Source organism: Sus scrofa, chromosome 14, assembly GCF_000003025.6.
Source record: "Sus scrofa isolate TJ Tabasco breed Duroc chromosome 14, Sscrofa11.1, whole genome shotgun sequence".
NCBI classification, from domain to species: domain Eukaryota; kingdom Metazoa; phylum Chordata; class Mammalia; order Artiodactyla; family Suidae; genus Sus; species Sus scrofa.
Genome location: NC_010456.5, coordinates 325,382 through 397,470, shown reverse-complemented (window position 1 = coordinate 397,470; position 72,089 = coordinate 325,382). Strand labels below are relative to the sequence as shown.

The following is a 72,089-nucleotide window of genomic DNA, read 5'->3' as shown; positions in this document are numbered from 1 at the left end:
ATGGGAGTTTCCCTTGTGGCTCAGCAGTAATAAACCTGACTAATATCCATGAGGATACAGGTTCCATCCCTGGCCCCATTCAGTAGATTAAAGATGGGCATTGCCATGAGCTGCAGTGTAGGTCGCAGGTGTGGCTTGGATCTTGCTGTGGCTGTGGTGAAGGCCGGCAGCTGCAGCTCCGATTCAACACTTGGCCTGGGAACTTCCATCTGCTGTGGGTGTGGTGCTAAAAGAAAAGAAAGACTAAATAAATAAAAACTAGAATGGTTGCTGATCTCTGGCTCTCACCTCCCAAAGGGACGTACAAGCCTTTGAAAGATGGTTTGCCTGCTCCACCCAGGGCTGCCCCCAGACCTGGATTCCAGGCTTAGAGTGCTACTTATCGAAGAAGCTGTACCCACTGACAGCCCCAACTAGTGATCCCTTCTCTGAGAAGACAGGCTGGGGCAGGAACTGAAGCAGTAATCCACCCTTCCTAATCCTTTCCAGAGCCCTCTGATGTTCCCTTGCATTAGGACAGAGACCCAACTGTAGGCTCCACTCTTGGCAAAATCCCCCAGGGCCTTAGTGGTGGCTGCATTAAACACACAGTAGAAGGCAGGTGGCCCTAGCTGCTAGGAGTTGGATCAGCCCGTGTGGTAGGCTGCCCCCTGGTGGTTAGTCTAACTAGTCCTCAGCAATCTTGCTTCTTGGCAAAGGGAGAACAGTAATGACGTAATGATGTGACTTTGCATTTACCATTACTGTCTGTGTCCTTGCAAGAAAACAGGTATTTTTATTTGCTTATTCACTGAGATGTCCCAAACACCTAGACACTTCCAGCTCATACTGGGTGCTCAGTAAATGTTTGCTGGTTGAGTGGCCCATTAGGTCACACAATTGAGTTACGGCCAGAGGTGACAAACCAAGTTTCTCTGACTGGCCCGTGATGGCCATGGATATTCAGGATGCCCCATAACCACTTTGCAGTACCATGGGTGGGTGTTCTGCTGCCCTGTGCTTCTAGAAAAATGCTGCGTCAGGCCTCTCCCAAAGTCAAGTCTGTCTGTCTAACAGCGGCCATGACCTCCATTTATCTGTGCACTCAAGACACACGGCACATTCATTTCCTGTGATGGGGGATCACCCACGGTGGCTGATTAAAAGGAGATGAATAAACAATAACGTGAGTTCCCAAGGGCTTCTCTTCCAGGCTTTAGATGAACGATTGTTAAATGGGCATCATCCAAAATGTTAAATAATAGGTTGGATACTCTCAAATCATTGCTTTGACTCAATCCATTGGATACTTTGATTATACTTTGACCACAACAGGAAAACACAGGGTTTTTTTTGTTTTTGTTTTGTTTTGTTTTGTTTTGGTCTGTTTGTCTTTTAGGTCCACACCTACTGTATATGGAGGTTCCCAGGCTAAGGGTCCAATAGGAGTTATAGCCACCAGTCTACACCAGAGCCACAGCAATGCGGGATTCAAGCCACGTCTGCAACTACACTACAGCTGGGAACACTGGATCCTTAACTCATTGAATGAGGCCAGGGATCGAACTTGCATTCTCACGGATGCTAGCTAGTTGGGTTCGCTAACCACTGAGAACTGTTCATGACGGGAACTCCAGAAAACACAGTTTTTATTAAATTATAGCTGATTTATAATGTTGTGCCAATTTCTTCTGTACAGCAAAGTGACTCAGTTATATATATATATATATATATATATATATATATATATATATATATATATATATACACATATACATTCTTTTGTATATCCTTTTCCATCCTGGTCTATCCCAGGAAATTGGATATGGTTCCCTGTGCTCTACAGTAGGACTTTGTTGTTTATCCTTTCCAAATGTGATAGTTCGCATCTACTAACCTCAAACTCCCAATCCATTCCTCCTCCTCCGCAATCCCCCTTTGCAACAAGTCTATTCTCCACGTTTGTGGGTTTGTTTATGTTCTGAGAATAAGTTCATTTGTGCCATATTTTAGATTCCACATATAAGTGATATCTGTCTTTCTCTTCATGACTTACTTCACTTAGTATGAAACTCTCTAGTTGCATCCATATTGCTGTGAATGGCATTATTTAATTCTTTTTTCTGGCTGAGTAATATTCCATTGTGTATATGTACCCCATGTTCTTAATCCATTCATCTGTTGATGGACATTTAGGAAAATACCACTTTTTTTTTTGCTGACCATTCAGATAACTGTCATCTCCCCAAATTTATCTTTTGTTAGCCTGGGCCACACCAGCATGAAGGTAAAACAAGATCACGTAGAGCAAAGTGCAGAATCTCTCTGGCTTAAGTTCAGCTCTCCAGACCCTGATGTTTGCCTCCAGGGAAAACAGAGGATCAAGGACTCCATGACTCAGAATTCAGTGTTCTCACATTCCCATGCACAAAATCCACATCTCCTCCAGGTCAGAGTCAGGTCAAACTTTTTGTTTTTGTTTTTTGGTTTTGGGTTTGTTTGTTTTTTGTTTTTTGTTTTTTTGTTTTTTGGTTTTTTTTGCCTCTTAGAGCCACACCCACAGCTTATGGAAGTTCCCAGGCTAGGGGTCGAATAGGAGCTGCAGCTGCTGGCCTACACCACAGCCACAGCAACACAGGATCCAAGTTATGTCTGCAATCTACACCATAGCTTATGGCAATGCTGGATCTCCGACCCACTGAATGAGGCCAGGGATCGAACCCACTTCCTCATGGATACTAGTCAGATTTGTTTCTGCTGCACCACAACGGGAACTTCCATGCCAAACTTTAGAGATATTCCCCTTATGGGAACTCAGTAAAAGTTGAACATTAACCGCTTGGTGAAAGGTCACTTCAAAGAGGATTCATGATGTTTGGACAGCACCTAAAATGTGCACAGTGCATTAAAGCCCAAGTAAAGATATGCATTTGTGCTACCCCAGGTTTAACTCTAGGGTTGGAAAGATCTATTTATTGAACACAAATTTCTCTCCCGAAGTTGAGTTTGGATTTCACACACTCTTCCAAAGCTCAAAATGAGCCTGCACTGACTCGGCCTTGCTGCCCCCAGCTTCATGCTACACCTCCAGGCTGAGTGAAGGGTGGTTTCAACAGAAGTTAATTTGTCTGCTGGTTCTATTTACATTCCATCCCTATCCCCTGGGTTACTCTGAAAAACTACTAGATCCCCATGTGTAAGCACCACATAAAGAACATTCCAACCTTTATCCATGGAAATTTTAGAGATGGAATGTGTAGGTAAGCCATTTTTGCTTATTTCTAACGGATCTGGGGAACCTAACATTCAGATGACGGGGTCTCCCATGCGCTGTCACCTCTCCACATCTCCTCTTGACACACCATATTCACCTCCATGAGGTCAGGCAATAGCCATCAGTTACTGTCTTTCCTTCTATTTCAGAAACTCATGCTTTGTGCAAGCTGGGAAAACTGCTGCCTTCTAAGAGCATGGGTGAGTCAGCTCTCTGCCTCCCTCATCAACTGCCTGTTCCCAGATGAGACACCCTGTTTTGGCTCAGGGCCGAGGTCATGGGTATCAGAAGGAGGGGAGAGGCAGGCAAACATCAAACATACAACCCTGCTAGGGAATTACCAAAACTGAGGACATGGAGATAAAGCAGGGATGGTTTTGTCTTTAAAACTATTGACTAAAGATTTCCACTATGTTATTACCTTGAACTTTGATGAGCATTTTCCAAAAATGAGCTTAAAGAGTTATCTTTCAGAGTTCCTGTCGTGGCACAGTGGTTAACGAATCCGACTAGGAACCATGAGGTTGCGGGTTCGGTCCCTGGCCTTGCTCAGTGTGTTAAGGATCTGGCGTTGCCGTGAGCTGTGGTGTAGGTTGCAGACGCGGCTCGGATCCCGTGTTGCTGTGGCTCTGGCGTAGGCCGGTGACTACAGCTCCGATTTGACCCCTAGCCTTGGAACCTCCATATGCTGTGGGAGCGGCCCAAAGAAATAGCAAAAAAAAAAAAAAAAAAAAAAAAAAGAGTTATCTTTCTATTTTACAGTGAGAATTGTAGCATATTTTAGGCACTAAAATCATTTTCTTCTTCATAGAAATGTGTCTACATTCATCGTGTGCCTGTCCTAACTTTATAAACATCCCTCATGCTAATCCTCACCAAGTCTCAGATGAGGAGACAAAGGCACACATAGGTGAGGGGTTTGCCCAAGTCCCATCACTAGGGATTGGTGTCTAAGCCCAGAATTTCATCTCTTGGCTACCCTGCCTCTAAATAACTAGTGGTTTTCATACTGGCCCCCAGGCCAGCAACATCAGCATTGCCTCGGAACTTGATATAGAGGAAAAATCTCAGGTCCCAACCCATCTTACTGAATCAGAAATGCTGGAGGTTGGGCCCAGAATCTGTGTTTGAAAAGCTCATCAATTGATTCCGCTGCAACTAACCTTTGAGAGTTATTGAACTACGACTTTGGAATGAAATTTTTCTATTACTGTGCGTTTCAGGGGAATTCTTGAACAAATATCAGAAGAGAGTTACTAGAGTCCTTTCCAGGAACAAGTTAATAAACAGCTTCCCTTTCTAAGGTAGTATGTGCAATGTTCAGAACTCTAAAAAAAGATACATATTTATAAGCATTGTAATGAGAAATGTACTCACTCTGTGTAAACAATATTTCCCCGAAGTATAAAAAAAATCTGTTGTGGTTCAGCAGTAAAAAATTTGACTCGTATCCATGAGGAAGCGGGTTCAATCCCTGGCCCCACTCACTGGGTTAAAGATCTGGCATTGCCAGGAGCTGTGGTATAGGTCGCAGACATGGCTCAGATCCTGAGTTGCTGTGGCTGAAGCATAGACTGGCAGCTGCAGCTCCACTTCAACCCCTAGCCTGGGAACTTCCATATACTGCAGGTGCAGTCCTAAAAATAAATTAATTAATTAATTAAATTAAATATTTCCCCTAGAAAGAGGTTGACATGAACTTGGTGACTGACTGATGGAATGCACATAAGAAGCGTTCAAGAATCATTCTACATTTGTTATCTCAGGTTAGCCCAACTCCTTCTATCTCACTCACACCCTGATACACACTAAGCTTGTCTCTCACTCAGAATGTACTCTAGCTTTGAAACTCATCCAATCCCTTCCACCCTGAAATGCCATTCAAAATGTTCTCCATGTTGAAGCCAGAGTGATTTTTTTCTGAAAAATAAAAAAATCTGAATTTGTTTAAAACCATTAAAAGATTACAGTCCCTCATAGGATAAGGACCACAGTGCCTAACAATTCTGAGGAACCACAAGACTCTAAATAATCAAAACAATATTGAGAAAGAAGAACAAATCTGGAGACATCACACTTCCTGTTTTCAAACTACACTACAAAGCTATAGTAATCAAAACAGTATGGTATTGGCATTAAAACAGGAGTTCCCATTATGGCGCAGCAGAAATGAATCCAACTAGGAACCATGAGGTTGTGGGTTTGATCCCTGGCCTTGCTCAGTGAGTTAAGGATCCGGCGTTGCCATGAGCTGTGGTGTAGGTCACAAATGTGCCTCAGGTCTGGCATTGCTGTGGCTGTGATGTAGGTCACAGATGTGCCCTGGATCTGGTGTTGCTGTGGCTGTGGTGTAGGCTGGCAACTTCAGCTCCGATTAGACCTCTGACCTGCAAACCTCCATATGCCATGGGTGCAGCCCTAAAAAGACAAAAAAAAAAAAAAAAAAAAAAAAAAGTATGGTATTGGCATAAAAAGAGGCATATAGAAAGTGAAACAGATTAGAAACCTCAGAAATAAAGCTATGCATACATGGTCAATTAATTTCTGACAAGAAGCCAAGAATGTACAATAAAGACAGGGAAAAGACAGCCTCTCCAATAAATGGTGTTGGGAAAACTTGACAGTCACATGCAAAAGAATGAAACTAGATCCTTATCTTAAGCCCTACACAAAAACTAACTTAAAATGGATTAAAGACTGGAAATAAAGGCTGAAAATATAAAATTTCTAGAAGAAAACATAGGAGGTAACTTCCTTAACATTGGTTTGGAAATAGTTTTTTGGGTTTGACACCAAAAATAAAGGCAATAAAAGCAAAAATAAACAAGTGGGGCTCCATCAAACTAACAAGGCTCCACATGGCAAATGAAACCATTATCAAATTATAAGGCAACATAAGAACAGGAGAAGAAATTTGCAAAATCATATAGAGGATAAGGGGTTAATAACCAAAATATATAAAACACTCACAACTCAATAGCTTAAAAAAAAATCTGATTGAAGAATGAGTCAAGGAGCTAAACAGATATTTTTTCAAAGACATATAAACTGTCAACAGGTACATGAAAAAGTACCAACTTCATCAGGGAAGTGCAAATCAAAATCACAACAATATATTACCACACACCTTTTAGAATGGCTGTCATTGAAAAGACAAGAGACAGGAGTTCCCTGGTGGGCTAGCCATGAGAAAAAAGATTGAAAACGAATGAAGAGAGTCTCAGAGAACTCTGGGACAACATTAAACGCACCAACATCCATATTATAGGGGTGCCAGAAGGAGAAGAGAGAGAGAAGAGGACAGAAAAAATATTCCAAGAGATAATAGCTGAAAACTTCCCTAACATAGGAAAGGAACCACTCACTCAAATCCAGAAAGCACAATGAGTACCATATAAAATAAACCCAAGGAGGAATACACCAAGACACATATTAATCAAACTGACCAAAATTAAAGACAAAGAGAAAATCTTGAAAGCAGCTAGGGAAAAGAAACAAGTAACACATAAGGGAACCCCGATAAGGTTATCGGCAGATTTTTCAGCTGACACTCTGCAGGCCAGAAGGGAGTGGCATGATATACTTAACGTGATGAAAGGAAAAAACCTCCAACCAAAATGACTTTACCCAGCAAGGCTCTCATTCAGATTTGAAGGAGAAATCAAAACCTTCACAGATAAGCAAAAGTTGAGAGAATTCAGCAACACTTAACCAACCTTACGACAAGCACTAAAGGAACTTCTCTGGGCAGAAAAGAAAAGACATCAATAGGAAACAAAAATTCCACAAATGACAAGACTCACCAGTAAAGGTATATATACAGTAAAGATACAAAATCATCCATGCATGATTATACCACCAAAATCAGAAATCATGAGAAGAGGTGGGCACAAATGCAGGACACTGGAGATGAACTTGCAATTAAGAGAACAACTTAAAACAATCTCATATACATATAGACTCTTACATCAAAACTTCAGAATAACTGCAAACCAAAAATCTACAATTGATACACAAACAAGGAATCTCTGGAGAAGAAATATATCTCATAGTAAATAAGTGCATAATCCACCATGAAGGGGGTCATTTGACATTCTTGGAATGCTGAAGTCTTCTTACATCTGATTTCTGATTTCCTCTCCATCAAAGAATTTATGATAATTATAATTAAATAATGCAACTGTACAATTAAATAATACAGTTCTACAACTGTATTATTAATAACTATTTCTCTCCATGGCACAATGTAAGGTCTATAATGTCTTGTTTATCACATCACCTAGAACGGTGTAATGCCTATATTGAAGAATCAATAAGATGTAACAAATTGTGAGGACATATTTATATAGTTACACTGTTTTTTAACCAATTTATGCATTTTATATTTTACTTATTTTCAGAGGGTACATTATTTTTGTTATTCTTATCAGTTAAGGTATTCTTTTTATTACGCTGTATAAAATATTTAATGGTATATAAGGCTTTCTTCTCTATAAATTTTAGTTGTATAATATACACAATTTTAATATAATGCTAATTTTTAAAGAAAAATTGAAATGTAATAGATCATACTAAATAGTAAAGATGAAAGCCATACAAAATGGGATAAAGTATAGAATAAAGTTCCTATTTGTCTCAGCATATTCTCCATTCCACCTCTCCAGAGGGAGTCACTTAATCTGTTTCTTAAGATCCATGATATAATAATCTGTGTGAATGTAATTGTGTTTAAATATATGTATTTTTCTTTTAAAAAAAGAAAAATAAATAAAATTTTTTTAAAAAAGACAAGAGACAGGAGTTCCCTGGTGGCCTAGCAGTGAAGGACTCAGCATCATCACTGCAGCGGCTTGAGTTACAGCTCAGAAACTTCCGCATACTGTGGGTGTGGCCAAATAAAAACAGACAAGAGATAACATGTATTAGCAAAGATAAGGAGAAAGGAAACACTTATAGACTATTGGTAGGAAAGTACATTGGTGCAGCCACTATGGAAAACATTACGAAAGTCCCTCAAAAAATTAAAAGGACTACCACATGATCTAAGCAACCCAACATAAATGAGGGTATGTATCCAACATAAATGAAGTCAATATCTCAAAGATATCCATATGCCCATGTTCATAGCAGCATTATTCACAGCAGCCAAGACACAGAAACAATCTAAATATCCATCAACAGATGAATGGATAAAAGATGTGAGGAGGAGTGTAAGTGTGTATGTGTGCATGTATAAGTGAAGTGATGGATGCGTTAAGTAGATGGAGGAAATTCCTTCACAAAGTATATGTACCTCAAATCACCACAATGTATACTTTAAATATCTTACAATTTTACATGACCATCATACCTCATTAAAGCTGAAAAAATTTAAATGCCTAATAAGACCCCTGAAGGAAACAGGGCATGATCTGCCCATGCCTTCATCCCCAAAGACACTAAATGTAATTCTTTTTACTTATTTGTTCCAATCATCATAGCATTCTTTCACTTTCTCAAAAATGCAAAGGCTTATACACTCAGGTCCTTTGCACATGCTAATCCCTCCTCTTTAAATGCTTTCTCTCTCATTTAACTCTTGAATCCATTCAGAATCCTTCAGAAGTCAGCTCAAATATCACTTTAAGAAACCTTCCCAGATTCACCGGGAAATGTACAATGTGTGACATCCAATCAAATATACTAGGTATGCATGGAAGCAAGAAAATATGTCCCGCGAACAAGAACATTAAACAATCGTTGTAACTGTATTCCAGATGTTCAAAAACTTAGCTAGAGATGTGGAAGCTATTTTTTGAAAGATTAAAATTGAACTTCTAAATATGAAAGCTGGGAGTCTGTGATGAAAAAGACACTGTATTAGATTAACTACAAGTAGTTACTGAAAAGTGATACAATAGCAGAAATCTCTGGAGCCTGATGCCCCTGGCCTAGTGTGCTCAAGTAATGGAAGTTTCTGGAGCACTGATTTTTTTTTTCTAAGTAGCTTGTTAATCTCCACCACATGTACCTCTGAGAATGAAAACAGATGAGCAATTTGGCAACCAAGATTGATGACATATTTTCCCAGCTTCTGATTGTCCACAGTCTTGTTGGATCAATCAGAAGAGTTTCTGCTTATGTGACCAGGACCAGGACCATCCAGAAACCAAATTCCCTTCTTTGGGTAAAGAGCTGGAAAGTGTGCAAGAGAGAATTTGAAGGTCACCTTCATCCCCCTCTTTCTGTGTGCTGCTTAGATGAGTAGAAGTTACAAGCTGGTCATATAATTAATAAAAGGATTTGGAGAATCACAGAGTTCTCAGACAAGACACTCTCATCTTATACAAGCCAACTCTCTCATTTTCCAAATAAAGAAACCAGAAGCCCATTGGAGCAAATGTCTTACCCAAAGTCATATAACTGGCTGGAGTGGGACTGAGCTAGGAGACTTTGTCAGGATGCCATCAAGCACACTGTAGGGACACCTGCCCCAGACTTGGAGCTTTTAGAGAAAATTTCCTGGAAAAAAGAGCACCATGAAGCAGACTCCTGGGGGAAGAGTGGGGGTTAGCTGATGAGAAGGGAACAAAATCGGGTTCCAAGGACACAGAGTCATGGCAGCCCAGAGCTGAAAGACAGCACGGTGGCCAGCTGCCCAGACCCTCTGCATGTGGCCAGCAGGCAGATGGGCTTGCTCAGGAGCTGCAGAGCATGGTGAGTCCGGGAAAGGAGCCTGGCTTTGATCCTGAGGACCTTTGAGGACATTTCAGCCAGGAATCTCCTACTCACCACTCTCCACTTCAGGTTATATTTCATGTGGTGTTTCCTCCCTCCTGCCACCTGCACCTCAGCCTCCTGTGACACCAGTTCTATACCAGGACAGAAACAACAGACTGGGACAAGCTCTGGACCTGGACCCTGGGGGGGGTGAGTCTGTCTCACTGCTGGGGTGTGATGGCTCATCTGTGTGTCAGTTGACTGGACCATAAATACCCAGGTATTTGGCTAAATATCATTTCTGGAAGTGTCTATAAGGGTGTTTCCAGATGAGATTAGCATTCAAATCTGTAGCCTAGTAAAGCAGATTGCCCTCCTCAGCGTGGGTGGGCATCTTCTAATCCACCAAGGACCTGAGAAGAGCAAAAAGGAGGAGGAAGGGAGAATTCTCCTTCTCTATTTCTCCCTGACCACTTGAGTCCATCGGCTCTCCCAGTTCTCAGGCTTTTGGACTTGGACTAGAATTTACATCCCTGGCTCTTTGGTCTCCAGCTTGGATACAGGAGACCATGGAATTTAGCCTCCATAACCACATGAGCCAGTTCCTTGTGATGCACACACACATACACACACCCTAGTGATTCTGTTTCATTAGACAACCCAGACTAATACATAGGCTTCTGCCTCCCATCAGGGTGTACCCCACCAAAGACTGGTACTTGAGTGGCCCATCCCATAGGGCCAAAGTTTTTTGTTTTTTTGTTTTTTTCTTATTAGGGCTGCACCTGCAGCATATTGAAGTTCCCAGAGTAGGGGTCAAATCAGAGCTGTAGCCATAACATCTGTGGCCTACACCACAGCTCACAGCAACACAAGATCCTTAACCCACTGAGTGAGACCAGGGATCAAACCCATATCCTCATGGATGCTAGTTGGGTTCATTATGGCTGAGCCACATCAGGAACTCCACATGGTGCCAACTCTTAAATCTTGTAATTTTACCCCCCCTCTTCTCTCTCAGTTTACTCACTCTTGCATTTCCCCTCTCCCTACTATGTTTCTTCTACTTTCATAGAGTCTCTTCAGCCTTTAAAAGTATTTACAGAGGGCTGTGCCAGGGTGTTCCACCTCTGTCTGCCTCCTTCCTTGTTTTTCATCTCTCTGAGCTGCACTACCTTTCTGAGGCTGAGTGCTCAGCCCTGGCATGTCACCAGTGAACAACTGAGGTGGGTCTGGGTCTCCCCTCCTGGCTGAGAGTCGCCATTGCCTAATGTCCCAAACCCTACTTCACCCTTGTGCCCTTCATTGACTCACTGGGACTCAAAGCTATTTTGTCCTCAGAGACCATATTCCCCCCTATAGGGAAACATCGTAGCAAGAGATTCTCATGGGTCTGTGCTTAAGGAGCAATACTAGAGTCACTCCTCAAACCACTTGTCACACCGGGACTCCAACCAGCTCCTCCTTTCAAGGAAGGAAAATCCTAGACCATGGAGATGCTCAGAATAGACACTGGAAGCTTTTCAAGACTTTAAGTTAATGCCAAATTTTGTTTAAAAGTAATACGTATTTAGGAGTTCCTGCTATGGCGCAGATGGTTTAAGAATTTGACTGCAGCGGTTTGGATTGCTGTGGATGCACAGGTACCATCCCCAGCCCAGAGGAGTGGGTTAAAAAATCCAGAATTGCCGTAGCTGCAGTATAGGTCACAGCCGCCGTTTGGATTCAATCTCTGGCAATGAATAAATAAATAAACAAACAAACATGTAAATGCACAAAGCATGTTCCATCACTCCTGAGTCCATTGATGGCAGTGCTCTTGTTAGGAATGACTGTGGCACTAGCCCAAGCACACATCACTTATGTCAAACTCCACAGGCAATTCCCCCACCAGAGCCCCTATTCAATGGCTGGGCCAGCTCCTGTAGTTCTTGTTATAATTGCAGGATGCATTTCAGAAAGAAATGTTGAGGAATATTTATTATTCACAAGTCTTGGAGGATCAGGGCATGCCCAAGGGCCATACAATGAAATCATGGGGAGAAGAGAGAGGGAGAAGGCATTGACCGGGGTTCTGTCTTTATTAGGATCTGAGGGTGGGATGACGGGTTTTGCAGGCTCACTCTCTATTGGTGAATTTAAAACATAGGAGAAGATGGAGTTCCCATTGTGACTCAGCAGTAACAAACACAACTAGTATCCATGAGGACTCGGGTTCAATCCCTGGCCTTGCTCAATGAGTTAAGGATCTGGTGTTGCTGTGAGCTGTGGAGTAGGTTGCAGATGCGGCTCAGACCTGGCATTGCTGTGGCTGTAGAATAGGCCAACAGCTGCAGCTGCGATTCCACCCCTAGCCTGGGAACTTCCATATGCTGCAGATGCAACCCTAAAAAGATGACCAAAAAATAAAGCTAAATAAACAAATAAAACATAAGAGGAGAGATCAGGGGTTGAGAAGGGAGAAGCAGCGTCAGTTAACTAGGTTACCTGTGGGTGGGGAGCGGAAAGGGGAGCTCCATGAATGGGAAAGACTTGGTTCCTCATCTGGCTGTTTTGCTAGTAGCTGTGTCACACAGCAAGCAATATGTTTATTTCAGAGGGCATCTTTGAAGCAGACGGCCCTACAATCAAAAACTTAATGTCAGAGTTCCCATCATGGCTCAGCAGAGATGAATCTGACTAGCATCCATGAAGATGCAGGTTCAATCCATGTCCTCGCTCAGTGGGTTAAGGATCCGGCATTGTTGTGAGCTGTGGTATGGGTCGCAGATACAGCTTGGATCCTGTGTTGCTGTGGCTGTGGTGTGGGCCAGTGGCTACAGCTCCGATTTGACCCCTAGCCTGGGAACCGCCATATGCCATGGGAGAGGCCATAAAAAGACCAAAAAAAAAAAATGCTTAATGTCAGGCAGTTACACTTCAGTGTACATACTATACACATAAGCCAATATGTACACTTAGAGAGCCAATTGGGAAGACATCTACTAACATGCTATGTTTGGGTGGTCGTAGGTTTACAGGTGACTTTTAAATATCCTCTCTTATTAAATTTTGATAAATCTGCAACACTTTTAGAATCAGAAAAGACTTGAGGGGAGTTCCCGTCGTGGGGAGTTCCCATTGTGGCGCAGTAGTTAATGAATCCGACTAGGAACCATAGGGTTGCGGGTTCGCTCCCTGGCCTTGCTCAGTGGGTTAAGGATCCGGTGTTGCCATGAGCTGTGGTGTAGGTCGCAGATGTGGCTCGGATCCTGCGTTGCTGTGGCTCTGGCGTAGGCTGGCAGCTATAGCTCCAATTAGACTCCTAGCCTGGGAACCTCCCATATGCCACGGGAGCACCCCAAGAAATGGCAAAAAGACAAAAAAACAAACAAAACAAAACAAAACAAAACAAACGAACAAAAAAAAAACAAGAAAAAAAAGAAAAGACTTGATGGAAGAAGTGTTTAGAACTTGAAAAGAAAATCATGTTGCAATTACAAAGTTAATTTTAAGGAAAGTGTTAACCATGACATTATCTTCGTTCCTTAAATGTTCACTGAGAGGGTAACGACCATAAAAATGTGGCCATGTCTAAATAATGTCTGACGGTTGGTATCACAAGCTGGTCCTTTTCCAAAATATTTCCGAAAACTGGGCTGGGGACCAGCGCCTGGTGAAAAGGGAATGTTGATCTTTTAGAGGATTCTTATTCCAAATAAAGGTTTTGATTTATAAAATGGGTATTACAAAAATTTACATTTTCATTTTAAGCAGTACTTAGCTTCTTAAATATGTTCGTATTTTCTGGGAGAAGAGTTTTGTTTTATAATCAACTTTTTAAAATAGTGCTCAAAAGAGATTGGGAAACTATTTCAAGGCGCATGAAAACCTCCATGATAAACAGACAAATAGTGCAATAATTTGGCTTTACAGTCTTCTAGGCAGGGGTGGGCCAAAAATGGGTAAATATCCACATTAAAATAGGTAAATATCCACAATAAGGTCACTTATTCCACTTGGGACTTCTTTGACCACTGCGTGCAGCTTCAGGGAATGGGTTGAAACTGGTCCCAGAACCCAGGGAGACTGCCCGGAAGGCTGGCCTCTGCTGAGGATGTGCAAGTAACCCCAGAACCCACTTCTATCTCAGCAAACTGATAGTGAAAATGTGGAGGTCAAACCCTCGGAGTGCCTTCCTACCTCCTCTTTCTCTTGTCCCTGTTCTTGCCCCAGCTCTCTCTCATTCCAATTCTACTACCTCTTATAGTTTGTATCTGCAGAGACAAAATGAAGTAGAATACGGTCACAAGTTTTTGGACTTGTAGGGAGAAATACCTGAGTTACCCAAATAATTGCACCATCCCAAGATCCTTTCAAGAAGTTCACGAAGTTGGAGTTCCCGTAGTGGCTCAGCAGAAATGAATCCAACCAGTATCCATGAGGGTGCAGGTTCAATCCCTGGTCTTGCTCAGTGGGTTAAAGATCCAGCGTTGCTGTGAGCTGTGGTGTAGGTTGCAGATGCGGCTCGGATCTGGTGTTGCTATTGCTGTGGAGTTAAGCTGGAGGCTGTAGCTCCAATTCCACCACTAGCCTGGGAAACTCTATATACCAAGGGTGTGGCCTTAAAAAGCAAAAAAAAAAGAAGTTCATGAATTCAAAGCTGTTTTCATGATAACACTAGGATGCTATTTGCCTTTTTCACTCTCATTCTCTTATGAGTCTATGGTGGCATTTTCCAGGGATTATATGAGGATTGATGTCTCAACAGATTGAATGCAGGAGGATATGAGTATCCAACTGTTTTCTATTAAAGGAGGCATTAAAGATATTTGAAAAATATAAAGCAATGTCTCCCCCTCACTCATTTTTTTATTTTAGAAAATATTTTATGAAAAGATGTTATTTATATTACATGTAATGTTTACTATCTTCTAAATAAATTGATATTTTTCCATTTCTTTTTCTTAATTTCTTTTTTTTTTTTCTTTTTAGGGCTGCACCCGCAGCATATGGAAGTTCCCAGGGTAGGGGATGGAATTGGAGCTACAGCTGCTGGCCTACACCACAGCCACAGCAACTCAGGATCTGAGCTGCAGCTGCAACCTATACTACAGCTCACAGCAACGCCAGATCCTTAACCCACTGATTGAAGGCCAGGGACTGAACCCACAACTTCATGTATCCTAGTCGGGTCCATTAACCACTGAGCCATGAAGGGAACTCCCAATTTCTAAAATGATATCAATAGCTATAATCCATATAAACAAAAGATCTGTGGGATCCTCAATAACTTTTAAGAAGTTCAAAGAAGGCTGAGATCAAAAACTCAAGTCCTGCTATGCTGTTACAATTAACAACAAACATATGTCTTTGGGTGGGCTTATTTTATTTGCTCTGTGATATAACCTGATCAGGGGTGCGGATGCTAGATGTGGTGGCTTTGTAAGGTGTCAGTGTCTAGGCCGGACTCCATTTCCCCAAACTCCCTTTCCTGAGTGTTTTTGGTCAGGGCAGGCCACAGGGGAGGTTCTCCTCCAGTGTCTGGGGACTGCAGTGGGACGACTGCCATTTGCAGCTCATTCATGTCCCTCACCTGTTTTTTGGTTTTGTTTTTTTTTGTTTTTGTTTTTGTTTTTTTTGTTTTTTTTTTTTTTTTTGTCTTTTCTAGGGCCACACACGCAGCATATGGAAGTCCCCAGGCTAGGGGTCTAATGAGAACTGTAGCTGCCTGCCTCCACCACAGCCACAGCAACACAGAATCCCAGCTGTGTCTGCAACCTACATCACAGGTCATGGCAACACTGGATGCTTAACCCACTGAGCAAGGCCAGGGATCGAACCTGCAACCTCATGGTTCCTAGTCAGATTCCTTAACCACTATGCCATGACGAGAAATCCGAGTGTCCCTCACCTGTTGACTCACCTCATTGATTGAGTGAGGCTAAGCCATGCCGGCTGTTACTCTGAATCTCTTCCAGTTTCTCTGCCTTCTGAGCCAGGAGTGTATGTTTTGCCCATCGATGAAAGGACCTGGTTTCTACACAAAGGTGTGGAAACTCAGAGACAGCAAGAACGGACTCGTTGTTTAGTCAGTTCTCACGGGCTCCAGCTTCTGCCTGTTGCCCTCTTCTTTCCATCTGCATTCTCTGTGAACTTCAGGCTCTGACACCAGACCAGACATAAAGACAAGGATCTTAGCCGCCTCCTACAACTGCATAAGTTCAGTTCAAATACACAAGGCAGTAACTAGGATCTGATGAAAGGTGGGGAACAAAAAGCATGTACAGAGACAGGAAGTCACTGACAGTGTTACAGTGAAAAACACAATGACCATCTCCTCCTCACTTTCCCATTTGGGCTTCTGAAGTCATCTGTCACTCAGAAGGGATGCAATAAGCAAAAGGTGTTGAGTAGGACTGCATCCACAAAGAAAGGTGAAGCCATTGGTTGGGGAGAGGGGGTTGGGTTTTTTTTACAACTGCAGGTGCAGCTCATGGAAGTTTCAGGCCAGGGAGAAATCCAAGCCACAGCTGCAGCAACATCAGAGCCCTCGACCGTCAGAGGGGAACCTGCACCCTCCACAGGGACTCGAGATCCTGCAGTCAGATTCTTAACCCACTTCGCCATGACAGGAACTCCACGAAGGCGTTGTTCATTTGAAACAAGGGCTTAGGAGTTCCTGTTGAGGCTCAGTGGTAAAGAACCTGACTAGCATCCATGAGGATGCGGGTTCAATCGCTGGCCCCACTCAGTGGGTTAAGGATCCAGCGTTGCAGTGAACTGTGGTATAGGTCACAGACACTGCTCAGATCTGAAGTTGCTGTGGCTGTGATGTAGGCTGGCAGCTGCAGCTCCGAGTCACCCCTAGCCTGGGAACTTCCATATGCCGTGTGTGGCCTTAAAAAAATAAATTTAAAAAACAGGAGTTCCCGTCGTGGCGCAGTGGTTAACGAATCTGACTAGGAACCATGAGGTTGCGGGTTCGATCCCTGCCCTTGCTCAGTGGGTTAAGGATCCGGCGTTGCCGTGAGCTGTGGTGTAGGTTGCAGACGTGGCTCGGATCCTGCATTGCTATGGCTCTGGCGTAGGCCGGGGGCTACAGCTCCGATTCGACCCCTAGCCTGGGAACCTCCATATGCCGCGGGAGCGGCCCAAAGAAATAGCAAAAAGACAAAAACAAAACAAAACAAAACAAAAAACAGAATAAATAAATACAAATATCAAATCATTACATTGTACATCTGAGATAATGCTATGTCAATTATACAGTTTAAAAAAAACAGAATTAAAAACTACGTATATATCAGTACAAGAGGCTCTGTTATATGCAAGAAAGCATTCCTCCAGGAGTTTCCACCATGGCTCAGCATCCATGAGGACTAGAATCCATGAGGATGCGGGTTTGATCCCTGACCTCACTCAATCGGTTAAGGATCCAGTGTTGCCATGAGCTGTGGTATAGGTTGCAGACACGGTTCAGATCTGACATTGCTGTGGCTTTGGCATAGGCGGGCGGCTATAGCTCCAATTAGTTCCCCTAGCCTGGGAACATCCATATGCCGTGGATGCATCCCTAAAAAGACAAAAGACAGAAGAAAAAAAAAAAAAAAAAAAGCCCAGGTGGCAGCTAGTGGCTCTATGGATGTTCTGCCATGAGTCCTCTCGGGTCTATATTTAGCATGATCTGATTGAGTGAGATCATAAGCTCAGAGTAAACTCAACCCAGAATATCTCCTCTGATTTACTTCCAGAGGCAGCAATAAATCTCCCTCTTGGAATTATATTTGGTTGCTGCTGGCTAAATTCCTTATCCATTTGTTTCTTCCTGAAAGCTATAAAGATATAGAATTTTAAAATGGACACATGATATCTATGTCTATATATCTCTTTGATCCACTGATTGTATCCAGAAGGCAAAGATGAATCCCTTCAAAATATTTTTAGGAGTTCCCATCATGGTTCAGCAATAATGAACCCGACCAGGATCCATGAGGATTTGGGTTCAATTCCTGGCCTCACTCAGCGGGTTAAAGATCCAGCATTGCCGTGAGCTATGGTGTAGGTCAAAGACTCAGCTTGCATCTTGCATTACTGTGACCGTGGTGTAGGCTGGCAGTGGCAGCTCTGATTAGACCTCTAGCCTGGGAACTTCCATATGCTGCAAATGCCACCCTAAAAAAAGCAACAACAACAAAAAAATGTATTATGGTCATGTGTTCAGGGATCCATACAGTGGAAAAACTTCAGGTTCCAGTAACAACCTACCACACAGTGGATTTCCCGCTGAGAGAAATAAATTCTGAATTCCTCTCAGCTACTGAAAATAGCAATTCCACCACAGCAGGAGAAAAATAACCATAATAGGTAAAGAGATGTGAGCCAAGTTATACTTCGGGAACATAGTACCTTGGGCTTGGGGTGAGGCCAGAGAAGATTAGCTCCCTCCCCATTTATCCCTTCCCATTTATGATGATTGAATTTGAGCGGGGGTGTGAGCTGTGAGGGCCCATCTTAGAAGCGTCAATTTTTTTTTTTTTTCTTTCTAGGGCTGCACCCATGGCATATGGATGTTCCCAGGCTAGGGGTCAAATCAGAGCTGTAGCTGCTGGCCATGGCCACAGCAACTCAGGATCCGAGCCTTGTTTTGACCTACACCACAGCTCATGGCAATGCTGGATCCTTAACCCACTCAGCGAACCTGTGTCCTCATGGATGCTAATCAGATTCATTTCCACTGAGACATGAGAGGAACTCAGAAGTGACAATGTCGACATTTGCATTCCAGTGATCATAGCCGTGTGTGGCTGCCCTTCTCAAGACAATGCTGGGTCCTCTGCCTGCCTGGATGAGCATGTTTACCCCGTGATTCAGGAAGGGCACGATAAGAGAGAGACACGTGGGACCTAGACTGGATGAGGCCACGCCACTCCTCTGGGTTTGTGAGGTTGAGGTTCTGTGCCCATTCAAAATCAGCTAGTATATGATAAAATTACCTTCTCCCCCACAGACATGGTTGTAAACTCTTCTGCACCAATCAGGTGATACAAGAAAAAGATCTGGGAGTTCCCATTGTAGCTCAGCAGTTAACAAACCTGACTAGTATCCATGAGGACTCAGGTTCAATCCCTGGCCTTTCTCAGTGGCTTACGGATCCAGCGTTGCCATGAGCTGTGGTGTAGGTTGCAGCATCAGCTCAGATCCCAAGTTGCTGTGGCTGTGATGTAGGCCAGCAGCTGTAGCTCCAATTCAGATTCAACCCCTAGCCTGGGAACTTCCACATGCAGTGGATGTGGCCCTAAAAAGATAAAAGATAAAAGACAAAAAGGAAAAAAAGAAAATGATCTACGGCTGCAACTGACAAGGGCTTCATCTCTAGAATATACAAGCAACTTATACAACTCAACAGCAAAAAAGCCAACAATCCAATGGAAAAATGGGCAAAAGACCTGAAGAGACAATTCTCCAAGAAAGATACACAGATGGCCAACAAGCTCATGAAAAAATGCTCAACATCCCTGACTATTAGAGAAAAGCAAATCAAAACTACCATGAGGTACCACCTCACACCAGTCAGAATGGCCATCATTCATAAGTCCACAAATAACAAATGCTGGAGGGGCTGTGGAGAAAAGGGAACCCTCCTGCACTGTTGGTGGGAATGTAAATTGGTACAACCACTATGGAGAACCCTATGGAGGTACCTTAGAAATCTATACATAGAACTTCCATATGACCCCGCAATCCCACTCTTGGGCATCTATCCGGACAACACTTTCCTTTCAAAAGACACATGCACCCACATGTTCATTGCAGCACTATTCACAATAGCCAAGACATGGAAACAACCCAAATGTCCACAGACAGATGACTGGATTAGGAAGATGTGGTATATATACACAATGGAACACTACTCAGCCATAAAAAAGAATGAAATAATGCCATTTGCAGCAACATGGATGGAACCAGAGACTCTCATCCTGAGTGAAGTAAATCAGAAAGAAAAGTACAAATACCATGTGATATCACTTATAACTGGAATCTAATATAAGGCACAAATGAACCTTTCCACAGAAAAGAAAATCATGGACTTGGAGAACAGACTTGTGGTTGCCGGGGGCGGGGGGGAAGGGAGTGGGGTGGTTGGGGAGCTTGGGGTTAATAGATGCAAACTATTGCCTTTGGAATGGATTAGCAATGAGATCCTGCTGTGTAGCACTGGGAACTATGTCTAGTCACTTATGATGGAGCAGGATAATGTGCAAAAATAGAATGTGTACATGTATGTGTAACTGGGTCACCATGCTGTACAGTAAAAAAAAAAAAAATTGTATTGGGGAAATAACAATTAAAAAAAAAAGAAACTCGTCTATGGCAAGAGCATGCTGACAACTGGGCTGTGTCTTAAAGGCAAAAATATATGACTCTTTATGTCACCCTCGTGTCACCTAATTTCTTGTACGGCCCACAGAAAGAGACATTATAGGAAGACAGCCTAATAATATAGCATGGTAATGCATTCTGATGAAGCCACAAATTATTACGTAATTTATAATTAAATATTTTGTTTTACACACACACACACACACACACACACACACACACCCACACGCACGCACGCACAAAAATCAGCTAGCAGTTTCTTCCCAGGCAGACCTGTAGACCCCACATCCACCTCATGTATTCCCAATCCCACTCCAGAATGAGAAGAAAAGCCAACCAATAAAACCAAACCAGAATTAACACACACAGAGGAATTAGCCGAAAAGAACGTTAAAATAGTTATTACAAATGTCTACCTTATGTTTTCAAGGTCTCTGCTGAGTCTTGGAAAATACATTTTAAAACCACCCAAATCAAAATTAAAAAAAGAAAAAAACAGTTTGGTGCTTAATGCCAAATAAACAGTGATTTCCCTGGGAGAGAGCTTGCAAACATGACTATAATCTGTTTCCGTGTGTTCACACCCTCAGGCAGCCTCTTCCTACACTGACTTTGGGCAGAGCCACCAATGGAAATATAGCAAATGTGGTGCAAGCAGAGACTTGAACCCAGCTGCATCCGCTTGGTATGCCCCAATGCCCAGGAGAATGAGCCCACGAGAGCCTGCTGGGGAACAAGAGGCTGCAAGGAGCAGAACCAAGGTGCCCAGATGTCCACCTGCTCTCTGACCACAGATGCATGGGAGAGTGCAGCCGAGACAAACAGGCTCTTGTTTTTATTTATTTATTTTTCTTTTTTAGCCACCCTGGGTTAAATGTGCAATTACTGGACCAGGGATCAGATCTGAGCGACAGTTGCAACATACGCCACAGCTGTGGCACCTCCAGGCCAGGGATCTAACCTGTGTCCCAGCACTCCAGAGATGCCACCCATCCCGTTGCACCACAACGGGAACTCCCCAACAGGCTTTTTGACTTGCAAGTGAGAGAAAATGAGTGTTGTTTTATGCCCCTAAAGTTTGGGATGCTTTGTTATGCAGCAAAAGCTAACAGTGCGATTCCCCCTCTTAAACTTTTCCTCCCCCTACCCCCCAGGCAAGGGAATCAAGAGCTGTTCCTGCCAGCCACAGCCACAGCCACAGCCACACCAGATCCGAGCCACATCTGTAACCTACACCACAGGTCACAGCAATGCCAGATCTTTAACCCACTGAGCAAGGCCAGAGGTTGAACCCACAACCTCATCATTCCTAGTTGGATTTATTAACCACTGACTATGAAGGGAACTCCTTAAACTGTTCTTTTAATGAGCCTTTTAATCTTCCCTATTCCCCAAATATTTCTTTTTAGAAAGATGTGGCTACGAAGTTGCAAAGAGCAAAGCTTTCCGCAACTCAAATATTCTTCCAGAGTCCAGGTGAGGGATGACAGAAGCAGTGAGGGAGAACTCAGAGGGAGTTCTGAGAAGAAGGGATTACCAGGGAGAGAAATCAGGGCCCCCGTAAGGACATAGGCCAAGTGCCACTGTTCTCCACAGACTCACATTCACTGCCACCAGACACAACTGTTGTCATCTTGCCCACAGTTAAGATTCACCTCTAAAAACAGAACCTTCTTAGAGTTCCCTTTGTGGCTCAGAGGAAATGAATCTGACTAGCATCCATGAGGATGCAGGTTGGATCCCTGGCCTCACTCAGTGGGTTAAGGATCTGACATTGTAGCGAGCTGTGGTGTAGCTCACAGACTCAGCTCAGATCAGCTCTGATTCAACCCCTAGACTGGGAACTTCCACCTGCCGTGCGTGTGGCCCTCAAATAAAACAAAATAAAATAAAAATAGAACCTTCTCAACTATAGAGAGAAGCCTCCGTGTCACCAGGTGCCCTGTGCCTTCAAGTCCACTCAACATATGCTTTTATGGATTTGGAAAAAGACACTCACAAAGAAATAGGTTAGTTGAATAGCTACCTCATTTAAAATCACCCACACTCAGGGAGTTCCCAACGTGGTTCAGCAGAAACAACTCTGATTAGTATCCATGAGGACACAGGTTTGATCCCTGGCCTCAATCAGTGGATTAAGAATCCGGGTTTGCCATGAGCTGTGGTGTAGTTTGCAGACTCGGCTCGGATATGGCTTTGCTGTTGCTGTGGCAGAGGCTGGCAGCTACAGCTCTGATTTGACCCCTAGCCTGGGAACTTCCAAATGCCACAGGTGCGGCCCTAAAGAAAAAAAAAAGAAAAGAAAAGAAAAGAAAATCACCCATATTCACTGTCAAGTAGGAAAAAATGAGGGATACTACTTGTTTTGATCATCCTTGACCCCCCTCCTATTTTGTCTTTTGTCCTTTTAGGGCCGCACCTGCAGCATATGGAAGTTCCCAGGCTAGAGAAAAAATTAGAGCTGCAGCTACCAGCCTACAACACAGCCACAGCAACGCAGGATCCGAGCCATGTCTATGACTTAACGCCACAGCACATGGCAATGCTGGATCCTTAACCCACTGAGCAAGGCCAGGGTTCAAACTCTCATCCTCATGGATCCTAGTCAGGTCCTTAACCCTCTGAGACACAATGGGAACTACCCACCTCCCATTTTGGAGCTCATGGATTAGGAACTGAGGACAAGCCCCATTCTGGTCCCCCCGCTTTCTCGCTGTTCCAGTTGCCATCCGCCCTTCCCTGTAGGGTCTGAAGACCTCCAGACGTGGGCAGTGGCAAGCTTAGAAGACTGAACTGTCAGACCGTGGAAGTCAGTGTGTTCAAAGGCCAGTGTTGAGACTCACACTAATTACGAAAGGTAATTATGTAAGATAATGTCACGGAGAAGCCAGTCAGGCCCACCCTAACACATGATCCCAATCGGTGCCACAAGAGATGTGACACTGACATCATGGGACTCACACCAGAGATGTGACACTGACATCATGGGACTCCCGGCACGAGGCACTGAGAAGGACACTATTGCGTGGACTTCTCTTCTTGCCAGGAACGCATGACTTGAATTATGAGAAAACATTAGACAAACTCAAATTAAGGGACATGTGGCAAATCCTGGCAATCACTCTTCAAAAGTCTGAAGGTTGTGAAAGACAAAGAAAGGCAAAGTACATTCCAGACTAAATGTGACCAAGGACAAATGACAACAAAATGTAACATGTGAGACTGGGCTAGGTCCTGGTGCAGCAGAGCTATGGATGAAATTTGAATGAGGTTGGTGGACTTCTTCATGGTGCTATATCGAGGTTGATTCCCCAGTTCAACCATCACAGAGTAACTAATGCAAGACGCTAACACAAGGGAGCAGATGGGAATTCTCTGTGCTCGTTTTGCAACTTTAAGTCCAAAGACATTTCAAAATAAAAAGTTTTTTAAATTTTAAATAAAGGCTCCTCAAAATTTAACAGGGACTTCCCACTATGGTGCAATGAGATCAGCAGCATCTCTGTACCTCCAGGACGGAGGTTTGATCCTGGCACAGTAGGTTAAAAAATCCTGAGTTGCCTCAGCTGTGCTTGGATCTGAGCTCTGGTCCGGGATCTCCACATGCTGCAGGGTGGCCAAAACAGAAAAAAAAAAAGAAAAAAAGAAAAAAAAATTTAACAAGAAGGAAAAGGATGGAGGATAAGTGGAGGAGAAGAGCCATGTTTAGCCATGTTTCACCTACTGATGAAAAGTGAAGAAAAGCCAGCTGACACCCAGGGACTTCAGAATGCTGGGCTATGGCAAGGCTGCATCTTTATCCTTATTCTTTATGCACCACCCCCCCATGGTGTTAGAAGAGACAGAAGACCACCTGTTTACCCCATCTTTGCATTTTGACAGGGTGTCCCATTTGCCATCATGCCCCAAACCTTTGTTCTGAAACAACCCCTCCCCCACTGACATAGCAAGAAGTTCAGTCTTTGGTCCCCAGGCCCCACTGTCCCTTCCAGAGTTCCTAGGCAGAGATGAAGTGACCAGCAGGATGAATGGGCTTGGACCGCCCACCCACCACTTTCAGGGCTTGGCTGCCCTGTGCCCCTCCACCACTGTCCTCTGCTCCCCTGACAGCCTGGGTGTGGTTCCCCTCTCTGGAGCTCCTTGGGGAGGCCCCTGAAAACCCCAGACTCAGCCATTCTCCTCCATGGATTCCAGGTTCTGAGGCTAAACCTCTGGGCTGGTGCACCACTCTGAAGAAGCGGGAGATGTGCTGGGGGTGCCTCGCTGAAGGTGGAAGTGGCTGTCAACAAAGCAGCCACGAGGGGGCAGTGTGGACATGTGGCCAGCCTGCCCTGCAGCATCCCTGGGACCTGCCACCAGACTTCCCACGCCTGGAAGCCAGCTTATCAGCACCAAAATGTTGGCCAGCGGTGGGTCTGCAGGTCATTTTTATTCTCTTCCTGTTCTTTTTTGTATTTTCCAAATTTCCTATAGTTAATAAATAACTTTCATGACCAAATTGATTTCAGACTCGCTCAAGAGAGTTTCCATTTTTTGCATCATGTTTACCCACATTTTTCAAATTCACATATTCCTCCTGTTAGAGCAGAAAAGAGGCAGGAAGCCTGAGTGCTAAGACTTCAGGCGAGTTTTATTGACCAACAGATTGGCCAGGAGCACTGAAAGAGGACTCGGGCTCTCCGCTGTTTAGGGAGCAGTTAGTTGTATAGGAAAAGGGGTGGTTTGTTCTTGTGCTGAGTCAATAGTCAAGGATAAGGGAGAAGCAATCTCCTTGGAAATGTGGGTAATGGTTTTGGGTAGAGGGTAGAGGGAAGTTGTAACAGAACATCCCATGACAAATGACTATTTAACTGGTCTCCAAGGCAGCTCATTGTTCGGGGTGAGGGGATCAGCCTTCTAGATTTTAAGTCTGATTAGAGTGTTGGTGGCACCTAGCAAGTCATGTCCAATTCCCCACCTAAGACCTCCCACTACAAGCACCTGGGCAGGGCCCTGGGCACTCCAGCCACCCGACCCCACCCCATCCAGCAAGGGGAGCCATGCACTTGAGACTTGCTGCGTCAGGGTCTCTTTGCCCCTCCCTTAGCCAAGGTGGCTTCTAATCCTATATCCAGTTACTCATTGTAGCTGAATCCTGTTTCCTCTTATAAATCAAAAACACGTGGGAGATCCCATTGTGGCTCAGCAGCGATGAACCCGACTAGTTTCCATGAGGATGCAGGTTTAATCCTTGATGTCGCTAAGTGGGTTAAGGATCCTGCATTGCTGCGGCTATGGTGTAGGCTGGCAGCAACAGCTCTGATTCGACCCCTAGCCTAGGAACTTCCATATGCCAAGGGTGCAGCCCTAAAAAATCAAATAATTAATTAATTAATTAATTAATAACACCTGCCCTTTGCATTATTTTCTAGGGACTATTCCACCCTTGACTTTCCTTCAGAGCAATTGGTCCCCAAATTCTTAGCTGTTTTATACGAGGCCTTATCAAGTTCCCACCTTCCACCTCAGTTATGAAGGGAAGGCTGAACCTGGAGCTCTGTGGGGAAGAGATGGACAGTGGTGGCTGTGCTGGTGGCGGCCTGAGGCTCGGATATCAGCATCCTGTGCAGCAGCCGGCCCTGTGCTCAGGGTCGCCGGGGTTCTCTCAGGTCCTGTGTTTTTCTCAGAGGCCTCATAGAATCCTCGTGGGACATCTTCGCCCCTGCCAAGGTGAGTGACACAAACACCCCCGCACCAGCGTGGTCTTGTGGGCTCGAAGGAGCCCCCACACTGCAAGATGCCCTCCAGGCCTGCACACTTGTCCTGGGGCAGGAGAGGGCCGCTCCCTTCCAGGTACCAGGTCTGACCTCACACCCATGTCACGCCAAGCATGCAGCCAGCCTTCTTCCTCACACATTGGGTCCTCTGTGCTTTGAGTCGAAACTGCCACATTTTCCCCCAGAAATCACACAATATGGTTACAACTCTTCTTTTAAACCATAACGTAGAACTCGAGGCTGCAGTAAGCCGTGGCAGTGTGAGGAAAAGCCATTAATAGTGGAAATAAGCGCAAAGGAAAAGAACTGGGCAGGCTGGTCCTCATCCTAAAGCCAAGAATTACTCAGAAATCCGTGCACTTCCATCTCTCACTCTGCCCAGGATGCTGACAGGTCCCCCTTCTTCTGGTGCAGCCGCTTATGTTTCAATATGTTTCTGCACAGTTTCTTTCTCCCCCCTCCCCACTTCCTAATCCCTCTCCATCCACCCGCTCTGGGCTGGTCCCTCTCCCCCACTTCCCTCTGTCTCCCCCGGCCCCTGGGCTCCTGCCCATCTTGCCGCCTTCCTGTCCTCCTGTCCCCCACACAGCATCTCTGCTGCCTCTGGACTCTCAGATGAGGGTCACAAGGCCCCCTCTCTCAGCCTCTACCCATGAGGTCTCGGGCCACAAGCCTGGTTGCTGGACATGCTTCAGAATGTGTTCCCTGGAAGCTGGGACCCCTCACCCGCCACTGGTGAGGGGACAGCTGGCCCCTCTTTGCTGGAACTTCTTCGGCATGCTTAAGACAAGAGGAAACTGTTCATGGAGACACTCCGGAAGGGCTATGGCCTGGGCCCAGGTCCCGAAGAGGCCCAGGACCTCAGGCACCTGCATCTGCACAGCCCCAGAGAGAGCATCCCTGCCTCCCTGTCCCCCACAGTCCCACGAAGAAAGACCTCTGCCCTGTCTCCCATTTCTGGGGGGGGACCCCTCCCACACAAAAAAGCATGAGTTGAGCAGAATCCTTCCAGGGCACCTGGAACTACACCACATGCTTCAGCCAAGATCTGATGCCACCCTCCAAAATGACAAAGGAGGAGCCAGCTGTTAAAGCAGGTGCAAAAGTCCAGAGACCCAGGTGCATCTCAGGCCCATACTGTGTCTGACTCAGGATTCCTCAGTCCTTGGCATTTAGATCCCTGGCCCCATGGTGGCCCATATGCCAACTTAGGCAACTGTTCTGCACCTTTCTTACCGGAATCATCACCAAAATGAAAGGGGAGCCTAACATAAAATCTTTGGGTAATTTTGTTTTAAGCTTCAATATGTGGAATAAAAATTAATTGAGGAGTTCCTTGGTGGTGCAGTGGGTTAAGAACCTAGCATTGTCACTGACGTGGCTGGGGTAGCAGCGTGGCGCAGTTTCGATCCCTGGCCACAGAAATTCCACATACCACAAGTGTGGTCCAAAAAGAAAAAGAAAAAAAATCGATTAAGGAATTCTACAAGAAAGAATGGTTTAAAATAAGTCATCTGACCTGCTTCACACAGGACAGCAATGAAATGTCTGTCCCTGGGGTCCTGCCCTCAGGGTGGCATCTGTAGAAACCAGTGCTCAAACCACCCAGCCCATGCCAACACCTCCACCCAAGCTTGCAGAACCCACAGAGCTCCTCACCTAGCCTTTGCAGAAACTCTTTCAAATCAGAAAACACTCCCACCAAGCTGGCAACTGCCCTGGATTCAGATCAGCCAAAAATTCTTCTCAGGGACCACTCTTGCTTTTAAGGCCACACCCTCAGCATACGGAGGTTCCCAGCTAGGGATCAAATTGGAGCTATAGCTGCCAGCCTACGCCATAGCCACAGCAACATGGGATCTGAGCCATGTCTGCAACCTACACCAGAGCTCACAGCAACGCCAGATCCTTAACCCACTGAGGGAGGCCAGGGATTGAACCTGCGTCCTCATGGATGCTAATCAGATTTGTTTCCACTACGCCATGACAGGAACTCCCTGTATTTCTTTATAACACTCAACATGATGGGCAACAGTTGGACTTATTTCTTTCTTCCTTTTTTTTTTTTTTTTTTTTAACAGGCCCCACTCAGGGCATATGGAAGGTCCCAAGCCAGCATTTAAATCTTCACCACAACTTCCACCTACACCATAGCTGTGGCTATACCAGATCCTTTAACCCACTGTACCCGGGCGAGGATTGAATCTGCACCTCCACAGCAACCCGAGGCACTCCAGTTGGATTCTTAACCCACTGTGCCACAGCGGGAACTCCACTTATTTCTGATTCTTATATAATCACTGCCTCCCCATGAGCTATCAAGTCCCATAAATTCAGAGCAATCTCTTTCCCCTTAGACCTCCAGCAGAGCAGGTTCACGATAACTATTTCTTTTAATTTTTCTTCATTTAGTTTTATTTTTAACAGCTTTATTAAGATATAATTCACATACCATATGATTGACCCGTTTAAGTATACAGATCAATAGCGTTAAGTATATTCACAGATTTATTTTTGGAAAATTCTTTTGCCCCCAAAAGAAATATTGACTCCGTTAGTGATCACACATTAGTAATTAGCAATCTGTTAGTAATGTAGTATTTGCCCACATTCCTGTCTCCTACCCCTGTCTTAATAAACCACTTCAAAAAAAATTAATGGAGTATAGTTGATTTGCAATGTCCTGTTCGTTTCATGTGTACAACAAAGTGATTCAGTTCTACATATACAGACATCCATTCATCTGCAGATTCTTTTCCCGTACAGGTTATTACAGAATATTGGGTAGAGTTCACTGTGCTACACAGTAGATCCTTGTTGGTTAACTATTTTATATATAGTGGCATGTATAGTTTAATCCTAAACTCCTAATTTTCCCTCTCTCCCCCCACGCTTAATAAACAACTTTATTTCTCTCTACAGATGTCAAATTCTGAACATTTTCATACAAATGAAATCACACAATACATGGTCCTTTTGTGACTGGCTGCTTTCTCTGAGCACAGTTTTGAAGGTCATCCATGTTGTAGCATGTATGCAGTACTGGAATCCTTTTATTGCTGAATAATATCCCAATGTATACATCCACCACATTTAATTATCCAATCATCCATTGATGGGCATTTGGGTGGCTCCCACTCTTGGGCTCTTATGAATAATGCTGCTATGAACATTTGTGCGCAAGTTTTTCTGTGGACATGTGTTTTCATTTCTCCTGGGTATATATGTACAAGTGGATCTGCTGGACCATATGGTAAACCTATGTTAATTTTTTAAAGAAACTATCAAACTGTTTTACAAAGAGGCTGCACCACCTTGCATTCCTAGCAGCACTGTGAAATCCCCAGCCTTGTAACTAACCACCTGTCATCTATTACAGTCAGCCTGGTGGCTATGAAGCAATATCTTAACTATAGTTTTTTTTGTTTGGGGGAGGGCAAGTAATAGTGATTTTCTATGGAAAGATAGCCGATGTAGAAACTGATGGACTAGTGTCCCAAAGAACCATCTTACTAGCGTTAGATTCCAGGCTTCTTTTATACTAAAAGGGGAGGGGTGTGGCTGGTTGTTGCAAACTTCTTGATGCCAGAATCCTCTGTTCTTGAGCTGTCCTTGTAGGTCTGGTCTCACCATTGTTCTGACTTGCAGTTCTTCAAAGATGAGTCACATTGAGCATTTTTTTTTCTAGTTAATGTCCATTTGTATATCTTTCTTTGGAGAAATACCTTTACAGATCTTTTGCTCTTTTAATTGTGGTGAGATACTCTGAACATAAAATGTACTGTCTTAACCACTTAAAGTGGACAGCTCAGCAGTGTTAAATATATTCACACTGTTGTGCAACCATCTCCAGAACTTTTTCATACTCGGTAAACAACTCCCCAGGGAGTTCTCCTAGCGACACAATGGGTAATGAACCTGACTAGTATCCATGAGTATGTGGTTCAATCCCTGGCCTCACTCAGTGGGTTAAGGATCCGGTGTTGCCGTGAACTGTAGTGTGGGTTGCAGATGAGGCTCAGATTCTGCATTGCTATGGCTGTGGCATCGGCAGCTGCAGCGCCGATTCAAACCTTAGCCTGGGAGCCTCCATATGCCGTGGGTGCGGCCCTAAAAAGACAAACAAACAAAACAAAGCAAAAAAGAAAAATAAAGACAACTCCCCATTTCTCCTCTCCCCTGGTCTGGCAGCCTCCACTCCACATTCCATTTCCAAGAGTTTGACTACCTGCTCTCGAGCACACTGGGTAATGCTACCTTTCCCCTAGTAGCATGATCATTTCCATTTTATTATGGCACTCTTATGGGCATTGATCTCTCTATACAACTATTTATTAGACATTACCAAAGACATCAAGGTTATTTCAGATTTCAAGATTAACCCTTCAGCCATAAGGGTAGTTGCAATTCATGTCTGATAGCATGTCCCATAGATGGAAATTCTTTAATTCAAAGTCCCAGTAGATGTCGCTGGGTGGCACTCATGGGCTTCAGTCATAAGCCCCAGTCTACCTCCCAAACAAGGCTACTTACTATACAGAGAACTTGTTCATACCGATACTCCAGCCACTAGTCTACTCTGTTTGAAATTAACAACCTGGGAGGGTTCGAGCAGTCTTACTGGTTCCCAATAATATGTCCAATTAATACTGCCTGAAGGACAGAGTACCTGCCTTCTGTTTTACAATTCTGAGAAGAGGAACTATCCATCCCTGTCATATACTTAGGTGTATGAGATACAGCCACTTCACAAACAGCCTGTGGAGACATGCCAGATTTTGTCCCAACTCTCACCTTAATCCATCAACCGTTGCACTCCTGACTGTAGTTTCGCCAACAGATTTTGGCTTTGAAATACCGAGGAAGTGTTCCCCAGCCAGGCATAATGTCCATGCCCAGAAATATTCAGGTGAACGAGACACAACTTCCTCACATGAAGCCCATTTAAACATTCCAGGTTTCATCCAAATTTCTGCCTTATCAGTGCTTGCAGTCCTCTATTCCGTCTGTGTATTTGTAGCATCTGTTGGGACTCCAGTCAATGGGTTTTCATAATATAGTCCATGAGGCTCCTGTGTCACAGAGTCCCAGAGATTTCCCTGCCCCCCGATCGTCTTATATTCATGTGCATATGGCTTTGGGTCCCCCGTAGGGGACTGAACCAAGAGACCTTGGATTTTTGTCAATCTTTCTCTTGGTTCAATTGTGAGACCCTCACCCCAGGGGACTGAAGGTATGGTTTCCTATAGCCATCTTTGGCTTGGACCTTTCCAAATTCCTCCAAATATAGGCACATTGTTTAGGGCCCTTTGATGTTGGGGGACCACAGGGGCTCCTTAAAGGGGTCCACTTACCCTGCTAGAGTGCTGAGGAAGACATTAATTTTCTTTCAGGTTTAATTAAACTGTAGTTGGTTTATAACGTGGTGATAATTTCTGCTGTACAAGAAAGTGATTCCGTTATACGTGTACACACATCCATTCTCTTTCAGATTCTTTTCCCACATAGATCATCACAGAATATTGGACAGAGTTCTCTGTGCTACACAGCAGGTCTCCATGGGCCAGTCATTCTATATACCTCAGTGTGCACCTGCCGATCCCAAACCCCCAGTCCACCCTCCCCTTCAGGAACACCTTTCTTTGGACCATCAATGGCAGCTTTATTCACCCCATTTCTTCAGGACTCTTTCAAGGTTTCTGCCCCCCTGGCACAAGTGCCATGGCTCTCCCCTCGTCTAGCCCCTTTCTTTGGTCATCAGTCTAGCCTTCTTTGTCATGTGTCGTCCACACCTTTTTCCTTTGCAAATGGCTCTGACACTAGAGGCTGTAATTTGAGTGAAGCCTGCGTCTGGATCCCGAGCACATCCTCCAGCGGGGACCCTGGCCACAAACCGTTTGGCCCATCTCTTTCTGTTTAGCTCTCACATAGAGCAATAACCCAGGGGCTGTATCTTTTGTTCTTTTCATATCATTTTGCATTTTCTTACAGATTCAGGGAGCCAACTCCCCAGAACTTGGATCCATCATCTCTATATTCCATCAGTAACTTTTACCTTCAGTAACTGATCTCAGCATAGCGGCTGCTCCATACACGAGTGGGGACCCCAAGGCCACTTACAAAACAAATCTTCCTCATTCCCCACCCTTTCATCCTTCCCCCCCACACACACCAACACATTTTTCTGTAATTTGGTGTCATTCTAGCTAATTCCACTTTTTCCTGACACCAACACTTCTGCTGCCACCCACTTGGTATTGTGCAATTTGATTCTGGCACTAAACACCCAGGGTTAGCATGGACCCCACAAGTTAGAAGGCACAGTCCCCAGTAAGATCTCCCTTACTTCAGATGCCAGCTGTTCTTTGGAGTTCCCCAGGCCACTCATACTTCAATTCAACTCGCTACCAATCCGAGGGCTTCCCAATGACCCTCGGATCTTGTAATTCACTAGAAACTCACAGAACTCAAGAATAGAAGTTAAACGCCCATTAATTTTTTTCTGTTTTGTTTTTTTATGGCTGCACGTGCAGCATATGGAAGGTCCCAGGCTAGGGGTTGAATCAGAGCTGCAGCTGCCTGTCTACCCCACAGCCACAGCAAAGCGGGATCCAAGTTGCATCTACAACCAGATCCCTAACCCACTGATCGAGGACAGGGATTGAACCTGCATCCTCATGTCGGGCTCTTTACCCACTGAACCGCAATGGGAACTCCTGATTAAGTTTAAATATAAAAGACACAGGTGAAGAACAGCCAAATATATATAGAGATGCATTTTAAAAATTAAAAAAAAAACAAATATAGAGATGCATAGCATGAGATCTGAGAGGGTCACAAACACAGAGCTTCTGTGTACTATTTCTTTACATCAAACAACATCAGCTCCCAACATACGCACATGTTCACCAACCAGGAAGCACCACGAGCTTTGGTGTCTAGAGTTTTCATTGAAGTTTTATGACTTTGGTGTGACCACTTGAAGTGTTGGCCAGCCGGGTGGTCGAACTCAATCTCTAGCAGCTCCCCTCCCCCTTGGAGGTTGGGAGGTTGGGCTGATATAATGGGATTCAAAGCCCCAATCTTCTGATCATGTGTTTGGTCTTTCTGGTTCAGCCACCCCATCCTGAAACTATAAGTCGGTCCATCATGAGTCACATCATTAGCATAAGCTCCCATGTGGTCCAAGGGCTCATTAACAATAAGACACTCTTATCATGCAGGAATTTCAAAGGACTTCGAAGCTCTGTACCAGGTTCCCAGGACAAAGACCAGAAGTATCCTTTATCATACAACAGGTGCTTACCCCCAAATCCAACCAGAGGGTCTCCAGCCACAGAGGCTGTCCAAGGAGGCTGCTGCCTCAGCTCCACTTCCCTCGGGAGACATCCCTCACTGGTCTTGGTCACACTCCCCTGGCCTGATGCCCACTTTCCTCATGGTAAGATTCCATTTTCCTCCTTGGGGTCATTTCCCACATCCAGGCTCTAATCATCATGGTCTCCAAGAAGGAACAGGTGGTGTCTCCTCCCCGTCCTGTCCCAGTGCCCCAGGTCCCACCAGCTCTTTTCTCGGGAACCGTCTTTACAGGTCCCTGGGGTGGGAGAATCTACCCTCACTAGGCACACACATCACATCCCTCGGTCTCTAGACATCTATTCACCTTTACGTTCGTTGGAAGCCAGAGAGAGCTCTAAGGCAGAATCAGACACAGCCACGTGGCTGGGATTCTAATTTGGGTGCCCTGTAACCAAGCTCTCACCACCCACTTCAAACCCCTGCCCGAGTGTCCAGTGATGGGGAAGGTATTTCTAACTAAACACGATCTTCCTCGTCTGGCTGAGGTCTCCATGGAGACGTGTGCAGGTGCAGGGCAGTTCTGCAGGACTCTGTGGCCTGCAGCTCTGTGACTCGCCTGGGCAGCAGTTTAATTGGTGGGACATCCCCATGTGTTCAAGGTGCCACCAGTGGAGACAAAACCCTTGGTCAGTTCCCAGGGCAGGACTAAATCTACTGACCTGGGAGCTGGCTGCGGAGTTCATGTGACCCCTGCCTACGAACAGCAGCTCTGCCAGAGTTACTGCCACATCATCACCAGGGCCCATTCACCTGCACTCACTAGTTACTGAGGCAGCTGCCAGCCTCAAGTGGTGAGAGGGAGGAGAGAAAGTGTATTTCAACCACCAAGAAAACACTGGTTCCAAGTCTGCCAGCTAGCCCAGTAGCCTCTATGATTTTCCCACCTATAGACTCCGTGCAGATCTGTATTGGACACCCCTTCCCAAACAGCTCCAGCTCCAAAGCCCTGACCCTGTGAAGACATTGAGGCAGGACTGGGTTCCTCCAGTTAAACTTGGCACTCTCTAAAGCTAACAAATGAATGATAGCAAAGACTTGCATAATATTTACTGCATACTGGATGCTATTCTTAGAAGCTTGCATGTATTGGTAATCCGTTTAATCCCCAACAGCCTTATGCAAGAGGTGCAACAATAACTCCATTTTACAAAGAAAGTTGAGGCCTGACAAGATGAATAAAGGCATCTCAGAGGTTTTATCTAAATAAAGGCTTTAACCCCAGGAACCATCCTCTCTATTCGCTGAAAGGAAAGTGTACTTTTTTGGTTCTGTTTCATTTTGGGCCTTGCCCATGGCATGCAGAAGTTTCCGGGCCAGGGATTGAACTGGCCACAGCAGTGACAACGCTGGATCCTTAACCTGCTAAGCCACCAGGGAACTCCAGACATGCACACTTCGAAAAGTACAAAACACAGGACTTCCTGTCGTGGCTCAGTGGTTAATGAATCCGACTAGGAACCATGAGGTTGTGGGTTCGATCCTTGGCCTTGCTCAGTGGGTTAAGGATCCGGCATTGCTGTGTGAGCTGTGGTGTAGGTCACAGATGTAGCTCAGATCCTGCATTCCCGTGGCTGTGGTGTAGGCCAGCGGCTACAGCTCCGATTCGACCCCTAGCCTGGGAACCTCCATATGCAGCAGGTGCAGCCCTAAAAAGACAAACAAACAAAAAAACTAAAGGATTAAAATGAAAAATTTTTTATTGTAAATAAAAAAGAAAGAAAATTACAAAACAAGCAAAATCAAGAGTCACCTCCCATGAAAGGCCACCCCATGCACATTGCACTGAAGAACGGACAATACCCCAGACGGTCACTGAAGGCTGCAGACGTGGGTGGCATGTGGCTATGCATAATAAGATCCAGGGGCACAAAATGAGCAATCTTGAATATGAATATCTCTGCAAATAACCTCAATAAAATATTAACAAATTTAATTCGAATGCTCATTAAAATAATAATAAACCACAGCCAAGTAGGATTTACCCCTCAGGAATGCAAGGATAATTCAAATTAGGTCATCTATTCACATAGTTCACCATAGTAATAAGTCAAAGAAGAAAAACCACATAATTATCTGCAGAGAAGCGAAAATGTCACTTTAGAAAATTCCACATCCATTCCTGATTAAATTTTTAAAACATTTAACAGTAAGTGGATATTTTCTTATTATGATGGAAAAAAAAGCATATTTTACACCCCAAATAAGTTCCAATCTTGACAGTGAAACACCAGAATCATTTTCATTATGTTTCCACTTTTATTAAATGTGGATTTAAGGGGAGAGAGGACCTATGAGCTAAAAATTGTGAAGAAGAAGGCAAAGCCATCATATTGGAAACTGACATCACCACGTGCTCGGGAAATTCAGACACAACTGAGGAACCATGATAAGAGCTGTAAGGTGGCTGGTGACAAATTCATATGCCAGAGGAGCTTCTTTTCTATGTATAGATAAAAACAAGTTTGAGAGAAGAGGAAAAAAAAAGAATTCTCTTTACAAAGGCAACAGCAACAAATACATGTAAAAAGAAACAAGATAGGAGTTCCCGTCGTGGCTCAGTGGTTAACAAATCCGACTAGGAACCATGAGGTTGTGGGTTCGATCCCTGGCCTTGCTCAATGGGTTAAGGATACGGCATTGCCGTGACCTGTGGTGTAGGTTGCAGATGCGGCTCAGATCCTGCACTGCTGTGGCTGTGGTGTAGGTCGGTGGCTACAGCTCCGATTCGACGCCTAGCCTGGGAACCTCCATATGCCGCAGAAGAAGCAGCCCAAGAAAATGGCAAAAAGACATTAAAAAATAAAAATAAAAAAAGAAAAAAAAAAAAGAAACAAGATATACATGGGGCTGTACAGGAAGGACTCAGACTCCAAAGAGAGACAAAAAAAAAAAAAAAAAGGAATAAAAAGCTGAGAAGGTGTGTTTGCAGGAGAGAAACTCATTAACGGAGCAGTATCGGTTCTCATTAAACTTATAAATTAGGAGTTCCCATTGTGGCTCAAAGGTAATGAACCTGACTAGCATCCATGAGGACTTGGGTTCAATCCCTGGCCTCTATCAGTGGATGAAGGATCCAGTGTTGTCATGAGTTGCGGTGTAGGTCGTAGGCACTGCTTGGATCCTGCATTGCTGTGGCGCAGGCAGGTAGCTGTAGCTCCTATTAGACTCCTAGCCTTGGAACTTCCATATGCTGCACAGGCAGCCCTTAAAAGCAAAAAAAAAAAGCAAGTCACAAACAAAAACAAAAAATAAATAAATTAAATGGAGATGCACTGGCATCCTAGGAAGGGAGGCATATAGTCTTTATTTTTAACAGGAACATTCTTTACTTCTCGTCAATATGCCCTTTTCTTTACTAATTAAAGCAGACAGAAGTTCCCTGGTGGCCCAGCAGGTTAAGGATCTGGTGTTGCCACTGCAGCAACTAGGGTCACTTCTCTGGGGCAGGTTCAATCCTTGACCCAAGAACTTCCACAAGCCACAGGCAAGGCCAAAAAAAAAAAAAAAAAATTAAAGCAGATGGGCAATGTACGTTTGATAGAACACAAGCAGACTGTTTTAGTTAGCATAAAATTCAAGTTAATTCATTATAAGCCAGAATGATTTCCCCATTTGGTAACTGAGCATGAGGCTCTCCCAGAATAGGCCCCCACCTATGTCCTCTGCCTGCCTTTTGTCTGTAGAAAAACCGTAGTCAAAGAGGGAGTTTCCATCGTGGTTCAGAGGAGTAATAAACCCTGTGTGTTTGTTGGGACCTCTTCTATCTGCTATCCATGAGGTTGTGGCCTCACTCAGTAGGTTAAGGATCTGGCGCTGCCACAAGCTTCGGTGTATGTTGCAGATGTGGCTGGGGTCCCGAGTTGCTCTGGCTATGGCATAAGCCGGCAGCTGCAGCTCCAATTCGACCCTTAGTCTGGGAACTTCCATGTGCTGCAGGTGTCCCTAAAAAGCAAAAAATAAAAAAACTAAAAAAGAAAAAAAGAAAAAAAAAGACTTTAGTCAAAGAATGATATTAATTAGAGAAGTAAGAAAATGCAGAAAGAAAGGAAATCAAGCAAGACAAAATAATAATACTTTAGCCATTATACAAAGTCAAGAACCTTTAGTTCCAATGTATGGGCCATAGATAATATTCTGAGCCACGTCCTTTGAGCTGTTTTGCAGATACTGAAACCCCAGCAGGTGGAAGAAGTTAACTGCCTGCTGCCCACAAGCACGCAATCCCCAGACACTTGGAAAGGGAAGGTGGATGATGCAGACTCCCAGTTACCTCACCCTCTAAGGGAAAGGAATCTGAAAAAGACTATATATAACTGAGTCACTGGGCTGGTGTACCTGAAACTAACATGACATTATAAATCAACTATACTTCAATTTCAAAAAATTATGAAGATGGAGGAGGTCCAAACAAACACGCAGAGAGGATTTTATGTTGAGTTTTTTATTGCCTTGCCTTAAAATATAAATTTTATTTCATCAAGGGTGTAAGATAAAGATGGGAATCACAGGGTATTCACAGGGGACACGCCGGTGGTGGGGGATTTCGACGGTGGCTCTATCTCTGGAGGATGGGATTTTTCCCTCTATTTTTCCACAGTGTGCATGTTTTGCTATTGCTGTTTTCTTCATTGACTTATTACTATGGTGAACTATGTGAATAGATGTCCTAATTTGAATTATCCTTGCATTCCTGAGGGGTAAATCCTACTTGGCTGTGGTTTATTATTATTTTAATGAGCATTCGAATTAAATTTGTTAATATTTTATTGAGGCTATTTGCAAAGATGTTCATATTCAAGATTTCAAGATCTTGTCATGCATAGCCACGTGCCAGGCACGTCTGCAGCCTTCGGTGTCTGTCTAGGGCGTCACCCAGCCTCCAGCACTATTGTAAGAGAGTGGCCAAAGGCACTTGGAGAAATAGCAACTAGTTCAGAGTTCTCTGATAGACGGCTGAATATATCCTGCCTTGAATTAACTCGTAGGAATGCTGTAACAGGGAGTTCCCGTTGTGGCGCAGTGGTTAACAAATCCAACTAGGAACCACAAGGTTGCGAGTTCAGTCCTGGCCTTGCTCAGTGGGTTAAGGATCCGCTGTTGCCCTGAGCTGTGGTGTAGGTTGCAGACGCGGCTCGGATCCCGCGTTGCCGTGGCTCTGGTGTAGGCTGGTGGCTACAGCTCTGATTGGACCCCTAGCCTGGGAACCGCCATATGCCGCGGGAGCGGCCCAAGAAATGGCAAAAAGACAAAATAAATAAATAAATAAATAAATAAAGTAAAAAGGAATGCTGTAACAGTAAAGGAAATGTCTTCTGGTAACAATAATACAGCAAAGAACACATTGCTTTCCCAGGCTGAGCCCTGCCCTCGGAGGGAGGCGCATGCCCTGTAGGATTGGAGAAGCTGTTGGGTGGCCACTGCCCAGGGCCCCTCCCTCCCCCACCACCCTTCCCTCCCTCCAGGTGTCGAATGCTCACCAGACACACAACAGCTCCGCAGCTCCCAAGCCCAGTACTTGGGCTCCTCGTGTTTACCAGGAGGGACCTATCTCCCCTTTTTAGAAGTCTGGTTGCGGTTCACACACACACACATACACACACACAAACACACACACGCAGATATGCACTGTTGGTGGATGTTATACCTGCAAGAGCTGCCCATGCCCCCACAAGGTAACTATGGTAACTATGTGATGTGAGGAAAATGATAGCTAACACTATGGTGCTGGAAAAAATACCATAATTAAGTGAATATGCCATCTCTTGTTTGGGGAAGAAAACTGCATTTTTACACTTATTTCTGGAGCAAATAATGACCAGGCTAGCTCCATCAAATACATCTTTAGTCAACCCATGGACCCCAGCAATGCTTATTCTCAGTCTTGATGGAGAGAACTTGGCTGATAGAAGGGGTAAGGGGGGATCAAATCTTCTGGATCAGAATGCAGTTAGTGGATTCCAGCAGGCAGGCCAGCAAGAAGAGAGGCCCGGAGGCTAGGAACTGGCACCACCCACAGCTCTCTTGCTATCCGCAAAGACAGTGTGTAATATTCATTTACCTGCATCAATCAGCATCTTTTAGAAGATGCAGAGCTTTGATGTTGAAGATGTGACTATAGAGCCTTGAAATTTTCTTTTCTTTCTGAGATATCATGATGTTATTAAAAGTTAAAAGGAAAGAAAGAAATTGCTGAAAAACTCATAATTAAAAACTACCCCCGGAGTTCCCATCGTGGCTCAGCACAAATGAATCTGACTAGGAACTATGAGGTTTCCGGTTCGATCCCTAGCCTTGCTCAGTGGGTTAAGGATCCACCATTGCCGTGAGCTGTGGTGTAGGTTGCAGACACGGCTCAGATCTGGCATTGCTGTGGCTGTGGTGTAGGCCGAAGCCTACACCATATGCCACAGGTGCGGCCCTAAAAAGACACAAGACCAAAAAAAAAAAAAAAGAAATCCCCTTTTGGAGTTCCACTGAGGCTCAGCAGATTAAGAACCCAGCAAGTATCAATGAGGATGCCAGTTTGATCCCTGGTCTTGCTCAGTGGGTTAAGGATCCAGCGTTGCCATAAGCTGCAGCATAGATCACAGATGAGGCTTGGATCTGGCGTTGCTGTGGCTGTGGCACAGGCTGGTTGCTACAGCTCCAATTCAACCCCACCCTGGGAATTTCCATGTGCCTAAAAACACCAAAAACAAAAACAAAAAACAACTACCCCCTTTGAAAAGCCCAACAAAGTGTTTGAGAATGGTAGTTCTTGAGTGCTTCACTTAGTTTGCCAGGAGAAAGAGGGAAATCAGAAGGCTCCAAGTGGAAACAGCTTTGTTTATTAAAGCACATAGATTCTGCAAACTTTGGTAATAAATGTAGTTGTGAAAGCATATCATTAAAGACATTTCTAGAAAAATGTATCAATATGTTATTTTACCTGAAGAGCCTGTATAAATACATGTTTTGCATAGATTTCCAATAGCTCAATGTGAATACAGTTAAGCTCATGTGGAGAAAGCTATACTAAGAATAATAAAAAATAATTACAACCAAGGCTACAGGGAGGGTATCCCCTGAGCAATATTCTCCTTCTACCACAGCTGAGTGCTTCTGCTCTGAAGAAACCACTAGCACAGAGAAAGAAAACGGGCTGCTCCTCTTCTCTGCTGTGTTAACGATGCATCGGCTGGAGCAACGGGTACAGGGTCCCCAGAGATTCCCCCCAGCTCAACCAGAGAAGTTCTGGAAGATGTCAGCAGCTTCCAGCCAGTTCTGGAAGCAGGCCACCCCGCGCTCCCGGATCTGCTTCCGTCCTTTGTCAGTGATGACTTCCCCGTTTGGTTTCAGGATCACAAGCCGGGGGACGGCCGTGATGCGGTACCTGGTCCTCAGCTCACTGGGGGAGAGAAGAGGGTGGGCTGAGAGTTAACAGGGGACAGGCCGGGCTGCTGCGCATATTGGCAAAGACCAATGCCTCCCCAGTGCCAGCTGAGCCTGCAAAGCCCTAGAACCCAGCCCGCCTGGTGAGCCCTCCCCGGGGCTGAGGATTCCTTTGGGCCTCTTTTCTTCTTGGTACCAGCCTATTCCAGGCCAGTGCTGTCCCAGAGGAGCGTCTGCAGTGATGGAACTGTATCTGTGCTGCCCAATGCTGTAGCCACAGCCACGCGTGACTACAGAGCACTTGAAATGTGGCTGGTGTGGCTGAGGAACTGAATATTTGGTTTCGGTTCATTTTAAACTTAAGGGAGTTCCCACTGTAGCACAGTGGAAATGAATCTGACTAGGAACCATGAGGTTTTGGGTTTGATCCCTGGCCTTGCTCAGTGGGTTAAGGATCTGATGTTGCTGTGAGCTGTGGTGTAGGTTCAGACGTGGCTCAGATCTGGCATTGCTGTGGCTGTGGTGTTGGCCAGCAGCTGTAAACCCCTAGCATGGGAACCTCCATATGCCATGAGTAGGGCCCTAAAAAGAAAACAAAAATTTAAATTTAAGCAGCCACATGTGCCTAGAGGCTGCCAAACTGCAGAGTGCAATTTTAAACCAACAGATAACCTAGTAAATATACATCCTCCCTACATCTCAAGAGGCTGAAATATATCAGGTACATATAATGGTAAAAGTTCCCATGAGTTCTTGATAAATGCAAAGCCTTACTAGACTTTCTGCCCTATGCATTCAAGGATATACCAATTAACATCATGGATGAGACATTTTTTAGCTACTTTTACTGTCACGTGTAATCCACTGAGTGGTTAAGTGGCCCTTCTACAAAATTATTTGTATTTATTTAGGGAGAGGAGTGTCTGCCTTCTTAGTTTTGCAAATCTCCCCATAACCTTCACAGGGATTAGTGGCCTCAAGGCAGGACAGCTGAGTGAAAATCTCCATCCTGTATCCACGGCCAGCTTGCCAGGGCCTCACATTAGCAGTAATCTGATTTCCTTCATCTGTCACCCTCAGGATTGTGAACCTGCATGGAAGGAAAATGCACTTGAGACCCTCCTATTACCAAATCTCCTCTGTGACACCTCCATCAGGCTCTCCCTGATGCTTTCCAGTATCCAGGTCAAAAACAAATCTTTTTTTTTTTTTTTTTTTTGCTTTTTTATGTCCTCACCTGCTGCATATGGAAGTTCCCAGGCTAGGGGTTGAATTGGAACTACAGCTGCCGGCCTACACCAGATCCGAGCCAAGTCAGTGACCTACACCACAGCTCATGGCAATGCCAGATCCTTAACTCACTGAGCAAGGCCAAGGATAGAATCTGCATCCTCATGGATACTAGTCAGATTCATTTCTGCTGTGCCACGATGGGAACTCCCTCAAAGACAAATCTTGGAGTTCCCGTCGTGGCTCAGTGGTTAATGAATCTGACTAGGTACCATGAGGTTGCGGGTTCGATCCCTGGCCTTGCTCAGTGGGTTAAGGATCCGGGGTTGCCGTGAGCTGTGGCGTAGGTTGCAGACTCGGCTCGGATCTGGTGTTGCTGTGGCTCTGGTGTAGGCTGGTGGCTACAGCTCTGATTAGACCCCTAGTCTGGGAACCTCCATGTGCCGCGGGAGCAGCACAAGAAATGGCAAAAAGGCAAAAAAAAAAAAAAAAAAAAGACAAATTTTAATTCAAGCAGGAAAACAACCATGGTACTCAATTTGTCTTTAAACATTTATGGATTGATTACAAAACCAGCCACGTACTCAGTCATAAAGGGATCTTAATAAATTTCAAATAATCAGTGGTAACAGACCACTTAATCAGACCATACACAATGGAAATGGAAACCAATAAGAAATAATTTTTGGAATGAGTTAAAAACTACATAACTATATATTATTTATGAAATTGCAATGCAGACTTACAAAATAATTACAACAGGGCTATACAGAATACACTATGGGTTCCAAGTTGTAGATACAATTAGACACAGTTAGAGACTTGTGTCTTACTCACTCTTATCCAAAACTGAAAGTCTCTGTAGAGATGAGGTATGAAGTAAAAACAAAAGGAAAGTAGAAAGAAGGCAAAAAAGGGACTGAGGACAGAAATCACTGAACCAAGAAATGAATCAGCTTCCTCAGAAAACTAAAAATAGAACTACCATTTGATCCAGCAATCCCACTCCTGGGCATCTATCCAGAGGAAACCATGGCTCGAAAAGACACATGTACTCCAGTGTTCACTGCAGCACCATTTGCAATAGCCCAGACATGGAAACCACCTAAATGTCCATCGACAGAGGAGTGGATAAAAAAGATGTGGTACATATACACAATGGAATATTACTCAGCCATTAAAAGAAAAGAAATAATGACATTTTTAGCAACAAGGATGGACCTTGGAATTATCATGCTAAGTGAGGTCAGTCATACAATGAGACACCAACATCAAACACTATCACTGACATGTGGAATCTAAAAAAGGACACAATGGGAGTTCCTGTCGTGGCACAGTGGTTAACGAATCCGACTAGGAACCATGAGGTTGCGGGTTCGGTCCCTGCCCTTGCTCAGTGGGTTAACGATCCGGCGTTGCCGTGAGCTGTGGTGTAGGTTGCAGACGCGGCTTGGATCCCGCGTTGCTGTGGCTCTGGTGTAGGCCGGTGGCTGCAGCTCCGATTCAACCCCTAGCCTGGGAACCTCCATATGCCGCGGGAGCGGCCCAAGAAATAGCAAAAAGACAAAAAAAAAATAAAAATAAAAAAAAATAAAAAAGGACACAATGAATTTCTTTGCAAAACAGATACTGACTCACAGACATTGCAAAACTTATGGTTTCCAAATGAGACAAGTTGAGGGGGTGGGGGGATGCGCTGAAGGTTTGGGATGGACATGCTATAAAATTTGATTGTGATGATTGTTGTACACCTATAAATGTAATAAAATTCATTAAGTATTAAAAAATAAAAATAAAAATAAATAAATCAGCTGCATCTGTCAAAAAAAAAAAAGCAAAGAAAAAGAAATGAATCAGCATGGGGTGAGTCATTAAAGAAAAAAAAAAAAGACTGCAGCCACTTGGGTTGCTGCTGAGACTCGGGTTCAATCCTGGCTGCTGCAGTGGGTTAAGGAGTCTGGCATCACCACAGCTGTGGCAGGTCACAGCTGTGGCTCAGATTCAATCCCTGGCCCAGGAACGTCCATATGCAGCAGGAGCAGCCATTTAAAAAAAAAAAATTTTTTTTTTAAATGCAGAGAGCAACAAAACCAAACCCAGCTCTTAGACTGGAAAACAGCAAAGCTCTACCAAGATTGAGAAGGAAAAGGGGGAGACACGGGAATATCAGGAACAGGCGGGGCTTTGAGGATCCAGGAGAAGGTCTGAGTAGACATTTCATTGCTCCAGCTTATCTTCAAATCCTCAAATCCCCATCGTGGCAGCCTCTGCCTGGGGACAGCTGTAACCTTGGAGCCACATGGGAGAGGCACATAACCACCCTCCTCCCCCAAAGCCAACCCCATCTCCTCCGGGATCCATGTCCAGAGACAATAGACCAAGCCTTAAAAAGAAAAGAGCCTTGTTGCTGGGCGGGATGAAGTGATAGCTCTGAGCATTTTAACCATTTCAGGGAAATCTGAGAGCTCAGTTCCTCCTCCTCACCCTCCCTTCACCTAAAGCAGCCCATCCTCGTCCCTGGCACGACTGCTTCTGGGTTGCCATGGCAACGTCTGGCTCCAGTCTCTTTCCATGGCAGCCACAGGCAGACTGTTACCGAGGAAATCTCTCTACTTGCTCCAAGCATCCATCAAACATGTGCCCTGCAGGCGCCAAGCACTGAACAATGTCTGGTCCAACCTTAGGGTCTACACAGAGACCGCCACCCCACCCCCTGCCTTGCCAGACAAACATTCCAAGCACAAGGGTGGCAGTGGGCTTGAGCTATGGAAGACATAGGCCCCCCGGGGGCTGGAAATGCTCCCATTGCTTCCAGGGAACAAAAGAAGAGGAAGAGCTACCAGGCAGAGAAGCGGGAGCCCCAGGGTTGAGGATGTGACAGGTGTATGACTAGTGGAGGTGGGAAAATATAGTAGCTACACTGGACAACCAAGATCTGCACGACCTTGAGGACAAGTGAATGGCTCCAGGCACTTTATTCCTGCAGGTGCACCTGCAGCTGTGCTGCCTCCAGCCACGCCCGGGGTAACCCCGTGGGGCTCTGTGGTGATCTATTTCGTTGAGCCTCGGCAGGTTAGCAGAAATCCAGTGGCCAAGGTCCCTCACCAGGACGAACCAGTGACTACCATCCTGGCCCCACCTTCTCCCAACACCAAGCGGAATGCCATGCTCTGCACACATTACAAACTTCCCCAAAGGCCACCCGGAGGCTTCCTACATTTTTTTAGTTCTCCTTAGTTGCAGCCGGTTCCATTTTTGTCCATGATCTGATTCTAAAATGCAGGCTGGGATAAGCAGAATTTAGAGCCTTACTCCAAGAATTTCCCACAGAATTCCACATTTCCTAATTTATACATTGCAGTGACAGGATGAACAAAATTCAGTCTGGAAAGGGGGAAGCACAAGGAGCTAAACTCCCTTCCCAAAAAACATGAGATTCCTCCGAGGTCAGGCTGGCCGGTGGGAGATGGCTGAATGCGGTCGACCTGCCCTAAACTGCTCGGCGCCTGCAGTGGATGGAAGGGGACTTGACCAGATAACGGGGGATGCAGAGCGAGGCTGTACAGGGGAGGCCTAGGCCCAGCATCCCCTCCAGAGGAAGCCAGAGGGGAAAGCACAGATTCTAAAGCCAGGAGCAGAGGTCTCTGCAACCCAACAGCACATCCATGAAACAGGCACTAGGTGCAAAATGCTGGAACACAGTCAGCTGACAGGGCTCTGAATCTATGCATCAGCCTGGTCCTCATACATCACGTGACCTATCAGTAAAAGTAGCTGAACGCCTTACCTACAGTCACCCCATGAGTAGATCCCACAGCTGGGCTCTGCCGAGGGCCTGAGCTCTTTGCCTAATTACTAACACTGTCTCTGTCATTTTCAAAACTAAGTGTGTTCTGGGAGTTCCTGTCGTGGTGCAGTGGTTAACGAATCCGACTAGGAACCATGAGGTTGCGGGTTCAGTCCCTGTCCTTGCTCAGTGGCTTAAGGATCCGGCGTTGCCTTGAGCTGTGGTGTAGGTTGCAGATGTGGCTCGGATCCCGCTTTGCTGTGGCTCTGGCGTAGGCCGGTGGCTACGGCTCCGATTCGACCCCTAGCCTGGGAACCTCCATATGCCGCAGGAGCGGCTAAGAAGAAAACAAAACAAAGAAACAAAAAATAAGTGTGTTCTTTCAAAAGCTATGTACAACTTGAACACTATGCAAATCCAAACTCATTTTACAACCACCACTAGACATGAAGCTATACAGATCCCTCCGCCAAGCAAATCACAGTCATTTAGATCTATCATTAATTAGACTTTCCTAGCCCTGCCCAAAGTGTGGATTTAGGAAGCAGGCACCTGTCTCTAGGGCCTGGGCCTCACCGCTTCCTCAGCATCACCAAAAGCATGCGCTGAGGGAAAATTACTCCTCCAGGTAACTTTCCAAAGTTACTTTCCTTTTTTTTTTTGCTTGTTAGGGCTGAACCTGAGGCATGTGTAAGTTCCCAGGCTAGGGGTCAAATCGAAGCTATAGCTGCTGACTTGCCACAACCACAGCAACGCAGGATCCAAGCCACCTTGGCAACCTACAACAACAGTTCATAGCAACATGGCAACACCGGATCCCCAGCCCACTAACCAAGGCCAGGGATCAAACTTGCATCCTCATGGATACATGTTGGATCCGTTTCCGCTGAGCCACAACCAAAGTTCTCTTCTGGCCAAGTGGGTTAAGGATCTGACGTTGTCAGTGCAGCGGCTTGGGTTGATGCTGTGGCACAAGTTCAATCCCTGGCCCAGAAACGTTCACATGCCCTAGGGAAAGAAAGAAAGAGGAGTTCCCATCGTGGTGCAGCGGAAACAAATCAGACTAGGAACCATGAGGTTGTGGGTTCAATCCCTGGCCTCGCTCAGTGCGTTAAGGATCCGGCATTGCCCTGAGCTGTGGTGTAGGTCGCAGATGTGGCTCGGATCTGGCGTTGCTGTGGCTGTGGCGTAGGCCGAAGGCTACAGCTCTGATTAAACCCCTAGCCTGGGAACCTCCATATGCTGCAGGTGTGGCCCTAAAAAGCTAAAAAAAGAAAGAAAAAAAAAAAAGAAAGAAATTCATGTCCCTATCTATTAAGGGATGCTGGGGTAATGTACTTTGTGAAGAGCAGTAAATCTAAATCTTTACTCTTACACCCCTGGAGATGCCAAAATGCCAGACAAGCCATGCTTGCCTATTCCCCTCTGCCAATCCTCTCCAAGTCCTCCCACGTCCTCCCTCCTCCCCAAGTCCTCCCTCCGCGTCCCCCCCTACATTGTCTCCCCTAACCCCACACCTCCTCCCCCTCTGCCCTGGGTCCTCCCTCACCTCCTCCCAAACCCTCCCTCCCACGGCCTCCCCTTTCCTCCCCCTCCCTCCCCATCCTACACCCTACCTCCTCCCCTTTCCTCCCTCCTCCCCTCCAGAGGAGCCCATGACCACAGGCAACAGAGCACCAGGGTCAATTTAGTTTGTTCACAAACTCGGAAATCCAACAGAATCGAGGGTCTCTGCCACGTCAGGTCTTTTCTAAAGCAAGAGTGGGGCAAGATCCCTTCGGAAGAGCAAGGATTTTTGTCACCTCTCAGGTGTTTCTTCCTACAGTTACAGGAAGAGGAAACACCTTTATGAAATTTCAGTCACTGCCAGTAAAAATGAAACCGCAACGTGGCCTGCACTAGGTTCCTTCAGCCCTTGAGTCCCTACCCTTCCCCACAGCCCCTGGCCCCCAGCCCTATACTACTGGCCCGGGGCAGTCAATCCAGAGTCTCCAGTCCTGACCTGAGTCTCCCCCTGCTCTCCAGAAAAGGGGTGGAGTCTTCCCTGAGAAGTAGGGTGGAGCGACCCAGGGCTGAGGTTCCCAGAGTGGGCTCCCTGGATCGAAGCATCAGCATCACCAAGGGTCCTTTAAAATTCAGATCCCTGGAGCTTAAGACCCTACGAGCCAGAAACTAGGGTCCAGGGTCAACAAGCTCCGCACCCCCCGCCCCCGGCTCTTTGATGCAGATGTTCCCCGTCCGCCTACCGCAAAGCCTCCCTGGGAAGCTGAAGCAGAGACAACGATGTAGCTGAGAGAGGGCGGCACAGGTCGGGGTGGGGAGTCTTTAGCCGAGAGCTCCCGACTGCTGGGGGAAGCCCGGGGACCAGGGATTGGGGCGGGAATTGTGGGGGGCCCGCCCGACAGCTCCCAGCATCCCCACGCTCGTCCCCACTCACTGCCGGTAGGGGTCGTGGAAGGGCAGCGCCAGCCAAGCTCCATGGAGCTCGCGCATGAAGTCCAGCATCTCCTGTGCGCTGCCGTCGGCAGACACGAAGACCACCTCGAAGGGCGCGGGCGGCTGCGCTTCGTCCACTAGCTCAGCGTAAAAGTCGCAGAGCAGCGGGGTGAAATCGCGGCTTGGCGCACACCGGCCCGCGGCGAAGTACAGCGCCACCACCTTGTTCTGCAGGGCCGTTTCGGCCTCGACCCACGCGCCGTCGCAGGTCACCAGGCACCGCCCGCCCAGCACGTCCACCATGGCCGGACGCGGGGACACGTGCGGGAGGGACACCTGCGACAGAAGGACACCTGCAGGGAGACACCGGGCGGTGAGCACTGACGCACGGACACCTACGGGAAAACAAGGCAGAGAAGGGGGGGCTCTGAGCTCGGTTGGCTGATCACCTGTGGGTGTCTGGCTCCCCTCGCACCGCGGGGCGCCGGGACCTCGGCACAAGCCTCTGGCTGGAACAGGGGCGTCCGCACTGGGGAGAGCGGGACACCCGCAGACACCCACGACCCCAGGCTCAGCGGCAGCAGCAGGGGCACACACAACACCAGGTTCCAGGTAGCCGAGCCGCCCCACCCCAGCCTTTCCCCTCACCCTCTGGCCCCTGCGGCCCACCCCACATCCCAGCGGTTCACCCTCACCGCCCCCCCCCGCCCCCGCTCTGAGCCCCGCTTCACCTCCCACTCACCCGTGCAGCTCTTGGTCCCACCCTGCACGCCACCTCCGCGCTCCCTCGCAGTGCACTCTGCGCACTAGTCCCAAGTCCCCTGGCCCGCGCCAGCCCGCGCTCTGTCGCTCCCTGGGGTGCTGCGAAAGAGGGAGGTTAAGAGCAGTTCAAGCAGTAGAGGGCGGGGACCGAGAGGTCGGGAGACCCGGGCTCTGTTCTTTCCCGGCGTTTGTCTCGAAGTACTGCGCCCTGGCGGGGAGGGTCCCTGCAAGAAATTGGGGGCGGTTCTTAAAGAATGTTTTAGGAGTATTAATGCGCCCGGCACTGGGATTCAGCAGCGAGCAAAATAGTTTCAGCTCCTTGCCTGGGAGGGGTGAGGCGCTCGCGTAGGGGCGGGGGGGAGAGAATTTAATGCCAAGGGACTTAGCGCCCCAAAAAACTCAGTGATCAAGATAAATAGTATTCTGATGCAATGTTTTACAATTTTAAAGTTAATGCAAAAACATTAATTAAACATAATTTTAAGGTTAATGCAAAACGTCAACCACGTAAGGACAGGATCCCACCCTCCCCTCGGCCGCTAGCCGTGCTGCCCTAGTCCTCAGTCCTTGCCTCGCCGAAGTTTATATTTCCGTGGAGACAAGAAAAATACTAGGTGAAGCAGGAAAACGCAGAGTGCGCGCGACGGAGAGAGAAGGGAAGGGAAACTCAGTAGGGATCCGGCGCGGCGATGAGGGCGGGGTCGCGAGCAGGTTCCTCTGAGCCTCCTCGCGGTCTCTCCCGCTTCCGAGTGAAGTGGAACGGAAATTCGCGTACAATGTTTTCTGCTAACCCAACGCACCCGGTGGTTGATCTTGGCAGAACCCGGGCTAAGAGCAATTCTGTCGGGGGATTGATGCTGTTCCTTGAAGCGCGCTTGATTCACTGTCGTTTTGGAGGACTCGGCGAAATTTATAGGCGAATCGGAGAAAAGAAAAAAAAAATTGAGAGGAACGATGAGCACAAGAAATCTTGCCTGTGGAGGTGCCTGACTTTAAAGCTCAGAAACAAGATGAATGTAGCTAAACTCTAAATCTCATTAACATTGTTGTATTTTAATCTGTTTGGCTCTTCTGCTTTTATCGAAACAGTGAGCAAAGTAGAGGACATGCTTTTTAGTGGTGGAGCCCACCGAGAAATTTCCAATCATTGGTATTAATACTTTGTGCTCTCAGAGTGCTGGGGAAGGGGTGGGTGCCACTTCCTGGGAGAACGACTTGCTCAGGTGCCATGGTGAACTGGGGACAACCCTCCAGGAAGGGAAGATCCAGGGAAGAACAGCCGGCCAGCACCCCTCCTCACTTAGGGACCCTCCTCCTGTGGCTGCTAGGAGCTGGCTCTGTGTGTGTGCACACTCCTGAGGGGCACGGTGCCAGCTTTGCATCTAATGAGTGTTTTCTACCAGTCTTGGAAGGAACTTCCCAGGGCCCTTCCTGAGGCATGATCTTGTCTTTCACCTCTGACCCCATCCCACTGGCCTGTTTCTAAGGTGAGAAGGAAGGGGTTGCAGGTTCCATGAGAGGAAGAAGGAAGCCCAGGACCCTCTCCTTGCCCCTTCTGGAACCAAGCCCTGGTGGAGACCACTAAACAGCTGAACTCTGCAGAAGGTGAGTACCTGCTGACACAGAGTTCTAAAGTACAGGGTCTCCTTCAAAGACAACATAAGGGAGTTATGCATAAACTGTGCTATTCTATAAGCAGCTGCACTGTGCCCTAGAGGTATGCACCAGTGCTAATAGCTTCTTTTGTTATTCACTATGAGGTAACTTTGTCATTATATATGCCTGTTCCTGATCACTAATCTACATAACGCAACTTCCTTATGAAAAGTCCTGTGGGCTAAAGCCCAGCGCCTTTGTTCTGAGGAACAGAGTGCCTCCTGGTCCCCCACTTTCTAGATGTAAAAGAGTCTTGTGTGTTTTGTTATGCTGTGCCGTCTCTCTTCCAGGATTCCCCGTTGCCCTGCAGCACTGGACGCAGTAAAATCCCTTACACATTTTCCTCCACTGAGCACAGGAACAGCCAGAAATGGAGTCCTAGAAACACAGTTAGGGGGCTCCTAACCTCAACTGAGACAGTGCAACATCAGTTCATACCCAGCTTCCTGCCAGGACAGCAAGGTGCCTGGATTGCTGGCATCTGCTAATCAGCTTTATGTCACCCAGATAATCTCAGCCAAGCTGGGCAGTGCTCTTACTCCTGATGCTTGAGAGCAGTCCCGTGAGGGCCTCCTCACACCTGCCCTCCCTCTACAGCCCCCTCCCTGAGCTCTGCCTCCACTCGCAAAACAGTTTGCTGCTTACATACTCCACCCGTCATCCCTTTCCCACTTGGAATTTAAAAGTAGTCTTTTTGCATTTCCTGTCTGATACCTTCTGTTCTGTTAGACTCTCCTTGACCAAACTTTTTTTCGGGGGGTAGGGGGAACTGCACACACAGCATACAGAAATTCCCAGGCCAGGGATCGAACCCATGTCACAGCAGTAACTTGAGCCTCTGCATTAAAAACGCCAGCTCCTTAACCCACTGAGCCACCAGGGAACTCCTGTTCTTGACCAATCTTTAGACAGGCTCTTATGAATCCTCTTCTTTATTGGCCTCATACTTATGATAGGACTAGAGTGGGATTATCAAATAGCTAGTTTAATAAATTCCAGTAGGAGGTTGTAGATAGAGAGGGAAATTTAGGGGGGCTGGGAAGACCATTGTCGGGGATCACTCAAGAAAGCAATTGGAAAAATCATGAAACAAAGCAGACTTGCTTAACAACAAAACTATACATCAAGCCAATGACGCCTGCATCCTGCGGGTTGAGGTCAGTAAGCTAATACTCCTTTGTGTGCACTGAAAACAAAAATACAGGAAAAGGTAACATTCCCAAGTAGAAAAATCTCACTAAGCTAAAACCTGGGATGATTTACCATATTTTAGAATATGTTACCGCCCCTTCTGCTGATTTTGAATCGTGCCATGATAGCCCCAGTTTGACTATGTAGGGACAAAAAAACTCCCCTGCTCAATGTGAAGGAGAATTTGATGATGGAAACTTCCTGTCTACTCAAGAATGAGAAAGAGGGGCATCTTCTCTCCATCCCCACTTTTCCTTTGATTATAAAAATGTAGCCCAGGAATTCCAATCTTGGCTAAGCAGGTTAAAAACCCAACTAGCATCCATGAGGATGTGGGTTTAATCCCTGGCCTCACTCAGTGGGTTAAGGATCAGACATTGCCGTGAGCTGTTGTGTAGATCCCAGATGTGGCTCAGATCTGGCGTTGCTGTGGCTGTGGTATAGGCTGATGGCTACAGCTCCAGTTCTACCCCTAGCCTGGGAATGTCCATATGCTGCAGGTGAGGCCCTAAAAATTAATAAATTTGTAGCTGTTTTCACCATCTTTTCCTCCTTGAAACATTCTTGCTTTCAACAGGGGGCAAAAATCAGGGCAACTCTGCTTTTAACCTCTAGCAGCTCTGGTGGCTAGGAGTCCTGGTTTTCACCCAGGTTGCCCAGGTTCAATCCCTGAGCAGAAAATTGTGACCTCACTTTCAGCCATCACTCACTGCTCTCTCTCTCTCTCTGAAATCAGAAACAACAGTGCTAAGTTTTTTTCTTTTCTAAATTTGGATGAGTAGGTAAAAATGTTTGGCTCCATAGAGTCAATCTTTTTTTTTTTTTTTTTTTTTTTTTGCCTTTTAGGGCCTCACCCAAGGCATATGGAGGTTCCCAGGCTAGGGGTCGAATCAGAGCTACAGCTGCCAGCCACAGCCACAGCCACAGCAACTCGGGATGGGATCCAAGCTGAATCTGTGACATACACCACAGCTCACAGCAATGCCGGATCCTTAACCCACTAAGCAAGGCCAGGGATCAAACCCGTAACCTCATGGTTCTTAGTCAGATTCGTTTCCGCTGCACCATGACAGGAACTCCCATAGGGTCAACTTAAAATATTATTTTAAGGAGTCCCTGTTGTGGCTTAGCAGTAATGAACCCAACTAGTATCCATGAGGACTTAGGTTGGATCCCTGGCCTCGCTCAGTGTGTTAAGGATCAGGCCTTGCTGTGAGCTGTTGTGTAGGTCCTAGATGTGGCTCGAATCTGGCTTTGCTGTGGCTGTGGTGTAGCCAGCAGCTGTAGCTCCAATTCAACCCCTAGCCTGGGAACTTCCCTATGCCACAGGTGTGCTATAAAAAAGCAAAAAGAAAAAGAAAAAAGTTATTTTAAATTGTCTGGTAATATGGAAAGTCACATTGATCTTTAAAGTCTGTTTAGGCTACGAAGCCAAGTCAAAGGCTTATCTGATTGTGTCCTATTACAAGGAGAACAGACTCTTACTGAGCTTGTATAAATACATGTATTGTCGGAGTTCCAGTTGTGTCGCAGTGGAAATGAATCTGACTAGGAACCATGAGTTTGAGGGTTCGATCCCTAACCCTGCTCAGTGGGTTATGGATCCAGGGTTGCCGTGAGCTATAGTGTAGGTCACAGACGCGGCTCGGATCTGGCGTTGCTGTGGCTGTGGTGTAGGCCGGCAGCTGTAGCTCCGATTAGACCATGAGCCTGGGAACCTCCATATGCCACGAGTGCAGCCATGAAAAGACCAAAAAAAAAAAAAAAAAAACCCTCACCTCTGCAGCCACCTATGCCACTGCAGTCAGGTTCTTCATCCTTTTTTTTTTTTTTAATGTATTTTTAGGACTGCACCTGCAGCATTCGAAGGTTCCCAGGCTAGGGGTCACATTTGAGCTGTAGCCAATGGCCACAGCCACAGCCACAGCAACACGGGTTCTGAGCCGCATCTTTGACCTACAACACAGCTTATAGCGACACTGGATCCTTAACCCACTGAGCGAGGCCAGGGATCGAACCTGCGTCCTCATGGATGCTAGTCAGATTCTTTTCTGCTGAGCCATGACAGGAACTCCAGCAGTCAGGTTCTTAACCCACTGCGCTACAGCTGGAACTCTAAAAGCAACCCCTCTGAGATCTTCCAGGGGCCCACTGGAAAATCCCAAAGTTAGTTCAAGATCAAAAAGACCTCATTCAGAATTTGTTTTGGGGGAAGTATGTCAAAAATGTCAAAATGTTTAAAACATTTGATCAAATAGGATCATAGGTCATGGTGAAACTGTTACTGTAGGTTTTTGTCTCATCGCAGAAAGAATTCAGAAGAGAGATGGAGGTCAAGAAAGCAGAGTGAGGATTTAGCAAGACCTTGTACACGTTCAAGGGGAGCGTTGCCAGACACAGGTGAGTTGCTTCCCTGTGTTTCTTTGGCAAGCTGGTTATATGGGACGTAAAAATGAATGGGCAGAGCATTCACTGGGGAGGGAGGCGTTTGGGGTTTATTTCCTGATTTTCATCCCAGCTCCACCTTCCTGAAGGGAGGAGGGATTTTTGACCTTATTTAGCCTTGAACGGAAGTGTCAGGGGGTTGGTGCATGGTGGGTACCTCCTCTCTGCAAGGCTAATTTTATTGTAATGAGGGCATAATGAGCAAAAGTTACCATCAGATAGATGCTGGAGAATCTAACAGTTTCTCACCTTTCTTTGTCTACCTCTAAGACCCAACATACTCGGTTTTCTATCAGTCTGGAAGTTCCTGCTTTTCTTTGTCTGCTTGAGGACCCCCGTTGTTCACAAGATGTATGTTTCCTGCCATTTGACCCTTGCACGCCCCCTGCTCTGCTCATATCTAGTTATCTGCTGTTCTAACAAAACAATACTTATTCATTCAGCCAAAGTGACAATTAAAAGGTTTCAAGGGCAAACACGAAAGTATGTATGCTTTAACCTTGAACAACAACAACGCATGCAGTCAATAATCCATGTCACTTTACACTTGGCCATCCAAATCTGAGGTTCTGCATCCTCAGAACCAACCAGTCTCAGAACTCATTGTACTGTGATACATATCTATGGGGAAAAATATATGTATAAGTGGACCTGGGCAGTTCAAGTGCGGGTTGTTCAGAGGTCAATTACAGTTGTAAAAAAAATACCCTAGCTCTTTTAATACTGAAGACTCAGTTTTCTCAAGTAATTGAAGACTCGATGAAGACAACATGAAGAACAAGAAATTATTTTGATAAAACACAGAAACTTTGGAGTTCCGGACATGGCTCAGCAGTAACGAACCCAGCTAGTATCCATGAAAATGTCGGTTTGACTCCTGGCCTTGCTCAATGGGTTAAGGATCTGGTGTTGCCTTGAGCTGTGGTGTGGGTCACGGATGCCACTCAGATCCCGAGTTGCTGTGACTGTGGTATAGGCCAGCAGCTACAGCTCTGATTTGACTCCTAGCCTGGGAACTTCCATATGCTGCAGCTGAGACTCTAAAAAGATTAAAAAAAAAAAAAAAAAAAAAATCAGGGAGTTCCAGTCGTGGCTTAGTGGAAACGAATCCAACTAGGAACCACGAGGTTTTGGGTTCGATGCCTGGCCTCACTCAGTGGGTTAAGGATCCGGCTTTGCCATGAGCTTGGTGTAGGTCGCAGTCTCACCTTGGATCCCGATTGCTGTGACTCTGGTGTAGGCCGGTGGCTACAGCTCCGATTAGACCCCTAGCCTGGGAACCTCCATATGCTGTGAGTGCAGCCCTAGAAAAGGCAAAAAGCCAAAAAAAAAAAAAAAAAATCAGAATCTTTGTTTTCTAGGCATATTACTAAAAAAAAATGTAAAAACATTGCACGATCCTAAAAGAACACTGTTTTAGTTTTACATGAGTACACCATTTATTAAAGCTTATTTTTAAGAAACCCTTATCATAATCTAGTCAGTTTTAGCCAGATTTTCCCTCACAGCATAAAAGTTATTTTCCACAAAACTTTGGCAACTTTCTCTATTCATTTTGGTTTTGTCTTATTTTTTTTTTCTTTTCTTATTCTAGAACAACCAGTCATTTTATTTTAGACATTACTCTCTTTTTCCTTAACAAAAACACATCCTATATTCCTTTCATACTCTTCATATAAAAATATATCCCAGTCTCGTTCCATATGTTATATGCAAAGTTTTTTCTTTCCTCTTACTGTTTCTAGTAGTTTTATTTTTATTTATTTATTTTTCTTTTTAGGGCTGCACCTGTGGCATATGGAAGTTCCCAGCCTAGGGGTCAAATCAGAGCTGCAGCTGCCAGCCTACACCACAATCGCAGCAACGCTAAGCTCCTTAATCCACTAAGCGAGGCCAGGGGTTGAGGTTGCATCATTATGGATACTAGTCAGATTCTTAACCAACTGAGCTACAGTGGGAACTCCTAGTAGTTTTATTTTTACATTTTGATTATAAATTTTAACCATTACTAATTTTTACTTTCTAGTGAAAACTAGGAAACAGACAGCTGTAGCTGTCTGCCATTTATTAACATTTTGTAGAAAATTAGCTAATGGATAAATTTGTTCCAGGACCCCTGAGGATACTAAAATCAGAAGATGCTCAATTCCTTATGTAAAAGAGGTATAGGAGTTTCTGTTGTGGCACTGCAGGAAACGAATCTGACTAATATCCAAGAGGATGCAGATTTGATCCCTGGCCTTACTCAGTAGATCAGTGATGCGGTGTTGCCCTGAGCTGTGGTGTAGGTCGCAGATGCAGCTCAGATCCCTCGTTGCTGTGACTGTGGTGTAGGCTGGCAGCTATAGCTCTGATTCAGCCCCTAGCCTGCGAACCTCTATAGGCTGCAGGTGCAGCCCTAAAAAGCAATCAATCAGTCAATCAATCAGTCAGTCAATAAAATGAGGCATATTTGCATGTAACCTACACAAATCCTCCTGCATACTTTATTTTTTTTTCCAACTTGCTAATTTTATTCTTAAAACATAAAATAAAGTATACCATAAATAATATGAAAGAAGAACAGAAATTGAGCAAACATCCAAAGATAAATCACGAGAAGGGAAGGAGAGTAAATTTCGGGAGGGGGAGCAGGTGGTTGGGGTTTGGGGGGAGCTAATGGGGCGGGCACTTGCAGGAACGGAGGGGACCTTGCAGAAGGTGGTTTTGGAAATTGGCCTGGGGCTCTTGCCAGAGCCAGCTCGGGACCTCGTCTAGGGGGCGCTGGAGCAGTCAGTGCAGGCGCTCCCTGCAGGGCTGCTGAATTCTCCTCTGGCCCTTGGTGTCTTGCAGGAGCCCATGCAACGTTTCCCTCCAGTGGAGGTAAACACACATCAGTATCTGGGGCTGGGGCCAGGGCGGCTGCAGTTTCTCCCTGCCCAGGTTGTGTCTTGGCCTCTGGCTCCGGCTCTCCTGCTGGAGCTGTGAGAGAAGAAAAGCTTTCCTGCATGCCTGCCTTGTCATATGCTCTTCCAAGGGTAGCAATCTTCCCAGAACCTTCCAGACCAGTCCCACCCAGCAGCTTACCATCTGCAGTCCACCAGGTCGGTGCAGGGGTTAGTCTTTGCTCCTGGGCCAACACCATCCTCTGTGGACTCCCACTGTGTGGCCCAGAACTCAGCTCCCCACACCTTCACTGGGCCCCAACCCCATCCTCTCACCTTCAGGCTGGGCCTCAGGGGGGGCCAGGCTGTTCAATGGACTCAGACCCAGGTGGTCTCTGTCCTCTGTCCCAGAGCCAGATATGTTGAGCTCCCCATGAGCCCAGGATGGATCCCAGGGAGTGGCCTGAGTGGAATTTCATCAGGAGGCCTTCTGCCTTCCTCGCCCAGCTCCTGGCAGGTCTCAGGCAGGGCACTCTGCAATGACAGTGAGCAGCAGAGGGCCCAGCCCTGAGGCGTCAGAGCCCTGTGGGGCCATTATCTTCTCGCTGCTTCTTCTGCCCCCTCCAACCTTCTGTTCCCAGATCAGGTGAGGCCTTGTCTGCTCAGACACCACATTCCCCCCTCCACCTCCCGCAGTGAGGAATGAGACCCTCTGGAGGGCTGGGGGTACAGCTCACGCACAGGGCTCAGCCCTGAATCTCAACACCCCCATTTCTCCCCAGCCAGCTGTGTTCTGGGGTGTGGACATGCCCCACCCAGCAGGCCTCCAACCTTGGGTCAGTCTGCTCTTGCTTGAGGTGGACCTACCCCTCACAACCCCCCTCTGTACACAATCATCCAGGGAGGGGACATGGGGCTACCATGTGGGATCAGAGAGGTCCCTACGCTGGGCTGGAGCTCCCTCTCCCCGTGTTACCTCTGGGTCCCCGCGGGCAAAGGCCCGTAGACATCTGCCCTGAGTTCTCATCCATTTTCTGCTGGTTTCGAAGATATTTTCTCTTCTGCACCCTCTCCTGAGGCCTCGGCCTCGGGAAATTGGGACACAACAGAGCAAGTCCATCCCTCCTCCGTCCTCTCCTGGAGAAGTGGGTGCCTGGCTACCTAGGTTCCAAGTTCTGTCGGACCCTATTGCCAGGGAAGTGAGGTCACTTCCTGGGATCCGCTTCGCCAGACTTCTTCCTTCTGCAAAGCTCCCCAAGGATACCTCTGGGCTGCTACAGATCACCCCCCCAACCCCATGTTCGAGTTCTGTGAAAAATGTCCTTGGTAATTTGATAGGGATTGCATTGAATCTGTAGGTTGCCTTGGGTAGTATAGTCATTTGGATAATATTGACGCTTCCAATCCAAGAGCATGGTGTGTCTTTCCATCTATTTGTGTCCTCTTTGATTTCTTTCGTCAGTGTTGTATAGTTTTTAGAGTACAGGTCTTTTGTCTCTTGAGGTAGGTTTACTCCTAGGTATTTTATTCTTTTTAATGCAATGGTAAATGGGATTGTTTCCCTAATTTCTCTTTTTTTGATCTTTCTGAGTTAGTGTATAGAAATGCTGTTGATTTCTGTGTGTTAATTTTGTATCCTGCGACTTTGCCAAATTCATGGATGAGCTCTAACAGTTTTCTGGTAGTCTTCAGGATTCTCTAGGTATAGGATCATGTCATCTGCAAATAGTGATAGTTTTACTTCTTCCTTTCCATTTGGATTCCTTTTATTTTTTTATTTTTTTTCTCTGATTGCTGTGGCTAGGACTTTCAAAACTAGTGAATAGTGGTGGCAAGAGTGGACATCCTTGTCTTGTTCCTGATCTCAGCAAGAATTCTTTTAGCTTTTCACCATTGAGGATGATGTTAGCTCTGGGTTTGTTTTTTTTGTTTTTGTTTTTTTTTTTTTTTGTCTTTTTGTCTTTTTGCTATTTCTTGGGCCGCTCCCGCGGCACATGGAGGTTTCCAGGCTAGGGGTCTAATCGGAGCCGTAGCCACCAGCCTACGCCAGAGCCACAGCAACGCGGGATCCGAGCCGCGTCTGCAACCTACACCACAGCTCACGGCAACGCCAGATCGCCAACCCACTGGGCAAGGCCAGGGATCGAACCCGCAACCTCTTGGTTCCTAGTCGGATTTGTTAACCACTGCGCCACGATGGGAATTCCATGTATGGCTTTTATTATGTTGAGGTAGGTTCCCCCATGCCCACTTTCTGAAGGGTTTTTATCAGAAATGGCTGTTGGATTTTGTCAAAGGCTTTTTTCTGTATCTAATGAAAGGATCATACGGTTTTTATTCTTCAGTTTGTTAATGTGGTGTATCACACTGATTGATTGGCGATATCCCTGGGATAAATCCCCCTTGATCATGATGTGCAGTCCTTTTAATGTATTGTTGGATTTGGTTTGCTAGTATTTTATTGAGGATTTTTGCATCCAAGTTCATCATACTTTAAATCATCTCTACGTTACTTATAATACCTAATATAAAAACTTAAACTTTTTAGAGATGTATGATTTTCATAGCATACATTTTTGGTGTGATAAATGACATATTTATTAGTAGACCTGGACATCCATTGTCTTTCTATAAAAATTAAAAAGCCAAAAGTAGATGAACTTACATTTATGTTTAGCAATCAGTATCTCAGTATACTATCTTACTTGGATGTGAGCTAGATAGTCAATGATTATTTATGATTTAGTTAAAGTTATTATAAACTTTAATCTCATTTAAATGTGTTAAAATTATATATTCTTAACAATTATCATTAGATTAGATATCAAAGCATCATCTTACATTATTTTTTTTGGTTGACGATTTGTGTGTGTGTGTCTTGTGGCATGTGGAAATTCCCAGGCCAGAGATCACACTTATGCCACATCAGCAACCAGAGCCACAGCAGCCACAACACCGGATCCTTAACCCACTGAGTCACCAGGAAACATTGATAATTTTTTAATATAGAGATAGCATGGGCTAATTTGATTAGTAAACTCAGGTATAAAAAGTTGTATGTTTGATTTTCAATTTCATGTTATCATTTTTTAACTTGTCTATTTCTACTGGTTGCTTTAAATCCCTTTTGGAGTGAGGAGGGAGGGAGATGCTGGTGACTTAATAAAGAGCTGGCCAGGAGTTCTCCTTGTGGTTCAGCATGTTACAAACCCGACTAGTATCCATGAAGATACAGGTTCAATCCCTGGCCTTTCTTAATGGGATAAGGATCTGGTGTTGCTGTGAGCTGTGATGTAGGGCTAGCATGGCTGTGGCTGTGGCATAGGCCCAGCAGCTACAGCTCCAATTCTACCCCTAGCCTGGGAACTTCCATGTGCCATAGGTACAGCCATAGACAGCAAAATAAATAAATAAGCTGTTTGGGCAGTGGAGGAGGTATGTATTTCCAGCTCTCATATTTAACATTCACTAAGAATCCCCATTTCACCAGCTCGTCACCTCTCTGCTGAGGGCTCTTTCTGGCAGACATTGGGAGAGCGGTTGACCTGACTGTGGCAACAAGTTTGACGAGCTGGAAGTAAGAACAGGAAGCGGGAGTTCCCACTATGGCACAATGGGATTAGAGCCATCTATGGAGCACCAGGACACAGTTTTGCTTTTTTCTTTCTTTTTTTTTCTTTTTTTTTTGCTATTTCTAGGGCGGCTCCCGCTGCATGGGGAGGTTCCCACGCTAGGGGTCTAATTGGAGCTGTAGCTGCCAAGCCTATGCCAGAGCCACAGCAACATGGGATCTGAGCTACCTCTGCAACCCACACCACAGCTGACAGCAAAGCCGGATCCTTAACCCACTGAGCAAGGCCAGGGATCAAACCCGCAACCTCATGGTTCCTAGTCATATTTGTTAACCACTGAGCCACGACGGGAACTCCAGGACACAGTTGATCCCCAGTGGTCTGTGCATGGGTTGGAAAAAGAATTTCAAGATTCATAGCTGGGTTAAAAGAAAGATAAGTTTATTGAGATGAGAGACACTGCACACAGTGCCTTTTTTATAGCCCAGGGAATGGGAAAGTCTTAGGATATGACTGCTGACCTGCTGATTAGTTGGAAAGAGGGGTCTTACAATACACTTGCTGGTTGGTTGGGGGTGAATAAGGCCCCTGTAGGGGTGGGGTGAGGAATGGGTCATACACGTTTTCTAGTAGGGGGTAAGAAGGAGTAGGTCAGGTTTCTCAAGAGGGATAGGAAGCATTATAATGAGATGGGTTGGGCAATAAGAGGTCTGGTAGTTCTTATCTTGGCCAGAGGCTTTGAGTTTTATCTCCTTGGAGAGTACTTGAAGTCCCACACCTGGCTGGCACAGCTGGAATAGTGGGTTAAAGGATCTGGAGGTCACTCTAAACTTGGAGGCCTCAAGGAGCTAGCATGTGGATAATGAGAAAACTGTAAAATGATTAGGCCTGCTTATCTTTTTATCAACACCCAGAAGAAAGCAGTCACATCTGGAAGCTAATGGCATCCACCATTAAGGAAAATTGTTTTTAAGTCTAAACTAACAAGGCGAAAAACAAAGGCAAATGCTTTTTGTGTAAAATCTTTTCAGTCAGACTTCAGGCACTTAGGGGCAACAGCATCTGGCAGCCCCACTGCTAGACGGGTAGCTTCTGGTATTCTTCCAGTGTCTCCATGGATTTTTTTTCTTATCTCGCCCCTGTGTTTGTTTAAGCTGTTACTGTAAAGTAAAAAGGAGATTCAGAAAACTACCAAAAACAAATGTGCAGCCTAACATATACATCCCATGCAGGTCACAAAACAGCTTTGCTGCAGGCCAGGGGTCCCCTCCAGGCCTCTCTCCATTACTAGGAAGGACAAAAGTGTCCTGGTGTCCTGCTGGCTTAGGGACTGCTTGCAAGGGAAGGGGGCACTTCTCCTATCTCTCCCTCCCCCCCCAAGCTCAGTCCAGCCCCTCTAAGGTGCCTGCCATCCTTGTCTTCCTACCGGCCACACTGAGAAGGGAAAATGCTACCCACTGTTAGAACGGTATGATCTGAGGACTCAGTGCAGCCACGCAGGCAGCACCATCCGATTCTTGGGGCATGGTGAGGAAAAGGGATCAGAAGGCCCTTGGAGGCAGCAGAATGGCCCTAGACCAACCTTCAAATAATGGATATTGGTAGGTATATGGTCAGGCCATTCAAGATGGCTGTTCTCTTGCTCACTGTACCTTCCCTGAAGGTGCCTTCTTCACCTGCACCCTACACACATGCCCCAGGCCCCTGCTGGTGATAGTGTATCAGAGGGGCTGTGAGGGGCCTGCCCCTCATTGGTTTCCCTGGTAACTAATGAGCCAACCTGATATCACTTCCTCCTATAACTGTCAATCTCCCCTCCCCTGTGAGCGAAGCCTGCTGCTAGGTCCTGCCTGCTGTCAACCGCACACAGTAGGGAGTTGCTCCAGGACCTTGCTTCAGACATGTAAGCTCCCCCATCCACTAAACCACTGATGTCTCTGTTGCTGCCTCTGGGTTCTTTCTGTTGGGGGATCATTGACTGAAATCGCCCACTTTGGCCAGGCATGATCATAGCCATTTACATGAGCTGTCTCACAACAGGAGGTCCTAAAAAGGACCAGGAGGACTTGGGAGGGGCCAATAGGAGGGAGGAAACGACAACCTCCCAGGATCCTTGGCGCTAGAATCCACCTTAGCCGAGAGGTATGTGAGCCACTAAGAAGGACCCTGGGCCAGACCAAGTACAGGCTGAGCAAGACAATTGACCAGAGATGACCCAGAAACCAACCCCATTCCTATAAAACATGAGACTGTGAGCCAGGTGCCACAGCAGTTCTCCTGGGTTCCCTCACCCTGCTGCTCTCCCCCTGGGCACCCCTTCCCAATAAAGTCTCTTGCTTTGTCCGCTTGTGTGTCTCCTCGGTAATTCATTCCGAGTGTTAGACAAGAGCCCATTCTTGGGTCCTGGAAGGGCTCCCCGTACTGCAACATTTCTTCAGGATTGAAGCTGGGTGAGTACAGGCCTTGTAGGCCTGTGGGGTGCAGCCCACCAATTGGCAGAGCCAGCCAGGAGTCCCCGTGAGGAAACTCCCTTGAGCACCGAGATATCTGGACACACAAGACTGGGAATGGAAAGTTGGTGGGGGAGGTGCCCACTAACGTGTGAGGCCTGAAATGTGTGGGGGTCATCTTGGGGTGACTCTTGCGGGGACACATGTGGGGCCCTGTGGTGGCCATCCTCGATGAGCTGGGGCAGCCAAGAGATCTGGCCCCTAATGGCTCTGCTTTGTGTCCAGGTGAGACTGTTGTAATTGGTAAGGCTAGCTCTCTGAAGGAACTGGTATTTCTCATAACTTTGAGATGTAAATGATCTACCTGGGCTCCCTGGGACTTTAATTTTTTGTAATTTCTGAGCAGAAGGGAAAAAAAGAGCTTTCAGGTAAGCTATAGAAATAGCTTGGGGAATTTCTATCTGAAATAGTCTTTCCAGACTTTGGTAACTTGAAACAAAGTTACATGAAAGGAATTCCTGTCGTGGCTCAGCAGTAATGAACCCGAATAACATGAGGATGCAGGTTTGATCCCTGGCGTTGTTCACGCATCCAGTGTGGCCGTGAGCTGTGGTGTAGGTCATAGATGCAGCTCGGATCTGGTGTGGCTATGGCTGTGGCTCCGATTTGACCCCTAGCCTGGAAACTTCCATATGCTGCAGGTGTGGCCCTAAAAATACAAAAAAAAAAAAAAAAAAAAAAAAAGAGAGAGAGAGAGAGAATTCACTGACTATCTGGGTCATTTCAAATAGGATAAAACATTGAAATATTAACTGCGGGGCAGGCTGTAAGGACACCTACATTTGTCTTCTTAGGAGAGGAAGATGAAAGCCGAGGTCTCCCTCCTTGCTGGTATGGCAAACAGTTCACAATTACTTGCTTCTTGGCTTTTTGCTAAAGATTAATGTTTTTAAAGGATTAAGACTATAATTGTTGCCAAAATATCAACTGCCTCTGTACACTGATGCCAAATAAAAACACGGAGACAGAGTTGGAGGAAACAGAAAAAGTAGCTTTAACTGCCAGGCAAAGAGGGGGACACAGCAGGCTGGTGCCTCAAGGACTGTGCCCCCCCCTTAGAGTGGGTAGTGAAGAGTCATTGTGTTTGAGGAGCAGCTCGTGGACAATTTCCTGATTGGTGGGTGATGAGGTAATTGGGAGTCAGTGTCATCCACCTTCTGGTTCCAACCAATCTGGAGTGTGTGTGCTTGTGGGCAGCATATAGTTGACTTCTTCCATCTGGTGGGGGCTTCAGCACCTGCAAAACGAGCCCAAAGACATGGCTCAGAATATTATCTACAGTTCTTGAGGAAGAGCTAAAGGTCCTTGACTTTGCTGAATTATTATGACTGCTTAATTTTTTCTCTGAGTTTTTTTTTTTTTTTACTTCTCTGATTAAATTGGTTCTTTGACTAAAGTTTTTCTACAGAAAGAAGCAGGTGGAGGACAAGAGTTGGGGGACCATCCACTCTGGGAAAGCTTCCCAAGGTCCTGCTTGGTTACATAGTCATAACTCTAGTTATTTTAACCAGGTTTCTTTATTGATTGCATTGTGATCACGTAGATAACTGCCTTTTTAAGTCTTTTGTCTTTCATAGAGTTATTGTTGTACTCTGATGCTTTTGCAAAAGTGTTTCATCTTCAAGATTTGTAGGAAGGATCTTTTGACAATAATAGGTGTTTTATGATTCTCAGATTATATTGCTGAACTGGGTAAGAAATAAGAGTCCTAATGGAAGACTGGGTGGCTTCATAAAAAGTTAACAATTTGTTACTGAGTGAACTGCTGAATGTGATTATAATTTTTAATGGGTTTTGTCTGGAATACTTCTGGTTTTTACAGATATAGGGAAGTCCTTCCTCTCAGGTTAGTTATGACTTAACAGCATTTGGGGAAACTACACATGTGGGTAATATTGAAATATTTTTCTTTCTGCTTGGTTCCTCCATAAATTAGAGACTCTTGAGTTCTGAGCAGACTTAACAAGAGAATGGAAAAACTGTCTCCTGGAGATTTCGCATTGTGGCTTAGCAGTAATGAGACTGACTAGTATCCACTAGGATGCAGGTTCGATCCCTGGCTTTGCTCAGTGGATTAAGGATCTGTGTTGCTGTGAGCTGTAGTATAGGTCACAGACTCTGATCCCACATTGTTGTGGCTGTGGAGTAGGCCAGCAGCTATAGCTCTGATTCGACCGTAGCCTGGGAACTGCCATATGCCATCCCTGCAGCCCTAAAAAGAAAAAAAGAAAAAAAAATCTCCTGACATATGCAATAATCTTGAAATTTGGGGGAACTCTAGGAAGAGAAATTCACTCAGGTGGAGCCTAATGGCAGGCCTTTGGCATGGCTTTCCTGGCCTTGAGAGGCCTTCTGGGAATTCAGTCTGGGACTCTTTCTGAAGAATTCCACCACCATCAGTTTGAAGGAGCCTGTATAATCAATTGACCAGACTTGTTTTGCAGACAAATTAGTCTTGATTGAGCTGTATTTAGTGGAGATGGGGGTCATTTTAGAGAGAACCATATTATGTTTCAGTGGATATTCCATTCTAGTTCTGCTCTTTGAGGTCTAGATTTATGAAAGTTATTGTGTTAGCTCTATTTTTGCCCTAATGTTCAGGAAGGGAAGAAAACATCTAATGGAATTGTCACAGAGTATATATAACCAGTCATGATGTGTGACACTGCTTGCTTATAAGTCTGCTGCTAAAAACACATGTACAATGCTTGCGTGACCATTGGGTATAAGTGATAAAATGTATGGCCTATAAAGTGTTTTCCCATTAACATACCTCTGAGTCTGTTCACAAGATCTGATTAGTTTTCCCCCAATGGGCATGATGAGGTGAATATAAGGGGACCTAGCACTAAGGGGACATAATCTGAACGCGGGGTAGGAGCCAGCACCCCAGCATTGTGGGACAAATACTTTGATGGCAGTGATTTCTACTGAAAGATTTGCAATCAAAAAGGAAAAGCTGCAGTAGGGGGAAGTCAGAAGGTTTATATATGGTTTAACTTGCATTGTACTGACCAAAGCAGCTTGTTTTGTGGCCTTTCAGACATGCATTGTACATCTGCTTTGACCATTGAGGAAAAGAATGCATTTGAGAGTCAGAATGAAGTAGCTATGGTCCAGACACCCAGGGTAAAACCACGTGGCCACCATAGACATGATTTTAGACATGTTCCTGTATTATGGAAAAGTTGAATTTTCTGAACCATATAGCAGACCAGGATGAAATCACCGAGTGTTTTTTTTAGAGCTGGGGCCTCCCTCTTCCCTAGAGGGGTGGCTCTGGGTGTGTGAAAACCAGAGGTGGCCTTACCTTCTGTCTGTTTTGTATCTGTGGTACCCAGCTGCAATGCCCCCTAGGTACCTGACCCCAAGATTCTTGCAGAAGAGGGGTGGACCAAGATTGTAAGGGCCATGCAGGATATGTAGGGGTGAAGTGTACAGCAGGCAGATGGTAGGCATGAGCTAAGAAGGAGGGGGCATGGGGCCAGATGGCAGGAAACCACACATAATGCAAACAGCAGGGTCCATGGGTGGGTAAAGAAAAGCCGGAACCTCCAGACTCATAGGAAACCACACCTTTTGGGGTGATAAATGCCCTGGGGGCAGACAAAGAAAGGTGGAAAAGAGCTCGAATCTCCAATGTTTGGATATAACTTGTTGCTCATTATGCCCTCATTATAATAAAATCATAATACAATTAGCTATGCAGATACCCATCATACACTGGGTAGCTATGAAGTACCCATCATACACTGACACCGTAATACTTCCAACACAATAAGGATAAAAATTGCTCCTCCCTTCGGGAAGGTGAAGAAGGATGAAAATTAAGGAATCTGACCCCCAAATCCCACCTTCCCAGTGAATATCCCACCCATACAATTAGATACCCCGCATAACTAGTGTGCCAAATGCAGGGCAGCTGCTCGCCTCTCTGCCCACCTCTCCTTAAGAGGTATATTTCTCACTTAAATAAATCCTCAATTTTCTTTCTCAGCTTTTGTCTTGTTTCTGAATTCTTTCTGTGACGAGACAAGAACCTAACCTCCGGGAACAAGGCCACTCAAGACGGCTGTGCTCTTGCTCTCTGTGCATGCCCTGCCTGACCAGTGCCTGCCTCACCTGTACCCATGCACCTGACTGACCATCCTCCGTACTGGCCCCAGGCCCCAGCTGGTGACTGTTCTCATCAAAGCAGGGTGGTGAAGGGTGTGCCTCTTGCTGGTTTCCCTGGGAACTAATGAGCCAACCAGACATCAGTTTCCCCCTATTACTGGCAATGTCCCTTTTCCCCTTGAGTGAAGCCTGCCGTCACGTCCTGCAGGCTCTTTGCTGCTTCACACAGTGGGGAATTGCTCCAGGACCAGGCTTCATACACGTAAGCTCCTGCATCCACTAAACCGTCTCAGACTCCTGAGTTCTTTCTTCAGTCTTCAAACGGGGCAAGTACAGGCCTTGGAGGCCTGAGGAATGCAGACAACAGTGGGGCATGATGGCTACAGAACTAAAAATGCACGGCTCCCAACTTGCTGCCTTTAACTCGTGCAGGAATGAGAGCTCATAGCCAAGTGCAGTAACCAGCCTCTGAAACTGGTAGGCTGTGGACTGTCTCCTGGCCCGGCCTGAGTCTCAGCTCAGGGTCCCACCTGAGGGGTCCAGGCTCTGAAGTTAGGAGACACCTCATTTTCTTCTTCTAAGCCTCAAGGTAAGCTTTTCTGGAAGACATTGCACCAAGTTTTCTTAAATGATAAGGGACTTTAAACTGCCACATGTTGATGTGGGGATATTACTTGACACTTCTTTATCCCAAATTACAGCTGTTGTAAACTACTCTTAAAAAACAAAGAGATAAATCATAAGCATCTGCCTTTTGGGTTGCTGACACCATGAGCCTTGCTGTTGCTATAAGTACCAGTTTAAGAGAGTTAAATTCAGCCAGCCTCTATGCACTGAGACCAAATTGAATTTCAGAGAGTTTGGGTGAAGGAAAAAAGAATAACTTTATTGCTTTTCAGGCAAAGGGGGATACAGTAGGCTAATGCCTTGAGAAACTGTGCAGCAGGAGGATTTATTTGGTGAGGATTTTTTTTTTTTCCCTGTCTTTTCTAGGGCCACACCCACGGCATATGGAGGTTCCCAGGCTAGGGGTCCAATTGGAGCTGTAGCCACTGGCCTGTGCCAGAGCCACAGCAACACGGGATCCAAGCCGTGTCCGTGACCTACACCACAGCTCATGGCAAAGCCGGATCCTTAACCCACTAAGGATCCTGAGCAAGGCCAGGGATCAAACCCGCAACCTCATGGTTCCTAGTCGGATTTGTTAACCACTGCACCATGAAGGGAACTCCAGGTGAGGTGCTTTATTAAAAAAATTAAAAATTTTTTTTTGCTTTTTAGGGCTGCAGCTATGGCATATGAAGTTCCCAGGCTAGGGATCCAATCAGAACTGCAGCTGCTGGCCTACACCACAGCCACAGCAAGATGCAGCCTGCACCACCGCTCCTGGCAACAGCCGGATCCTTAGCCCACTAAGTGGGGCCAGGAATTGAACCTCTGTCCTTATGGATACTAGATGAGTTCCTTACCTCTGAGCCATGCCAGGAACTCCCTGGTGAGGCATTTTATAGCAGTGGTTCAAGGGTGGGGATTGCTGATAAGGATCAGGGCATGTGCAGGGCCTGTATTCCATTAATCTGGCCTCACTTTCTCCTGATGAACTACTGTGGTTTTCAAGGATGAGGTTATCAAACTGTGGCCCTCTGTCTGGAATGAAGAATGTTACAACATGTAGTTAACATCTTCCATTTAGTTCTTCAGAAGAGCTCAAAGATATATGTATCCCTTGAGGGGGAACAAGGACTCTGCCCCAAGGCTGCGTTATTGTTTCTTTCCTTTTTTTTTTTTTTTGTCTTTTTAGGGCCGCACCCATGGCATTTGGAGGTTCCCAGGCTAGGTATCAAATGGGAGCTACATCTGCGAGCTACACCACAGCTCATGGCAATGCCAGATCCTTAACCTGAGTAATGAGGCCAGGGATTGAACATGCGTCCTCATGGATGCTAGTCAGTTTCCACTGAGCAACGACAGGAACTCCTTTTTTTTTTTTTTAATCTTCATTATTGTTTCTTGACTGCTCCTCCCAGGTCTCTGCATCCCCTCCCTTTCCTGATTAGCAACTGTTTGAACCTGCCCTTTGGAACTCAGGGAAGGAGGCTGAAGCTTATTCCTACAAACAAGAAATGGTTTTGGGGTGGGGGGCGGGACACAGAAGGCTTCCATGCCCCATAGGTCCTGCTCAGTTGCAATGGTGTCGTGGTTAGACAGTTAATGCTGTAAACTTAGCTGCCATATGCTGAGCTGCATTTACAAACTTGCCCATTTCAAAGCCATCTCCAAACACTATCAACAAGGTCTCCCAGACAGCAGCACAGAGATAATATTGATACCAGAAAGATGCTACCGGAATTCGGGTTCTTGTTCACGGCAGTCGAAGAATGAACTCCTCAACACACAGGCAGCAAGCAAGCAAAGTCTTTATTAAAGGAAAGCAAATAGCTCCCAGGGAAGAAGAGTCCCCCTTCTCTATTGTCCTATAGGGGTTTTTATTCCTTAATGGAATGGGAGGGTACCAATGTGGGGTCCAGAAAGGTGTGGTTTTCTCCCATTGGCCTTGTCCAATTACCTATATCCAGTATCGTGCATTTGTACCCTCCTCTTCTCACAACTGCTGGTTTTGATATCATATTTTGTGGGGATGATATCCTACATGTTTGCCTTTAGTGGTGAGCCTTCTCGTTTGTAATTTTCTTGTTTCTAGTTGTGGCAGTTTCTTTGCCACCTAGAGAAGTTCCTTTAGTATTTGCTGTAAAGCTGATTTAGTGGTGCTGTATTAGATTTCTCCTACAAATCTGAATGAGATCAGTATTCTTGTTCAGAAGTTTTTCCTTTCATCACTTTAAATATATCACACCATTCCTTTCTGACCTGCTGAGTTTCTGCTGAAAAATTAGCCAATAGCCTTATCAGGGTTCCCTTGTATGTTATTTGCTACTTTTCCCTAGCTGCTTTCAATATTTTCTCTTTGTCAGCTTGATTAATATGTGTTTTGGGGTTGTTATCATTGGGATTGTTCTATATGGTATTCATTGTGCTTCCTGAATTTGAGCGAGTGATTCCTTTCCATTTTAGGGAAGTTTTCAGCTTTTATTTCTTCAAATATTTTTCTCCAGCCCTTTCTCCCTCTCTCCTCCTTCTGGCACCCCTATAATGCAAATGTTGGTGGTGTTTAAAGTCATCTCAGAGTTATTTTAGACTGTGGTCATTTCACTTTTTTCTCTATTCTGTTCCACATAAGTGATTAATACCCATCTGTCTTCCACCTCACTTATTCATTCTTCTGCCTCCTGTATTCTGCTATTGGTTTCTTCTAGTGAATTTTTAATTTTGGTTATTGTATTTTGCATCTCTGCTTGTTTAATTGTTAAATCTTCTATTTCTTTCTTCAACAATTTAAAAAAATATATCCATCTTTGCTTCTAGTGTTTTTTTCTGAGATCTTGGATCATCTTTACTGTAATTACTCTAAAGTCTCTTGCATGAAGGTTTATCTCCAGTTCACTTAGCTGTTTTTCTGGAGTTTTGTCTTGTTCCTTCATCTGACTCATATTTTTCTGCCTTTTCATTTTGTGTAGATTTTTACATGGTCTTCTTTCTGAAGGGTACAGGATTATAGCCTCTCTTGCTTCTCATGTCTGCCTCTTTGTGGGTGAAGTTGATACAGGGAGTTGTTACAGTCTTCCTGATAGGAGGGACTAGTGCCTGCTTACTGGTAGGTGGAGCTGAGTTTTGTCCCTCTGGTGGGTGGAGCTTTGTCTCTGGGTGGGATTTGACACAGCTGTGTGCCTGGGAAGAATTTAGACAGCCTGTTTGCTGATGGGTGGGGTCGTATTCCCACCCTGTTTATTGTTTGGTCTCAGGCTTCTCAGCCCTCATGAATGGGCCTAAATTTTTCCAAAATGGTAGCCTCCAGGGGAGCCAATGCCAATAACTATTCCTTGGACCTTCACCTCAAAATGTCTTGCCCCCACAGTGAGCCACAGCCACCCCCTGCCTTCTCAAGAGACCCTCTAAGAGCTGTGGGTAGGTAGGAAGGTCTGATCCTAGGACGCTGTTCATTGATCTGTTTTTGTTCCAATAGCATGCTGTTTTGATTCCTGTAGCTTTGTAATATTGCCTGAAGTCTAGAAAGGTTATATTTCTAGATTTGTTCTTTCTCCTCAGGATTGCTTTGGAAAATCTGAGTCTTTTGTGGTTCCATATAAATTTTAAGATTATATGTTCTAGTTCTGTGAAAAATGTCATGGTTTTTTTTGATAGGGATTACATTAAACTTGTAATTTCTTTGGATAGTATGACAATTTTAACAATATTAATTCTTCTAGTTCTTTTTTTTGTTGTTGTTGTTTTGGAGCTGCATCTGCAGCATATGGAAGTTCCCAGTCTAGGTGTTGAATTGGAGCTGCAACTGCCAGCCTACACCACAGTCCCTGGGATTCAAGCCACATCCATGACCTACACCATAGCTCATGGCAATGCTGTATCCTTAACCCATTAAGCAAGGCCAGAGATCAAAACCATATCCTCATGGATGCTAGTCAGATTCACTACCCACTGAGCCACAGCAGGAACTCCCAACAATATCAATTCTTCTAATTCAAGAACATGAATTGTCTTTCTATTTCTTTGAATCATCTTGTTTCCTGTATTAATGTTTTATAGTTCTCAGCATATAGGTCTTTCACCTCTTTGGTTAAGTTTATTCCCAAGTTTCTTTTTT

At 45.6% G+C, this 72,089-nt stretch overlaps 1 protein-coding gene and 1 long non-coding RNA gene across 3 annotated transcripts; one reads left to right on the top strand and one right to left on the bottom strand.

Moving 5' to 3' along the window:
- NXNL2 (nucleoredoxin-like 2) lies at positions 40,244–49,246 on the bottom strand. 2 transcript variants are annotated; one of them, XM_005670382.3, is made up of 3 exons: positions 48,996–49,242; positions 48,255–48,648; positions 40,244–40,816 (listed from the first exon to the last, which is right to left on the bottom strand). In XM_005670382.3, the coding sequence occupies exons 2-3, from the start codon at positions 48,554–48,556 to the stop codon at positions 40,648–40,650; spliced, it is 471 nt and encodes a 156-aa protein (XP_005670439.2). In that variant the 5' UTR covers positions 48,557–48,648; positions 48,996–49,242; the 3' UTR covers positions 40,244–40,647. The 2 variants fall into 2 exon arrangements, with proteins under 2 accessions (XP_005670439.2, XP_005670440.2); XM_005670383.3 differs by having other exon boundaries at positions 40,325–40,816; positions 48,255–48,606; positions 48,996–49,246.
- Positions 49,395–68,120, top strand: LOC106505876. The gene is made up of 3 exons (XR_001300711.2): positions 49,395–50,620; positions 54,171–54,262; positions 67,251–68,120. It is a non-coding gene; the product is annotated as an uncharacterized LOC106505876 (long non-coding RNA).

Bases quoted from the DNA above. Each gene is read 5' to 3' on its own strand.
- NXNL2 (XM_005670383.3), bottom strand. From the start codon at position 48,556: ATGGTGGACGTGCTGGGCGGGCGGTGCCTGGTGACCTGCGACGGCGCG. The intron at 40,817-48,254 runs GTGAGTGGGGAC...TCTCTCCCCCAG, and splicing joins TTCCACGACCCCTACCGGCA to TGAGCTGAGGACCAGGTACC.